Source organism: Pelmatolapia mariae, linkage group LG16_19, assembly GCF_036321145.2.
Source record: "Pelmatolapia mariae isolate MD_Pm_ZW linkage group LG16_19, Pm_UMD_F_2, whole genome shotgun sequence".
NCBI lineage: Eukaryota > Metazoa > Chordata > Actinopteri > Cichliformes > Cichlidae > Pelmatolapia > Pelmatolapia mariae.
In genome coordinates this window covers 47335426-47403465 of record NC_086241.1, presented here as the reverse complement: position 1 = coordinate 47403465, position 68040 = coordinate 47335426, and the positions used below count along the sequence as shown (strand labels likewise).

The 68040-nt window shown below is 40.7% G+C and overlaps 8 protein-coding genes across 15 annotated transcripts in view; 3 read left to right on the top strand and 5 right to left on the bottom strand.

Moving 5' to 3' along the window:
- Positions 1–1018, top strand: part of LOC134644012 (TOG array regulator of axonemal microtubules protein 1) — a 15256-nt gene extending 14238 nt beyond the window's left edge. The window contains exons 23-24 of one of the 2 annotated variants that reach the window (XM_063496644.1): positions 1–120; positions 213–1018. The exon at positions 1–120 is cut by the window's left edge and continues 135 nt beyond it. In XM_063496644.1, the coding sequence (XP_063352714.1) occupies positions 1–119 (119 nt within the window). In that variant the 3' untranslated portion in view covers position 120; positions 213–1018. The other variant, XM_063496643.1, reaches the window with a different exon arrangement.
- Positions 1019–1042: 24 nt separating this feature from the next.
- ccdc28b (coiled-coil domain containing 28B) lies at positions 1043–6993 on the bottom strand. Of its 2 annotated transcripts, none has more exons than XM_063496646.1 (6): positions 6780–6993; positions 5424–5731; positions 4932–5101; positions 4546–4700; positions 2669–2691; positions 1043–2532 (listed from the first exon to the last, which is right to left on the bottom strand). In XM_063496646.1, the coding sequence occupies exons 2-6, from the start codon at positions 5657–5659 to the stop codon at positions 2478–2480; spliced, it is 639 nt and encodes a 212-aa protein (XP_063352716.1). In that variant the 5' UTR covers positions 5660–5731; positions 6780–6993; the 3' UTR covers positions 1043–2477. The 2 variants fall into 2 exon arrangements, with proteins under 2 accessions (XP_063352716.1, XP_063352715.1); XM_063496645.1 differs by having other exon boundaries at positions 1045–2532; positions 6764–6993.
- Positions 6994–8491: 1498 nt separating this feature from the next.
- tmem39b (transmembrane protein 39B) lies at positions 8492–12801 on the bottom strand. Of its 2 annotated transcripts, none has more exons than XM_063498026.1 (9): positions 12636–12801; positions 11859–12056; positions 11544–11766; positions 11319–11402; positions 10740–10894; positions 9430–9763; positions 9158–9345; positions 8929–9049; positions 8492–8833 (listed from the first exon to the last, which is right to left on the bottom strand). In XM_063498026.1, the coding sequence occupies exons 2-9, from the start codon at positions 11987–11989 to the stop codon at positions 8600–8602; spliced, it is 1470 nt and encodes a 489-aa protein (XP_063354096.1). In that variant the 5' UTR covers positions 11990–12056; positions 12636–12801; the 3' UTR covers positions 8492–8599. The 2 variants fall into 2 exon arrangements, with proteins under 2 accessions (XP_063354096.1, XP_063354097.1); XM_063498027.1 differs by having other exon boundaries at positions 11544–11763.
- Positions 12802–15110: 2309 nt separating this feature from the next.
- On the bottom strand, positions 15111–20271 carry khdrbs1a (KH domain containing, RNA binding, signal transduction associated 1a). Of its 4 annotated transcripts, none has more exons than XM_063498684.1 (11): positions 19911–20271; positions 19330–19457; positions 19040–19156; positions 18807–18953; positions 18567–18691; positions 18027–18294; positions 17863–17939; positions 17656–17720; positions 17365–17541; positions 15413–15476; positions 15111–15337 (listed from the first exon to the last, which is right to left on the bottom strand). In XM_063498684.1, the coding sequence occupies exons 1-9, from the start codon at positions 20074–20076 to the stop codon at positions 17432–17434; spliced, it is 1203 nt and encodes a 400-aa protein (XP_063354754.1). In that variant the 5' UTR covers positions 20077–20271; the 3' UTR covers positions 15111–15337; positions 15413–15476; positions 17365–17431. The 4 variants fall into 4 exon arrangements, with proteins under 4 accessions (XP_063354754.1, XP_063354753.1, XP_063354752.1 ...); XM_063498683.1 differs by having other exon boundaries at positions 15111–15334; XM_063498682.1 differs by having other exon boundaries at positions 15413–17541.
- A 1102-nt stretch (positions 20272–21373) lies between these two features.
- zbtb8os (zinc finger and BTB domain containing 8 opposite strand) lies at positions 21374–28805 on the bottom strand. Its single transcript, XM_063497530.1, has 7 exons — positions 28320–28805; positions 27215–27239; positions 27006–27127; positions 26802–26884; positions 25035–25087; positions 24609–24645; positions 21374–24017 (listed from the first exon to the last, which is right to left on the bottom strand). Exons 1-7 carry the CDS (start codon positions 28399–28401, stop codon positions 23931–23933), a joined length of 489 nt encoding a protein of 162 aa, XP_063353600.1. The 5' UTR covers positions 28402–28805; the 3' UTR covers positions 21374–23930.
- A 91-nt stretch (positions 28806–28896) lies between these two features.
- LOC134644457 (histone-binding protein RBBP4) lies at positions 28897–33915 on the top strand. The gene is made up of 11 exons (XM_063497528.1): positions 28897–29013; positions 29434–29581; positions 29672–29817; positions 30568–30741; positions 30846–30961; positions 31413–31573; positions 31669–31795; positions 31874–31951; positions 32492–32626; positions 33165–33275; positions 33408–33915. The coding sequence occupies exons 1-11, from the start codon at positions 28998–29000 to the stop codon at positions 33468–33470; spliced, it is 1275 nt and encodes a 424-aa protein (XP_063353598.1). The 5' UTR covers positions 28897–28997; the 3' UTR covers positions 33471–33915.
- Positions 33916–34076: 161 nt separating this feature from the next.
- Positions 34077–35547, bottom strand: LOC134644458 (syncoilin). The gene is made up of 4 exons (XM_063497529.1): positions 35233–35547; positions 34459–34869; positions 34265–34389; positions 34077–34184 (listed from the first exon to the last, which is right to left on the bottom strand). The coding sequence occupies exons 1-4, from the start codon at positions 35545–35547 to the stop codon at positions 34145–34147; spliced, it is 891 nt and encodes a 296-aa protein (XP_063353599.1). The 3' UTR covers positions 34077–34144.
- Positions 35548–37055: 1508 nt separating this feature from the next.
- Positions 37056–67545, top strand: si:dkey-157l19.2 (NHS-like protein 3). 2 transcript variants are annotated; one of them, XM_063498580.1, is made up of 8 exons: positions 37056–37376; positions 47592–47910; positions 61301–61444; positions 61557–61600; positions 61704–61839; positions 61964–62074; positions 62213–66055; positions 66724–67545. In XM_063498580.1, the coding sequence occupies exons 2-8, from the start codon at positions 47616–47618 to the stop codon at positions 66768–66770; spliced, it is 4620 nt and encodes a 1539-aa protein (XP_063354650.1). In that variant the 5' UTR covers positions 37056–37376; positions 47592–47615; the 3' UTR covers positions 66771–67545. The 2 variants fall into 2 exon arrangements, with proteins under 2 accessions (XP_063354650.1, XP_063354651.1); XM_063498581.1 differs by lacking the exons at positions 37056–37376; positions 47592–47910 and adding an exon at positions 59906–60203 and having other exon boundaries at positions 66724–67543.
- Positions 67546–68040: the final 495 nt, after the last annotated feature.

Sequence of the window (68040 nt, the reverse complement as noted above, 5' to 3'; positions counted from 1 at the left end):
CCGCCAACCTGTGCCAAGCCCTTTATGTCCAGATGGGGCCAAGCCTGAGCGAGTGTGCCGCCTCCCAGCCTGCCAATGTCCATAAAAGTCTAAATGATATCCTGAGGACCTTATCATAAGGTAAAGCAGACTCCAAACAGAACCAAATGTCGAAAGAGGGACAGCATTAAAACTGATCTTACTTGAAGATGTTTCACTATCATTTCTTATAGTGCCTGCACTTTTATATAAACACAGAGAAAGTCCTTAAGAAGTTGGAGCTCTTATTCTTATCTCAGTGAGATTCCTTCTGGTACAGAAGCATGGATGGCTGTAACATAATGGCATCAGGTCTTTCACATGCCCAACCTGCTCTCTTTGCACTTTGAAAGTAGCTCATTGTTGTTGCTTTGTTTTTGTTTTTCCATAAACTCTACATGTACTGTAGACAAATCAGAGACACTATTGCAGAATGTAAAATTAAAATGCACAAAAAGAAGAGGAAGAACACAGGGACCTGAAAGTTGTATATTTTTGCTGTTTCATCAGATGTGATGTGATATTTTTAAAATATCTTTATGTAGTTGGAGATTTTTGAACTGAGATTAACAAGCAACGTACAAAAAAATACTTTTGTACAGCTCAAATGTGTTTTTGCACAGTATTAGCTTATTCTATATGTTTGCTGTATGACGGTACAGTTATAATTTATCTCTTGTGTAATGGTTTAAAAGTCATATATAATGTGCTGAGTTGGTACTATGTCTCTTTTTGCATGACCAAAATTTACTGGCTGATCAAAACTGTTGATTTATGTGTACGTGGACTCGTAGAGGAAGGTTGGTCTCGAACTCTGAGAAGGGAAAAATTTTACTTCTTCATTTGCCTGAGAAACAGTCACAGCCCAGGTCTGATATTGTCTCAGTATAGTGCCAGTCTTCAAGTAGCCTTCTAACTCATCTATTGTTAAATTATAACTGAACTTGTTTGTGAACAAGAGCAAGAATATATATGAATAAACTGTTTTATTTCTGTAAAACCAACTTCAGCGTGCCTCATTCAAAGACTGAAAATGGGGTGGAAGGATTAAGTTGCTAATCACAACAATACATCATTTTTAAAATTGAAAGATGACTTCTGTCCATTAAACACACATTATTAATCTTAGGTAATCTAATATAGCTTTATTAATAGGTGGAGTTACTGGAAACACAAGCTTCAGCTGTTCTTTTTTTAATTCCTTATGCTTCATTCATGACATGCTTAGTAAAAGCTAACAATAACTAGCCTTCTGATGACGACTACACTTCATTTGTAAAAAAACAAAAATGTCTGGCTGTGAAGAATCCTTGAAAGAGGACTGATCAAAGGCTTGAAAAGAGGTAGGCTTAGCGCACGATTTTGAAAAAAAAAAAAAGGTGGAGCGTTGCTTCAAAAATGCTCTCATGTTTAACAGTGAACACTAATATCTCTGTAATCCTATGGTCATGATTAAACATGACATCCAAAGTACACTCTCAGGTTTGTAATTTAATAAAACACAAATCATAATCACCGAACCTTTATATCAAAGTAGCTGCCATTTTGAAATAGCACTGTTTAGAAATTTATGCTAGCTGCAAAACACTACGCATGTGCAGTCCTTGTAAGACTGAACAAACTACTGTTTGACCTTCATGCAATGGTACGTGATTTTCTAGCATTTCAGCAGCAGGGTGAACTAGCTTGTGCTTGGAGGGATGCTGCTACTGCTGTTTTTATTTTTTTTAAAGAAAAAAGCCTAAAGGTAATCCTGTCCAATACAGCAGCTAAACTGCACATAATTCAAAATTGATATCAGCAATATACACAGAAAATAAACATTTTGTTTTCTATGTCCAGTGTTTTCCAATAGCAAACCTTTAGCAAAGATATAAAAATGAGGGAGTGCTTTCAGAATAAGAGCAAAACTCCCTTTAAACTTCAGAGCTAGCCACAGTGGTGCTGTCAAAAGGGCCGAATGCGTTTGCTACTTGAATGTGCAAATTCCTTACCTTTGCTTACGGATGCATACAGTTAGATGGAATATGTCACAGATTAGGCATACACATACAACAAAAAGAAACAGTATAAATATTTCGAAGTCTCATTAAATGTGCTTTTTGGCATGAAAACACAACAGAGCCAATGAGTTCACTCACCTGGATTGACGTCTTTCTTAAAATTATGTAACTAAAGCCAAGGGAAAGTTAGCATACAGCATATTCTCACAGATTCCTGATCAGTTAACCATCCAGTTTCTTTTTTTGTGTTATGAATGAAAGGGGTTCATGATTTTGACCGAGTGTTCAGTTAATGCTCTGCTGCTCTCGAGTCCTTGCTTTGTTCCCTCAGCTTCACTGACCAAATGGAAAAAACGAGCCCCTCCTCCCGTTGATCTTTCCATCCTGTTACTAAGGCAGCTGGATCGATTCCACGTTAGACGAGTGTGTGGTTGCCACCTCGTACACCTCACTCTGTCAGGGACCAGATGTCTTGGGCAGGTCCTGATTCTCAGCCAAGTGGAGCTTTTGTCTGAACGTGCACACATTAAGGATTCACCACAGAAGGACTTTGAACTGAAAACACATCATTCAAATCCAGCGTCCGCTCCTGGACTGCCGGGGCAATTCCCATAAACAAATAGGCATTCGAGCTAAGAAAAGGATACATTGAGGTGCTGAGCTCTTCAAGCTGCAGAAACAAAGGAGCAAACAGGAGAGAGGGGTATTGAAAACAAAGCCAAAAATAGAAAGTGAAGCGCTAGTGAATGGCAGTAATCTCACTGTGGGATCATGTTACATAACAGCCTGTGCATTTCAGATCAATATTTGAGTTACGCTCTCATCATTCGACTACAGTGTTTCCAGAAGCAAACGTTAAGCTTCGATACAAAGTAAAGTTGCTTCACAGCCCATCTGCTCTGAGGCCCAATTATCCACTCTGGCTTCAGCTAGAAGCCAGAGTATTCCTGGCAGCAGTGTCTGTAAATGAGTTGAAGGGTTTTTCTCACCTCAGTCACACAGAGCACTGCAGCTTCCCGCAGTGAGCATAGCAGCCCCAGGCATGGGTAACTACAGTAGGAGCCACACAACAAACTAACAATAGAAACTGTCAAGGCATTCTTAGATGGCACATCACTGTACCAGAGAGCTTTTTTTTTCCTTTTTAAACGAGCCAACAGTTCAGCGAAACTGAATTTCATGTGGAAAATTACAGTAATAGGATTTAAATTCATTGGTTTGTCCAAATAAAAAAATTACATTTTCCTTCAATCTATAGTACCATTTATCAAAAGTTTTTGTTTGTTTGAGATGCCCAATTGTGGAGATATCAGCTCTACAAACTTTCCTTTTCCTCACAGCCTTCTCATGTGGGGAAAAAACAAACAAACAAAAAGCATCTGAATGTCTTACTCCAGAAATCATATCACTCAAAAAAACAAAAAAAAACAACCCAAAAACCCCACACTATAAAATGTACAGCCACCTAACAATACAGCTCAACTAAGGAGTACAAGCCGTAGCACTATTTTATGGAGCATTAAGGTGAGATTTGAAACCCAGTTATTATCACCAGGTTAAGTCTTTCATTTCCCAAGCACAGCCAAACAGTTATCAACATACACATAACTAAGTTTCTTACCAAAGCACAATTGGAAATCCTAACATCCATCAGCATGTCCATAGGAAAATAGATACTAACCAATGAAAACAGGAGCCACTGAGGAAATATGTAAATAAATGTAAATGAAGGAGAGTCGAAAGTCTAATGTGGGGATTTTTGTTCTTTTTTTCTTCCCCCACTACGGACATCCTGATGGATGTTAGGATTCCCAGCTGTGCTTCGGTAAGAAAGTTAGTTTTGGTTGTGGTGTGATGTGCATGCAGTAACCTGTTATCTTGTATCTTCCCAGGTGTGCCTGGGAAAAGACAAACTTAACTCTGTGAATACTGGGAGTTAAATCACACTTCAGGATTACATAAAATAGTGCTGTTCACATCCTGTAGGCGTCAGCTCTGCCAGCTAATTGGTCTGTACACCTGACCCGATGAGGAAAAATCAAACGGGACAATGTTAGACTAGTTAGGTAACATAGACTAATGCAAGTCTATTAGCAGCAACCACAGCTGTTGCATGGAAGACTTGCGTCATCTCCATTCACTCCAGTGGACCTTGTTGTTTGTTGTTTTGGGGTTTTTTTTAAAGGGTAAGAAGGTTAAAAAAAAGTCTGTATGTTATCAGCACACAATTAAACTGCTTGAAGGGTTCATGATCCAGCAAATTCTGAAACCTGGCACGACCCCGACTTACTCAACGGCTCTGGCCAACTAGCCAACCCAGTGACATCACATTCTGTATAGGCACAAGATGGTGCTACATGTGCTCTAAAACCTTTCAACACTTATTTCTTAAATCCAGCTCTACAGATAGTGTTAAATCTATAGCGTTCTTTTAGAGTAGAGCTCTGTGATGCAAACTAGCCTTAATACATGTGGTGTTTCATGTCCACTTTAAAGTGCTGCTGCCACTGGGATTCATGCTTACGTTGCAGAGCAGGTGTTCCAGGTTGTGGTCGGAGGCACATTTCCTCTGGTCCTCGGAAAGCTCCTCCACGTGGCTGTCAAGGCTGAAGTGCAGTCGTGCCAGCTTCTCCTGCATCTCCCGCACGTGTTCAAGCTGCTCAAAGGAGCATACTTTACCTGGAAATCAGACAGGTTAAACCAGACCTGAATCTGATGGCACAGTGTGTCGTCTCTTGTGATTACATCAAAGTCAAAAGTATTTCCATGGCAGCAGAGGCGTAAAAAATAGCACAGCATGTATTTGATTTCAGCCTGATTCGTGTAACAAAGCCACTTTTCACCCGCCTTTATTTTCAGCCAGTAATAGAATACTCTCCTGGGGGGGGGATCTTATCAAGGTTACCTTACCGAAAGCTTGCAGTTTGCCTGAGTGGAAGTCATTGAGGAGATTGAGGAGGCCTCCCTCCATCTCTCTCACATCTGAGACATCTGTGAGGAAGGAGTGCTGCAGGGGGGACGACTGGACTACTTTACTGGGCCCTGCTGGCTGGGGGGCCCTGGGCTTCTCCCTGTGGGGTCTGACAGAGAAAAAACAAGATAACATTGCAACTATTTATTTTTGTTAACATATGACAACATTTAAAAAACAAGCAAAACAAAAACAACACCCAGTCGAACCAAATCTGTATCCTGCTGTATCATCAAATGCAGGTGAAACACAGCGTTGTCTTAGTGAGTTATTTTAGTGCTGGTCTTGGAGGAAAACCTGATGCATTAAACCATTTCTTTCTTATTTTGAATGTGAAACACCATTATCGCTGAACATACACACACTGTCTGCCCACCCCCCACAAAGCAGTGCAGTCCTGGTAGGTCTTCCTGCTACATTAAGACACAAACCTGGTGATCTTTGGTGGAGCAACGACCGCTGCGAACACCTCTTTGGGCTGTCCCGGTGCTCCTATGGACCTTTTATACTTGCCTCTGTTCTTGGGGGAGGGAGGCTGCGGCAGGCCGAGGGAGAAAGTGGCACTTTTGCTGGCAGGCAAGACGGAGAGCTTGCGGGGGTTGATGGGCGGTGGAGGCGGTTGGGGGAGGGACACCTTTGGGCTTCGCTTCTTGCGCTTGTCTTCCATTGTTATTTACTTAGTTCTATTAGGAGAAGCTCCCTGAGGTGCAGCCTGGCTGGTGTGCAGGAAGTCCTGAAACTACAAAGGTAGGAAGTTTGAAAAGCAGCAGCCTGTGGAGGATTGTCATTGTGCCAAAATTAGTGCTGCAGCCCAGAATGCTCCCCTCTGCATGTTTAGGGAAGCTTTAACTGGCTTAACAGCATCCCCAGGTGCTTACAGTAAAATCCAAAACAAACAGTTCCTCCACTATTTATAATTTGATAAGAAATATATAGGCACATATTTCCTGTATAGGATTTATTCGGTAGATGATTAATGGTTTTGCTTCCTTGGTGTTTAAAAAAAGGTGAAACTGGAGACTTGAAAGATACTGAAAGTGGAATATGGTTAGGAAAATATGTGGGAACTAAACTGGATGGTGTACATTTTTTTAACTTAAGAAGCCTGCGTGAGTGATGAAGAAATCAAGGAACGCACTTTAACAAGAAAAAGGACCCTATTGCACCAAGAGCCTATAAAAGAATACGCCATCATCCAAAATAAACATAACTTTTAGACAAAAGGCTCAATGAAAGTCTGTGTTCTCCATTCTTGTGGAGCGTTATGGACCAACACTGTACGATAAAGACATTAAAGGCCATTAGAATTTAATGCGTCAGTCAATAAATGCATTCAGTCTAAATTTTTTATGAATTATGATTTTCACAGCGGCGCAATAGCATTAAAAGACCCGAGCTCTTGTCGGTTTTCAGCGCCGTGAAACTGTTACAGCAGAGTGTCTGTGTTTGTCGTTCCTTAGTTACATTTTATGGTGGTCTTGCCTTGGATTTATCGCGCGCTCTCATTACAATGAATGCAATCTCTGTTGTGACAGCAGTTATCTGGTGAACACTGCGCCAGCCTCTGTTCAAAGTAGGAGCCAAAGATGGCCACTACAATAATACACAATGGCAACTTTCTGCGCTGAAATCCTGCTTTTAGCGGGAGAATTATTCTCCCGAGTAAAGAACAATAAGCGGACTGCGGGTCGCTGCGCCACCGGGTTCAGTTCCGTGAAAGGAGACGCGTAAACGGAATGCATCGTCTGCTGATGACACAAATAAGACTTACCGAATCAATTACGCACCAGAGAGCAACGCCGGCAGGGCGCCGGCTCGCATTTCTCCTCCTAGGATTTAAAAGTCCACTTCATATGAATCCTGATGTTAAAAAGAAATGTAATACAGTGGCACCGAACGATCCGTACAGCCACGGTATTTATTACCGATGAAATGTAAAGAGCGTCGATGCCGCGCTTGGCTCGTGCGGAGCTCAGCTGTCGTTTTTATTCCTCTTAAAGGGCCAGTCCACCCGGCCGTGCGCCACGGGGGGAGGAGCGACTGCTCCACGCAGGTTACTGACTGGCAGGATGCTGCTGTGCACCGCCTTGGATGGCTCTTTGTAAACATCCTACTTACTGCTCCATCAAGGCCCCGAGGGTGATACTGAACAAGGCCACACGGGGACGCCAGTGTTCATCTTTTGCTAACACCACTGACGTGTTGCAGTGTCAGTATATGCAGGACGTAAACAAGGAATTTCCACGCTTTTTTTTGACTTTCCCTGTGGCCATGGGCGTGGGATTTGTTTGATCCGTTGAGGTGGGGGGGGGGGGGGGGGGGGGGGGGATTTTGTTCTCTTTTTCTCCTCAGCTTACAGATGGGAATTTTTAGCCTTTGTATGAAAAGTATTTTTTTTTTCCAACGGATGTTAAACAGAACAAGAAATTTTGAACGTAGCTTGTCCAAACACCTGAGTTTCATTTTAGATGCAAACTAGCAACATGACTGAAAATAGGCTTATAAGTTGACCCGAATTTCAGGCAGATGTAATGTTCTTATGCTGGACCTTTTTGTTTCTTGTTGTAACTCCTCCATGCTGCCTGTGTGTGCAGAACCTGATCAGGCTGCATCCTTTCCTCGAGGAAAGGATGCAGGCTGTGGTATGCATCTGTTTGTGTCTGGTGGGGACAATTATGTTTAACAGAAAGATTCGGTGGTTGTATGAATGCAATGCAATGTTTCTCTTATTGCTCAGTAAATTAAACTGACAACGCCACAAAATAGGGAAATGTGGGATCTTGCAACAGAAGAAGCACGATGGCATTGGGACATCTCAGCCTGAGCTCAACCAGCTGGAACATACAGGTCAAACAGTACTATGCAAAAAGCTCAAGCCACCATTTCTTTTTATTTTGCTCCCAAGGATTCACACTTTCTTAAAAAAAAATGTAAACGTGGTATTGAGCAATAGTTCTCCAGGTTTTTTGGAAGTCTTTAAAAGCTTTTCTTTGGACATTGGCTGCTTCTTCACTCATTTTCCATCCAGTTCTTGTGTCTTACTATTTTCAGAGGAATGGTGTTTTGGTTCCTAAGCTACTTAGAAGAAGCCATTGTTTGAGGAAGGGAAACTGTGACAAAAGCCTGAGGTATGCAAAATTAAACAACAACTGGACTGAAAATCAGTGGAAACAGGTCTTATGGACCTGTGAATCAGTGTTTCGATTTTCTAAAAAGAGAAGAAACTGTAGTTTTTAAATTCTAAACTTAATGCTTGGAGTCTGGCGAACACCAAGGCATCAAACGGCAAAGGAATCCTTCATTTTTAAATCAATCCCAAAAGAAATAGCATGTAGGATGATTCCACTCCTGCATGGAGTTCCCATTATGAAGGAATCAACAGGGATGGCTATTCATCATTATTACTTGTAAAGAAATTTTGTAAGCAGCGTGGACTGAGAATAAAACAGAATCCAACAAGGTTTAAAGTAATACAAAAATATTTCTTTTTATTATGGCAGGTCAGAACAAAAATGTGACACAAAAATGCCGTTTGTAGAAAAAATACAGAGATCTTAGGCATGTTTATCTTGTTCCAAACGTGAGTGAGACGAACAATAACTTAAGTCTAACTAACTTTGTGGTCTGATGAGTTGTTTGAGTATGAGTATGCCTTTCCAAGAACTATTCTGTCTCTGAGGAGCTTGAAGAAGGCGTAGTAGTTGCTGAAGAGAATCAGGGCCAGCGATATCGTCTGATGCCACTTTTCCGAGCATATCAACGAGTAGAGCTGGTAGAATATCATGGCACCTTCAAGGATGATGAGTATGTTCAATATTCGTAAAGGCTTGTTGAAGAAGAACTAGAGTAAGAAAGAGGATCAGTATGAGCACAGCTCTGTAAAGGCTCTGATACCAGTTCTGGTTCTACAAGACCTCTTCATTTAGGTATACTCACATAGAAGCGATAATGGGAAACATCTGATGGGACTGCAACATTATAGTGGCCCATGGCCTTATATACATTCTTATTATGTTTTACCAGGACTCCCTGTGGCCACATGTACTCTTCAGTCCATCTGTGTACAAAAAAAAACAAAAAAAAAAACAGGTAACAGTTAGCTTTAAATCTGACTAAAATTAGTCTGACTGAACATAAAATGCAATAAACTAAAAGCAGTGCATACATGTGTTGGAGGACGTTGGAGCAGAGTGAGGGATCTACTTTTTGCCAGCACCCGAGGTGGGCTGCAGCTTTGTGAAGCAGGTCACAATATCGAGGGGGCAGCAAATGCCTCATGAGGATGACTGAGGTACTGACTGACACCAAGATGAAGAGCTCACAAGACCATCGCTTATCCACATACTGGGTACTCTGAAGGCAAATATGCAGAAACTTTGAGAAAAGCTCATAAATCATATTGAATTAAAGTTGCAGTGAAGTCCAACAGTTTCCTACCTTGACAAACCACACAGGTACAAATGCCACATAGTAAGCACTGAGCATTGAGCTGACCAACACCTCCTTCATCCTCCAGTTAAAATCCATCTTCAGGTACTCCACCTCCTTGCGGATTAGGTCAGGGGATAGACAGCAGGCGTGAGTGGGCATGGCCTGGACACCATACAGCTGGCTGGTGTGCTGCTTCCATGTCTCCTTGAGCACAGTCAGATAATCCCTGCCCCGGCCGACGCCGCCGACCTCTTTGGAGCCAATGCTGGTGATGGGTGAGAGCGGAACTGCTCGTCGGAAGTCACAGCTCAGTCGGAACAAGGGAATATACATCCCAAATCTGTGGGGGTGGGAGGGGATACAGTTAATTTCTACAGATCATAGCAAGACTACAGCTGGGGTTGTAGTAGAAAAGTAAAGAGCATAAACTGAGAGTCACAGATCTTTGTCATATTAATTCAGAGTCCAATGATACCACGTATGGTTTAATATTGCATATGACACACCATCTGCACATATTCTTGCTAGCTCATTTTCCTAGACCCACCAATGGAAAAATATTTCCACAGGACATGTCAACATATTTAAAGGCAGAACCTGCATAGTATGCTCATAATGATTCCTTAAATGATTCCTTTCAAAAAATAAATAAATGAAAATAAAAACCCACAGTCATGGATCAAGATTTGACCCATAGTATACCAAAGGCTCTGTAATCAAGAACTCTGAGGTTCACCAAACAGAACTAGATCTGCCTCTTGAAATGACATGCAAACAAGCCACGCTATCAAATATGACAGAGAATAGGAGCTACTTCACTGTAACTGGATTTCTTTATCTGAATATTAATGTGCAGCCAACCAAAGCTGTGTTTTAAGTAGGGCACCAAACAGAGCATGCAAACAAGATGTGAATGTTCACTGGCATAATGTGGTTCACACAACTTTTAAGAGACGGCAAAAGTTGTGTATACTACAAAAACTGGTTTTAGTCCAAATGCTTCATATCTATAAGTTAACGGCATGTGAAACATTAGAAGGAGCAAACATAGCTCAAAACAAAAGTTATTTGCACTGGAGATTCCTTCTGGCATTTGTGGCCTCTTAATCAGGGGTTAATGTGGGCAGGAACAGTGGTTAAAAAGCAGATGGCTGAATCTACTAAGAGCAGTAACCTTCAGAGCGAGCAGCCATGCAGGTCAGCTGATCACAGCACAAAGAAAACAAATGAAGCCACATTAAAACATAACAACTGTTCAATCAGTGTGAGAAAGACAACAAGGAATCAGTTAAACAAGGAAGCCTTGATATACTTACGGGTAGCAGAGGAAGAGCAGGCTGAGGACAGAATAGGTTCTGAAGAGGTAAATGAGAGAGCGGCACAGGCTCCAACCTGTCAGCGTTAGCACTGCAAACCGCGCCATCACTAAAAAGATCGAGTGAGGGAAAGAGAGTTTCCCACTCTGTGAAGCCTGAGGCAGAGGAAAAGAGAACAGAACAGTCAAATCTTTCACAGCAGGACATGATCAAAGATGTCTGAGAAACCAAGCACAACAAAAAAAAAAAAAAAGCACGTAAAGAAAAATCGGATCCATTAAAATTCTTAAATTCTTAAAAGTGTGCTTCAGGCATGTATATGAAGATACTGTTTTACTACAATGTTGCCTTTAGAAGAATCTTTTTAAAAGGAAATCATTAAACTGAAGCTGAGCTGTGTGCAGACTGATTTCTTTCTTACGTCTCTGTTTCATCTGGCCTTCTCGGCTGGAAATTTCCTTATAAGTATGAAGAAAAAAAAAAAAAGAACGGGGTACAGTCTTTCTGCATGAGGTGTTTTTGAGAGTCTTGGATTAATAAAAAGTAAAGTGACACAAAAGCCAATAACTGAATTCTTACCTCTTTAACAATGGCTGCGATTAACCTCCTTGCTAGTATGATGATGGTGAACACCAGCATGTTATAATCAATAAGATGGAAGTTCTGTAAAAACATAGATTTTTGCTCCCATGAGATTTTCCACATATTCTGTATAAACTGTGCCTACTGGCCTACATAGAAGTTGATCAACAAAGCAATTGCTGAAACATTCTTTGTCAAAACACTGGACACCCAAGTACTCACCAGTGATGTGTGTGAGGGAGGGTGAGATGCGGGGTACCACCACACAGTCTTGTAGATGTTGACATAGTGCACAAAGAGCGCAATGAGGTGGCAGAAGAAAAGATGGAGCTCGAACAACACATTTCGATCCATGGACAACTCTGGGATCTTGCAGTGCTTCAGAGGAACCACGGTCTGGGCTGCGAGAGGAGGACTGGACATGCACGTCCCTGGGCTGTTCCTGCTGACAGATCAGATGGCACAGAAGTTCCTGAAGAGGCCACGGAGGAGGCGCACACAGACAGATCGGGAGCAGTATATCAGAGTTTGACCTACCTCGTGCGAGATCTCACCCCTGTGACCGGGGAGCTGGTTGTGTGGTTTCCATTGCCAACTGAGCCTGAATCACTGCTTAACGGAGGTCTGCAGTACGTAGTACGATTCGCTCCTCTCCTTCCACCAGCCATTGTGGACACACCCACGGCACACCTCTTCCAATTGTTTTGGTGATATGTCCTCTCCGTGTTTTTGTACCTGCTCGTACAAATGCAGCAGGCGAAAGGATTCATATAGAATATCTGGCCAATACTAAATATTTATTGTGACTTAAACCAGTCTGTAGTATCTATCTATCAAGAAAGACACACTGTACTGCCTTAAAACTAGTTAAGTTGACATTGTGAATGGCTCAAATAATAAAACGAGGCGTGCACAGAGCCCAAACAAACAGCAAGGAGACCCCTCTGCAACATGAAGATCTGACATCCAGTGAATCATAAATATGCATGACAAAGAAGTTTTCACCAGCTGCAAAAGCATTCCTCGCTCTAAACTGCAAGTTTTTGCGGAAGCTGATATTAAAAGCTAAGCTAAATAGCTACACCATTTGCTTCACTCGCGGGTGAAATTTGTTTAGAAAACCGTGTGTGTTAGAGATACAGGGCTGCAAAGCGAACACAACGTGGAGCTACACAATGAGGCACGGACCCCAGTCTGTCCGCCAAGAGCATGCTTGACTAAATATCAAGACTGAGGCCTAGGCTAGCAGTAGCTTTGACTAGCTAGGTAGCTTCTAACCCACCAAACAGGCTAGACAAGGAAATGTACGCTTACCAGTGTCTGATGTCTGAGTCAGATGCTGCTCTGTAGCAGAGATAATGAACTAAACACAATAAATTTTTAGAATATTTATTGAAATAATGGCGTGTATGTCACTGACAGCAGCAGAAACACTCATTGTTGATGTGAAACTAGCCGTAGACAGACGGCGGAGCGGATATGTTAGCGAGCTGTGGGAGGAGAGTCATTTAAAGGGATATTCCACTCATATTTAACCAAGAAAGGAAAGAAAGGTGTTTTTATCGATTAAAATGACGATTTAACATATGGGTATAAGACCAATTTCAGTTCATGTGTCAGATACACGGAGTCTAAAATGTTCTAATAGTCTACTCTGAAAAACATCCTCCATATATAATTGTTGCTTCTTTACTGTAAAGACATTTTATTTTAATGTACGATAAATCTTTTTTTTTTTTTTTTTTTTTTACGTATTTCGGTAATTCTATCTTGATTTTTCCACTGAACATTTTCTGAGCTGTTTTGCACCTTTTGAAAAGCCTCTCTAATGTTTCCTTATACTTGGTAGTATACGATCACAGGTTTCTCTATATAATTTTTACGTATTAACTATGTAAACATTATCTAACATTTCCCTATTATTATACATAAATAAATTATAAAATGAATTAATAAATAATACAGTTCTTAAACTATAATATAGATATGTATATAGAGTGTAACAACTTTAGATAAATTGTATAAAAATATGCAATTATTACTGTAATTAATACTCTAACCTTTAATCATAAAAAATGTTAAGGCACGGAATATTTCCTATTTTTCTACTGTCACCTACCTTAAAAACATTTTTCTTTTTTTAAAGTGAATTTGTATATTACACAATTAAAAAATGGCAAGTTTTTCGTTTTTTGATGTAGTACAAAACTACTTATTTACTTTGGTGTAGGATGCCATGCCATGCTGTAGACAATGACTCTGTCAGTAAGAAGGCTGTAAAACCAATGAAAATACATCAGATTTTATGCCTTGGTGTTACAGTTTTCACATTTCTCTGTGTCATTCAGTTGGCCGGATTGGAGTCTTTGGTGCTCTGGTTCTGACCCGTAATCAAGGAGGTGTTGTATGAGATACAGTGTGGTTTATCACTGTATATTTGCACAATTTGCTGTATGTTTTTTATTTATTCAATTATTTATTAACATTTTACAGATTCGAAATTTCTTTGTAGTTGGCCACAAGATGAATACTCTCCAGTGAACAGTTTCTCTTCTTTGTATGTTTTTCTTGACTGATCATTTACATCACAGTCCATCGCGAAAAAAATAAAATGTTAATTTTACCTTTATTGATGACTTTTTGGCTCAGTACCTGCTCCATTTATGGTGTATTGTGTACTTTTCTTACTTTTATTAATTTTAAAGAGCCCTCTATTTATATTAATAACCTTTCTATAAAAGAAAAGAAACCCAGCGTTGCCGTAAAACTCACACTCACTGTGTGCGGTTCCTTCTTCAGTACTTGGAGCACAAAGGTTGCTGATGCAAAGTACGGGAAAACACCTGAAATGTACTCCCTTCCTTCTGTGCAGTTTTTTGCAGAGCTATGCTAAGCCATCCAGCGGGCTAGACTGGACCACTTAGTTGGCCATTTCTAGCCTGCGAGCCATATTTTTAACTTCCCTGTTTCTGCACAGGATAATAAAAGTGACCTTTGTACAGTCTGCAATAACTGTAATGCATCTCTGTATAATTTTATAGCTTGGCTTGACTGTTTTAAATTCGTGAATAATGCTGCCAGTTACCAACTGTGTTTTACGTAGTACAAAAAAATACCTAGCCTATCCAATCTTTTTACATTTTGCAGTAATTCAGTCATTCTACAGAGCAGATGCTGCAATATAGTACTCAAACTTACTTGGTTATAGCTGTAAAACCCCAATAAAACATTTCAATATTGCCTCATTGGTAAATAAAACTGAATACATATTTTAAGTTCAGGTTTAAAAACTTCACATATTCTATTCCTGTAGCTTAGATCACGTAAAAGCAGCATAACAATGTTTGTTTCATGTAGAAAAGCTAAGGAAAAAACAATGGAGCCTGACTGAGTGGGGGGAATTAGTGTTAAATAGACTGTAAAAGCAGCCTTTGGTCTTGATTCAAAGAGAGGACATTTAAAGGGATCATTAGTGTAACAGCCAAAAATCTAAATTAACAGACTACTTTTCCACATTTACTGGTGCCCTGCCAAACAAAAACCTCATTACAGCTCGTGTAGATGGATGTTAGATTAGATCTTGCAAGACAAATCTCAGTCTTGCACTTACATGTTTAGAAAAGTGTGTCCAATATCCAGATTAAATTCATATATAATTAAAAAGGGACAAAAATGAATGGTTTTCATTTTAAAAATATAGTTTTATTGATTTACTTCATGAGATAATGACAAACATCCTGTCAGCTCATTAACATCATAAAGAATAATAAGGCACCATCAATAGAAATCTGTCATTTTGTGTTCTTTTATTGTTAAATAAAAATGCAGTTAAAAAGAGTAAAATCTGTACAGATTCAAGAACAAGCATTCACTTAATGCCCGTACACCCATCAATGCTAAAGCAATCTTACACAGAAGTCAAGCTCTCTCACTCCCTGAGGGGAAAAGAAAAAAGACGACTCAGTCTCAGAGACACTGCAAGGCCTCTGCTCTTTCCAGGAACGTCAATGGACCTGCTAACGACAGAAAGAACTTAATCAGACGTAACACAACAAAGCCAGCACTTATGTGGCAATTTCCATTCAACTGACCTTAAAAGGTCTGCCAACGCCGGAGTTCAATATATCAACTGCACCTACGCAGTTCTCAGACAACCTAAGAGGAGAAAACCAAATGAGATCTGGAACTCACAAGTGCCAACATTCAAACACAGCAGGTAAAAACATGCAAACAGAAACTAATTTTATATTAAAAGTATCATGCAACTCTAGCGTTTTTTTTTTCCTTTCGTCTCCTCCAATGAGTTTTAAGGCTTTGAGAGTGCTACTAGTAATTTTCATTTAATCTACAATCTATAAAATTATCAAGATGGTAATAAGTATTAGGTGAAATGAATGGGCAATTCTCGTTTTGTTTCTTTTTAAATTTGAGCAAGAGTTGCATCAACACCATATTGTTTTGTGCGGCTTATTTGGCCTGGAATGAACTACTAATAGCATAATTTTGTAATTAAAAATATGTTTTTGATGTTTTGGATGACTTGCATTACTTGGATGTTTTGCACAGAAAAAAAGAAAATTCTAAAATGAGTGTTGGGGTTAGTTTTACCTTCTTGTGGCGATCTTTAGGCTTTTAGAATCCTCTCCCTCTGCGATTTTTTTCTTTTATAAAAACCAGCCAGCATGACTTTGCATCAAAGTCAAGTAAGATCCCTGCAAGCTTGATTTGAAATACTGTTGAAATTCGGTTATTTCAAGCGGCTGAAGATGCACGGCTCTCTTGAGAGCTTGAAGAGATGCACTAACTAAAGGTTAAATGACAATACATGTTCAAGCACTAATATCACTTTCAAGTCAAACATGTATTTGGCAGCACATTACCTCAAGGAACGATGAGCTTTATTTAATTTCAGTTCTCCCACCCCCCCCCCTTTTTCTTTTTTTCTTTTTTAAGGTGGCATTACAAGTGGCATTTAGATAAAATTTTGAAGACAGGCGAAGAGGATAGACTTCTTGTAGAAAAAACAAAACCCAAAACAAAAAACCAAACACTGCTTTTGAATTTTAAAAATCAAAGTTGACGTGTATACATACAGCTTATTCAGCATTGTTGAAAACCACTGAGGACCATTTTCACAAACTGGAGATAATCCTTTGGTACAACAAAGGCAAAAATACCATGTTTAGGTTGATTAAAAAGAAACTAGAAACTTTATTGAAACACGCACTGCAGAAAGACATTGTTTTTTTGGGGATGTGTTTAGTTACCTATTTAGTCAAAAGATACACAAGCATTAAGCATTTTGGAGACGGCACGACTTAAGCATACACAGTTTTCCTAAGGTTATATACAAAAAGACTGAGTTGGCTGCAGTCTTACGTACACAGTAAGTTATTAATCCTTCAAGCTTTACAAGAATTAGTCGATCAGCGATGATTTTGCAAGTAATAGAGCGACTTTTCATAAAATACCAATTGTAAAAGGGTGGCAGAAAATAAAGGCCTTTATTCTTTGTCAAATGGATTTCTACAGTTATTTTTTGTTTATTTGCTCTTTGGGAGTAACGTCACACAACTAGATTTGTAATGCAATATAAACAAATAAGACCGTTTTGATCAAAATGGTTGTATTTGAGTTTGCAACTAAATCTGTTTAAGTTATTGTAAATTTACAAATGGAGTCGTCATGAATAATTTCTGTCCAGTCATGCAGGACTTTTTTCTTTTTACAAAAAAAATGCAGCCTATGTGAGAAAATTTTAATCGCCACAATCACAGTTTGTGCAGGAACCATTAACAAAAATATTTACCATCAAATATCTAACAAAAAAAAAAAACTAAACTAAAAAAGTCATTTTGTTAGTTATGTTTATGTCAGTAAGACCTTAACTACGCAACTGAAACAAACAATGGGGAGAAAAAAAAAAATCTTTCATGTTGCTCCTCTGGCACTAGGATACATCCAACAAAATGTCCTAGGTTTAAAAAAAGAAAAAAAATGTTTTAAATAAAACCATTAAAAAAGGAAACGAGAGGGAAATTACTTTTGTAAAGTTAAGCGTGAGTTACAATCGGAGACAGTTGCCACTGCAACTCTCTACCAGTAGTTGTTCAGTATCTTGGGTAAGGATGCTCTCTGTACGATCCCTTTGCCTGCCTAGATGGAGGGGCTTTGCCTCCAGCCCCGGCACCGGACCACGAGTTGTCCCAATCATCTTGAGCTACAAGAAGTCACAGGAAAGCAGGGGAAACAACGAAAAAAGGTGCAAAAACATCAGCTAAAAGTCTCAAAGCAATAAAGCAAAAATAAAGATACGTGTGATTTAAAGACTTACCATAACCGGCCTCATATGACGGATCCTGGGCTTCACCGTGTCCATAATCATAATACTCTGTATCCCTGAGGGCACATCACCAACAACGGTTAAGATGGTATACTCCCAATTAAAAACAAACAAACAAACAACAACAAAAAAAAAAACCAAACAAACATAAACACACACATTAAAAGAGACATGTTACATAAATTAAACTTGACTTACGCAGGTGCAGAAGGCTGGCTATAATAATTGTCATATCCCTCATATGCCGGCTCTGCATAAGAGTCATCATATGCAGGCTAGACAGAAAGAAAAGAGGCAACATCATGAATCTGCGCCATTCCCATTCATGCCAAAAATGCTGTCAAATAGGATTCAGGACTTACATAATCCTCATAAGCATCAGGCTTTGACCCTGTTGCTGAAGGTGGAACCTGGTGTTGCTGGTGAGACAAGGCTGCCGAGGGGAGCATCCTGGGAGCCCCTGCTGCAGGCGGTCTGGAGCGAGGAGCAGAGCCTCCTCTAGTAGGAGCAGAAGGAGGTCCACCCCGACCAGACGGAGCGCCTCTTGGTGCACCACCTCGCCCCGGTGCTCCGCGTGGAGCCCCACCGCGCATCGCTCCTCGAGGAGCACCACGTGGCATTCCTCGGCCCCTGTGAAATTTTAAATCAAAACCATTAACCTACTTAGCCAAACCAGATGCAAAAAACAGACTCCATATTAGTGTTCCTATAGCTTTCAACTGAAAACTAACATACATTTTAGTTTACTGAGAAACATTTGTCATTTTAAGTTTGTGTCAAGACTCTAGTTGCACATCTGCAGCAAGCACATATTCAACCCGTTAAGGCATTCTTTTCAGGTAAGTGTGTTACCAGACACAACATGTATTGTAGTACACTATGTCGCAGATTCCAGCGCATACCTTGGTCCTCCAGCACCAGGTGGTCCACCTCTGCCCCTTCCTAGAGGACCACCTCGCCCCCTCGAACCATCCTGGGATCCATTCAGGAACAGAGGATCCATGTATGGATCATGCTCACCAGGTTCCTGTTCATGTGGCAACAGACAAACATGCATACCATTAATGCAGAGCATTGAGGAATCAGTGGAGCTCTGTTAGAAAGTTTGATTCTTGCATCAAGAGGTATCTCCGCACACATACCGGGATAAGGAACTTCTTCACCTCCTCCATGGCGTGAGCCATGCGCAGGTACGCTTCTGGTATGGGTGCCGTCACCTCGATGAACACATGCAGCTCCATGGCGAGGTGAGCATATTTAGCCTCACCCCCCTTTCTAAATTCTTCCTCCTAAAAACAATGAGCGCACAAAACTCTATAGCCAGAGGAGTGATGCAGGGCAATAAGACAGAAGCAAAGGAAACAGTTAGACAAACCTTGTTCTTGTCCCTCATGGAACCTTTACCCAGAACTGAAATCTTTGCTCCGGTGTCCTCTTGCAGCCTCTTGATCGTGCTACCCTGAGGTCCCAAAAGCTTTCCCACAAAGTTGACCTGCAACAAATTCATAATTCATGTGAGCACCTCAGAGACAACCCTCTTCCCCAAAAGGGCAAAAAACCCTAATTAAGTAGAGTGTGAGAAATCAGTACAATTGCTAATCTGTTAGATCAGCTGATTGAATCGCCTAGGTGGTTAAGGCGCTAAGTAAATGGGAAAAGACATACCCTAGGGTACTGCTTGGTGGGAATGAGGACACGCTCCTTGAGCTTCAGATTCTTGGTTGCAAACAGGTCCAGGTAGGTTTCCTTCTCAGGCTCTTTCTTGGTTTCACCTTTCTGGATCCTCTCAATCTCTGCAGGAATTAAACACGATTAAAAAGCTGACATTCATGAACAAAGCTTTCGTCTATTATTTGAAATGCATATCTTTTTTAGATGATATGGGTTACGATTCCCTGCATCATCCGAAGATGAAACTGCAGGTAAAGCTTTGCATGCATTTGGGTTGTAGTTAGCAAAGAGCCGCCTCGAAATCGCAGCTGTTCGTCGTTAAGTATCGGTGTTAGCTGATAACTAAACACGACTAAAATCCCATCAGAACCGTTGAGAGCAAGTGATTTAATTACACAGCTTCAAATACACACTGGACAACGACCTGACCCACATCGCTATCAACCACGTGCTTAATGCGCCATTGTTCAGGCCTCTCGACTCGGTTAGAAGGGGAAAAAGAAAAAAAAAATGGGCCCCCACTCGAGCTAACTAGCCCGGGTTAGCCTTTACGTTAAAGCAAATAGCGACATTACCTGCAGATATGAGTTTCATTGCATGCGTGAACGATGAATCCAGGCTGTCCTTTTCGGCCAGGAGCTCCGGGAGGTACTTAGTGTCTTCCATTTTGATCTTATTCTCTGCTGGGCTTGACTCTACGGCGGGCTCTGTGTTGCTCTTATTAGCATTCGCTTGGCTCATAACGCGCGAACGAAGCCCCGCTCAGTTCGTTAAGCTTCTCCCCTTTAAAACAAAAATGCAACAACAAGGAAAACGGTGTAGTTAGCAAAGGGCCCACCGGCGTCTTCTCCACTGCAAGTCGTTGCACTCTTCCTCAGCAGACAAAGGAGGGATGGCGCAGCTGCATTTCAGTGAGGGGGAGGAGGGAACCCGGAAGCAGACAGTGACGTCACTGCAATAAGCTCCAGAGCCCTGATTACCTGCTGTTACAGCACTGTGCCAAAGTCAGAGCAAACCTTGTTTTATTGTCTGCTTTTTCATCCATTTCAGGGGATTTCTTTTAACGTACTTTACCCAAACTTATGAGCCATTCATTGAAATTTTATCTTTAGGCTCTTTCTTAATAGCAGCCTGTTGCAAAAACACAAAATTTGTGCCCATTTCTTTACTTGATTTTATGGAAAATTCCAAAGAAACCAGGGTTGACAGGGATAAAACAAGGAGCTATTATCACAAACCTGACACTTCTCAGCATGGTGTGGAGTGTGCTCTGAAAAAACTTTGAGGAAAATCGATGACAAAAAAAAGGGTAGTATTTATGGCTAAACAGCCATCTACAGCAGATGAATGGTATATGAAAGCAATGTCCTTAAGAAACAGCGGGAAGAATCCAGCATAGACCTGACACAGGACCTGAGAGATGCATTTATCCCTTCAGGTGATCCATCTATAGTTCACAGAAGCCTCAAAGCCTGGTCTCAGTGGAAGAGTGGCCATAAGAAGCCATTCTCAAGGAAGGGAAACATGGAGAAAAGGGCTGAGGCATGCCAAATTACATGAGACCTGCACAGTGGTAGCATGTTTTACTGAGTGATCCTCATCAGAAAACATAACTACAGTGAGTGTCTATAGTCATCTGAATGCCTACAGTCATCTCTTTGTGGCTACATTTTAGCCAGGGGTGTTGTCAATGTTGGCAAAATAGTTGGAACTATGAACACAGAACAGTATAGTCAAAATTTGATCCAAAATGCAGTAATATCTGAAAAGCTGACTGTGAACAGTTTCATTTTTCAGCGTGACAATGATCGCAAACACACTGGCAATGCAGTAAAAGCATAGAAAAAAAAAACCCATTACCAGTCATGGACTGGCCTCCCCAGAGCCCAGACCTCAACATTAATGAAACAGCATCGGATGATCTTATCAGAGAACAGAACAAAAAAAAAAAGCATCCAACAACCGAAGAGGCGCTTTGAATGTCCTTCAAGAAGCAGGAAATTGTAGTCTGACAAAATCAACCAGCACAGGACACAAATGATCTTTGGGTTCTTTAATCTGAGTTTTAAAATTAGTATTCAGATAAAAAATAAAGAAACTTGAAAATAAATTAGTTCAGACAGTCCTCACAAGCAAACAGCAAACACCACTACACACCATTTACCCACATCTACAATAGTCTGGATTACGATAGAAGTTATTGTAAAATGTCACAACAAAGTTTTGAAATTCAATACATACAAACTATCCAGTGCATCAGTCCAGAACATCATCAAAACAGACCACACGGGTTTTCAAAGGCCAGCTCCATTTACAAACAATGCTCAAACAATTTCCCACAATTCTCAAATGAACGAGCTTGTACTTCCTGAAAACATCTCTGCATATAAACGTCAAACCATATATCTGAAACTATTTCATGTTATTTCCCAGAACAAGTCTTCAATGCAAGTTAAATTAATTGCAGTGTGACACTGCACTGTAAACCCAAAAGCCAAAGCAGCTCAAAAAATAAAATGAAATACATAAAAAAATATCTGTTTATTTACTTATTCACTTACTTGAGTTGATGAACTTGAATATTTGTAAATCATCTGTCATAGGAATGATTTTACACAATTTACAAATAATTATTTAAAACGCTTTATTAATGTTCCTTTCACTGCGTTGTTTTTCTTTTTCTTCTCTTTTTTAAACCTCCATTTATTCTTCCACATAATACGTCACCAAATATAAACAATGTGCAAATAAACATATACATACCCCAAACACTTCTCAATTCTATTTCTCGGTTCAAACAGCTCTTAAAACATCTTTATATATAAATCTATATATAAATTATTCTCTTTCCTCATTTGTATAGTTAAAGACTATTTTTCACAAGAAAAAAAATCAAATTAAAACATCTTATTTTGATTTCCCATTTTAAATTCCTTCCATGTTGGATATTTGTTCATTTATGTCCTGCTTGAAATGATTCCTCCCATTTTTCCATCTGTTCTAGTTGCATTTAATTCCAATTCCTGTGTAACTTTGACCTCTAGTTATTTCAGCTTAGCTTTCTGGTAAAGAGCTTTGTATATTCTCCTCTTGTTTTTTTGTTTTTGTTGTTGTTGGGGTTTTTTTTTGGGGGGGGGGGGGACACAGAGATATCAGATAGTTAGCTCTCAAGTATAGATTCCTGAGCCTGTACCCAGAATGGTAATTGGATAATCTGGTCCGGTTCTAATCCTTTCTTATTTTTCTGTAACATAATTTGTAATGATTTAAGTTCTCAACTATCAGCTCACACATCACACATGACTGAGTCAGTGCAGGTTGAATTTTCAGAGGTGCTCAGTGGGCACTGCAGCAAGAAGCAGCTATAACATCAATGCAGATAATGTTCTTTCTCAGTTATCTGAAGCACTACAGGACATACAACATCCTGTTTTAACACTATTCTGTTTTGCCTGGTATGTGTATTTAGTCAATGACCAAAACATTTCTCTTATACATAGAATACTGCTGCCTGTACTTTCAGTTATTCATACAGGCAGCTTCCTGGTATTATACCGCTTTGTCTGAGATATCTATTGAAAACAAGCTTTGGACGTTTCTTAGAAAAGCTTTGTTCAGTTACTCTCTGAAAATAAGACACAAGCCCAGGCATGAATATCCTGATGTCTAATGCAGGGAAGTGTTTTGTAGAATACACTCATCTTACATTTGATGTTTCACTGTGCAGCCCTTGCTTTGATCATTCTGGTCAGGTCCTATTTAATTCTTCTGACAGCCTCTCAGCTAAAAAAGTCCAGCCGGGATTAGTAGATGTGGCTTAATAGGAAGTTTAATGTGATAAGACGAGCTCTACAAATCTCCTAATGCATTTTCAAATACCAGTGATTTTAAATTGGTGTGTAAAAATGGAGTTGAGGTTGCATAATGAATAGCTCAAAATCCGTAAATGTGTTATGATGTACACTCATGTACATTTAATGCAGCTCATATATGTATGAACAGGTTTAAACAGTTCAAAAAGTAGACGCAGTGTACATTTTGAATATTTTGCTGTGTTGAACTCAGTAAGTTGTGCATATTTTTTCCAATTTGATATTCTTTGCTAAAATATGGGGATAAATGATGACCTTTTTGCACCTCTGTCCTATTGAATCGCAACACCTCTATAAAATACTTAAAACTGAGATTTTAAGTTGAAAAACAGGTGACTCAATTCTATGTCAAAGGTAAACATTTGCTTATTTATTTACAATGAGATATAATGCATCAACACACCTTCAAAATGATCACAAATAAGAGTAATAATCTCCTAAAATGAAAATTTGAGCTTAAATTTGGTAATTGTGACTTCAGGTGCACAGTTCAAATTCAGTGTTTTCCCTCCAAATAATTGATATCTCCACAAGTCTCATTTAAATGTAAGGCTAATTTTAAAATTCTTTTTTAAATTTAAATAAAGAGTTGATCTTGCATTCCCCAAAAAAGACAGTAGTAGTCAAAAATCAGTGCGTTGAATTAAAAGGCCACTTAAACTGGTCATGTAGACTTCCCACTTTTACTGAACCAGTGAGTGTGAGCTTCTTCTCAAAGTTGTATCAGATATCAATGATGGCAAATATTTCTGGTTTTTCTTTATCGTGGATTTGCATTGCTGAATATGTGATGGCTTTCACCTCAGTTCCCTAGAAGGACAACAAACGACATATAAGTTACTGTAGTTGCGTTGTAATTTTGTAGAGTTAGTTATTCATTTAATGCATATACATATGCAGATGTACACTCATCCCCCCTCCCCCCTCCAAACGCCTTCGACGCTTATTCCCTTCCGATGCTGACGGTAGATCAAGGCCCGGATGTACTGTCTACATCGGCTGTCTCTCACCCTTTACCCACCCCTGTTGCTTGTCATGTGTTTCTTGGTGTATTAAGAGTTTTTTTCATGTGCTATGTGCAGAGGTGTTTTTTTTTCTGTTCTCAAACTGATCTCCCTTTTGGAGCTCAGTCTGGGGGGAGTTATTTTTTTTCTCCTTATCTTTCCTCATGTGGTGCTTTTTCCATTGTTATAACCTCTCTGACCTGTCTTCCCCATGTGATGTTTTTGTGTATTGTATGTATGGTCGGAGGGTAAGATGGCGCCGCCATTGCGTGCCATAGGTCGGCAGCCTTAACATGAAATTTCCCCTTGTGGGACTAATAAAGGTATATCAATTCAATTCAATCAATTCAATTCATTTGTTCTAATGAGTGTCATTTTACTTCTTTGTCTGGCTTACCTGTGGGTGCTTTTCCAGAGAAAATTCTTCGCCCCACCTTTCATAAACCAAAGAAAAATAAAGCAAAGAAAGTAAATTAAAGAGAAAAATACAGAGAGACAGTAAAACTGAATTTTCTATCTCTGATAAACTATTTTTTCCTCAAACCCAACCCGTTTAAACCCAGTGATCTTTTTGTATATTGGAAAAATATGGAACATTTTAAAATTACAAACAGACACCAAAGGACTTTAAACTTTTTTGCATGTCCTTTTCATGATAATCTGAGATAGTGCAGCAGGAATGAATGAGATCAAGTTTGACCTTTGCCTTAAAAACAAATTACAAAGTTGTTCCACATTAGCTCGGGTTTGAATTGTATGTAATACTTTTTAAAAATAAATATCGAGATAACTTCAGTGTTGTTGAGGAGGACCCCAAACTTACCCAATGGAGCGAATCTTGAAACGCATTCTGTCAATATGTAAAACTTTGACCTCCTGATGAACAGATATGACACAATTGTTAGCACATCATAAATGTAGCAACTTCATAACTGTAACGTAAATAAGGAACAGTAGCAAAATTACTTGCAGCCTATAATATTTAGAGATGGTGATTATATTAAAAAAAAAGATAATATTACCAGTTGTTTTGGGTAAGTTCACCACCACATTTAAAACTAAACAATCATGATCTGATTTAAGTGCAGACTTTCAGCTTTAATATTAAGGAGTTTAACTAAAGTACAACATTAGGAATTACAGACATTTTTATCCACAGTCTTCCATTGTCAGAGGCTCAAATGTAATTGGATAAACTAAAATAAAATTAAATTGCTGCTTGTTTGTGGGTCTCTCTGCCTTCAATTTTATATTCAGTAACTGAAAAGCATGCTCAGTTGGTTACTGACGTGGCCATTGAAGAATATCCTATTTCTGTTTCCTTAAGAAACTCTCCATTTGCACTGTGAAACGCAGAATCTGACTGAGTCTGAGCAAGGTGTACGGCCCTGTACACTCAGAATTCATCCTGCTGTTTCTATCAGCAGCCACACCACCAGTACTAACTAGAGGCCCAGTTGAACTGGCAGTCCTACATGCTCATGCCATAACATTGTCTCAACTATGTTTGACAGATGATGTGGCATCTGTGTGATCATGAGCTGTTTCAGTCTGTCTCCTTACTTTTGTGGGCAGGCTCTTTGTTTTCTTTTATGTTCTAATCTGATGTCCTTGTTGCTGAGTGTAACCAGTGGTTTCCACCTTGCTGTAAATCCTCTGTTTCCATTCATGAAGTTGTCTTTTGATTGCAGACCTTGACAACGGCACGCCTACCTCCTCGACAGTGTTCTTGAATTCTCTATGTGTTGTGAAGTGGTTTTGCTTAATCCAGGAAAGATTTCTTCAATCATCAACTTTAGTTGTCTTCTGTGGTCTTTCAAGGCTTTTGATGTTGCTGAGCTGGCCAGATGATTCATTCATTATTTTACAGAATGCACCACATTGTTGATTTGACCACTTACTAAAGTTTTTTTCCATTTCCTTTTTAGGTTTATTTTCTTTTATTTTTTTTCCAGACTAAGATGGCTTCCTTCACATGCGTCGACCACTCTTCGGACCTCACATTGAGAGCTCCAGTAAAAAGCTATAAAATGCAAAAATAAACTCATGGAATCAAATCCAGACCATTGTAGTTATTTTGTCCTGAAGTAATCAGGAAGAAGGCCTCAACAGGCTACAAAACAGCAAGTCAATTGTCCAATTACTTTGGAGAATCTGAAAATAAGCGACTGTGTATATAATTCTTGAATAGTGATGCCGTATTTCTGTTAAACCCCTTGAATTAAAGCTAAAATTGCTTCGGGGAGTGTATAGAGGCAAAATGACAAAAACAGGGTCAAAATACTTATGGATCTAACTGATTCATTGGGCCTATAAAAATGTGGAGTGACATAGAATTTGGAGATGGTTAAGATAGCAATACATGTTGCTTTCTGTCCTGCTTTCATAGAAACCTATTAAGTCTATATTATATTTCCGTGTCAAGGAAAGATTTTATACCTACCCATTTAAGTCATAATTTATATCAAAACGGATCTATTTTATAAAGGCTCAGGTCTCAAATGCTATTGCAAACAAACACAGATATGAAATCAATGTAAAGAAGTTTAAAGTACATGTTAAGTAATACACAAGTGACCATGATACTCACCCTGGGAATAAAGAAAAGATCTGCGCTAAACTTGTATAACCAATCATCTAGGAAGTGGAAGAGAAGCGACTCCATGTCTTCACCTTTTAGGAACAAAAACATACACACAGACTTTAGCTGATCTGCTCTGCAATCAGCCAGACTGACACAGGTAGAAAGTAGGTACAACTGGAGTCTGTTGAAATCTTGGTGACAGATTCTCACCCTCCGATTCCACTTCAACTGTATCTATCGGTTCCACCGTCTCTGTGTCCGTCATGTAGCCGAACATGCCCATGGCACACTGCTCAAAGGCTTCCTCTAAAGAGTCTCCCCAAGAGTGAATTCTTGGAAAAGAAAAAAAAAGGTTTTTTTGTTCAAGTCTAAGAAAAAAACAGAGGAACACGGTTTTACTATACCAAAAAGGTACTCACTGTACATCTGCTGTGTGATCCAGGTCTGAAACGATTAAAAAAAAATGAAGCAATATCATGAGTTGACTGAACTAAAGTCCTAAGAAAGTCTTGCCACTGGCAGCAATCCTGAAATGTCTCTCGGTACTTATTTGAGCATTTATTTTGAAGAACTACTTAATTAACTTCTTTTTTTTTTTTTTAGGTAGCTCTTTAAAACTGCAGAATTAGGCCCATGATGGAGCCTTGAGGTACACCGCAGGTTTGTATTTGTATGTACCTTTATTTTGAACATGTTAAAATAGTATAACAACAACAGGGAAAAAATCCATGCAACATTGACATAGAAGAACTGGGTGGCTCACTATTGTGCACATTAGTTCTCAGATGTGAGATTTTGACAACAACAAAAAAAATCAGAAACCTGTCACACAGTACAGGAGACATAAATAGGAAATTGGCAAACCTGCTTTTTTTGTTTATAGGTGGCCACATTTGTTGGTGATCGGTTAATCGGGTGCATTTGATTAACAGCACCTACCTCCTGTTTACCTGAAAGAGTAAGGTTGTACTACATTTTTCACAGGACTGTATAGTCTCGTGAAAAATAGAATCTCTTTCACACAAATGTAAAAAAAACCAAAAAACCTGCACATATTAAAGATCTTTTTTGAATTTGAATTTTGAGACAAAATTTAACACGAGCAATCCTTTTGGCTCACTGAAATGTAAATAAAACTAAACTTTAGAAACTAGACTTTCTGTGACGTTGTTTTGATAAATAAAGTAATGGTAAAGGAACTACTGGCATTTGAAGTCGGAGTTTTCATTTCCCATATGGAATCTTCAACTGGAACTCAAAGTACGATCGGGAAGAAAAATCGGGATTTGTTTTTCCCCTTGAGAACAATACGTCACAGTTTGTTTGTTTGTTTTTTCGTTCAAAAGCACCGCTCCCACACGTTTATGAACAGAGCCCAGTTATAGTCGGGGTGATTGTTGGTGGTGACATGAGGGGGCGGTCCAGCTTAAAATATTGACAACTCGGAAATTTAGACTTCCATTGAAACCAGCATCGTGGTTGGTGCGGTTGCTCCGACTTTAAGTATCATAACTTCGCACTTACATTCATATTTCTTGTTGATCGGCGGGTATTTGGATTTGACAGCTGTCTGTGCCTCTGTCAAGTCTAACACACGATCGTCCATTGTAGATAGAAGCTTGTTGAAAAAGGCAGACGTTTATCTAAACCATGTCCGTGTGTTCTTCTTCTTGAATTTCCGGGCAGGCTTGACTCGCCGTACTGCTTCCGTGAAAGACGAAGAACACTTATTTTTTCTTCGCTCTCTTTTTTCATTTCTTTTTGTCCGTCAGCTTTTACATTGTTACACAATGGATATATTAACAGAAATAATTAAACAAATAATAAATTGTAAAAATTACTAGCAATAGGAACCTCTGGAGAGTTTATAGAGCATAGACGCGTATGTATATGTTATAGAGTTCCTCCTTGCAAAACAGGGCATTCACCTGTCATTAGAAAATGGCCAACTTATTCAAAACGGCTTAAATACTACCTAGTAGCATCATTATCGTTTGCAAATACCGGAAGTTACTTTTTTTGGCACAACACCGGATGTAGTAATGTGTCGCTTAACGACTTCCTGTCGGTTTTGTCGTCGACTCTGATTGGCTAGGCGCGTTCTATGGAGTTGGCGCCATTGCGAGCCGTCGTGCTGTCTTCTGAGCGCTCTCCCTAAAAATTACTTCTTTTTGTCATTAGTAGCGGTATTATAACCACGCAATGGCTGATAAAGACGGTAAGGACGTCTACGTTTTTTAATAAGAACGTTATTTATGTGTGTGTGCTGTCAAGAGTGACAGAAAATGCGAATCAGGATGTAGCGGCGGTGGTTGGCGCGCCAGCCAGCATCACCTTTCATTGTTAGAAAGCACTCAGCTAGCTGTTAGCTGATGTTAGCATTAGCTGCTAACGCGCCGGTAAAAAGGGTTTTAAATTCACTAGTGCAGTCAGATATACTGCCCCACTATAATAATCTTCAGAAAGACTGTATTATTTATTTATATGGGCGACAGCTGCTCTAGCATTGTGTGCTACTGTTACTTTATTGATAAAATCAACTAAAATGCTAGGAAGGAAAAGATTTCCTCAAGTAACTGCTGCATATGTTTGTAAATTTGACTATAACGTAGCTTTGTGTTAAATGTTACTGTTGCAGCGGCTTTTGATGACGCTGTGGAGGAAAGGGTGATTAATGAGGAGTATAAGATTTGGAAGAAGAACACCCCTTTCCTCTATGATCTGGTCATGACCCATGCTCTGGAGTGGCCAAGCCTCACTGCTCAGTGGCTCCCAGATGTCACCAGGTAAATGGAAGATCTGCAACACCTTTTCAGGTTCCAAGTCACAACAAGAGATTGTAGCAGATACGTAAATGTCATGCCATATGTCCACAGACCAGAGGGAAAGGACTACAGTGTGCACAGACTGGTTCTGGGAACCCATACGTCTGATGAGCAGAATCACCTCGTAATTGCCAGCGTTCAGCTGCCGAATGATGATGCCCAGTTTGATGCTTCACACTATGACAGCGAGAAAGGAGGTGAGAGCATAAAAAGTCCACTGAGAACCTATGTTACAAGAGCACCACCAATAAGAGGTCATAGAATAACTTATAGTTTCATAGTGTTCTCAAGGGATTTTTACATGCAATAACATAACTATAACACTTATAAACAGACTAATTCACATGCCTAAGCTGGATCTGGATGATATTGATTTAATTGATCTAATCCAGCTTTAGCACAGTAATACTAGTACACTTCCACCAGAAATGTTGTTAGACCTGGTGAATGCAGAGAGTTTGGAGGACATTTCAGTAGTGTTTTAATTTTGCACATTGTTAATGTAGCGCTTTCCAACTCCTATATAGCTTATTGATAATTGTGTGATGGTGCAGAAAGAACCCCATTGTTGGCTATGGGCCACTCTGCTCACAAGGGGAAGGAAAAGGAAGTAACGTATTTATAACAGCATGAATCAAATTTAACCTCATTCAGCGAAGCGAGGGCAATAGTGAATGTCAGCTGAACAAGTAGAATAGTAGCTTACGTACTTTTTTAATCGCTTTTTTAAAGTTCTGTAATATGTTTATCAAACATTTATTAAGAGCAAAACTGGTTAACAGGAACATTGGGAACAGGAACACATTGGGCATATAAGACACAATACGTAACTTAAGGGGTGCATTTTTTGTCTAAAAAATACATAAAAATCCCTGGTGCATTGGTCACCCTAAAACCTGCTTCGTGGAATGGAAGAGCTTCATGTATCTGTTGTCTTTTTATTTCAGAGTTTGGAGGTTTTGGATCTGTTAGTGGGAAAATAGAGATTGAGATCAAGATCAACCATGAAGGAGAAGTGAACAGAGCCCGATACATGCCTCAGAATCCTTGCATCATTGCCACCAAGACCCCCACCAGTGATGTGCTAGTCTTTGATTACACAAAACACCCCTCCAAGCCTGGTAGGTTTGCAGAAAGAACACTTTTTCTTGCATAACTGCATATCATGTGTCGCTACATTTGAAGCTCTACAGGCTTTTTAACACTGACATTATTTCTGTTAAAGACCCTTCTGGAGAATGCACCCCAGATCTCCGTCTGAGGGGCCACCAGAAGGAGGGCTATGGCCTCTCATGGAACCCAAACCTTAGTGGCTGTCTCCTCAGTGCTTCTGATGACCATGTAAGAAACCTGTCTTGACATGCCTACCTTATTCTTGTTAAAATGCTTCTTTGTCTTCTATCACAGCGGTCCCCAACCCCCGGGCCTCGGACCGGTACCGGTCCGTGAGTCGTTTGGTACCGGGCCGCGAGAGTTGAGGCTCAGGTGTGAAATGTATGGTTTTCAGGGTTTTTATCGGTTTTCAGCGCTGTTTTGTTATCGTTTTTATCGTTAACTCGGTTTTCCTGGGTCTTTTCACGTGTGTTATGAATAAATCTTCTTTTTTTTCGGTACCGGTACTAGTTTTATTTTGTTGTATTTATCCGCGACACCTTAAAGGCCGGTCCGTGAAAATATTGTCGGGCATAAACCGGTCCGTGGCGCAAAAAAGGTTGGGGACCGCTGTTCTATCACATTGCAAATCATTTTTTCTTTTCTTTCTTTTTTTTACATTTGTCTGTGCTCTTTGCAGACTATATGCCTGTGGGATATCAGCACAGTTCCCAAAGAGGGGAAGATTGTGGATGCCAAGACTATCTTCACAGGCCACACTGCTGTGGTGGAGGACGTCTCCTGGCACCTTCTCCACGAATCGCTCTTTGGATCTGTGGCAGATGACCAGAAACTCATGATGTAAGCAGCCTCAGCGATGACTCATTAAAAACAAAGTTGTTGTTCAGTTTCACATTTCTTCCTGACACTGGTGCTTTTGTCTGTTTTTGGAACAGTTGGGACACGCGGTCCAACAACACCTCCAAGCCCAGCCATGCAGTGGACGCCCACACTGCTGAGGTCAACTGCCTGTCTTTCAATCCTTACAGCGAGTTCATTCTTGCCACTGGCTCTGCAGATAAGGTGAGGCGTCTTTCTTTCAGACAGTTACAGTGAATAGCATCTTGATACTGTACTGAATCGGCCTCCTTTTACTTGCAGACTGTGGCTCTTTGGGACTTGAGGAACCTGAAGCTGAAGCTTCACTCGTTTGAATCCCACAAGGACGAGATCTTTCAGGTAAGAAGTGAACTTCCTCGCAATAAATCTGTAGTTGTTGTTGTGCAAACTTCGGCTTGAATGTTTCAGCTCAGTAACTGCATTGTGGAGTGAGGCTATTTAGGCTGAAATATGTGTCTGGTGATTAACTAGCTTTTGGCTACAAAAGATGAAATGCAATTGCTATTTATGGTATAATTAAGTTAACAAAAAGACAAACTGTCAGGAAGCTGTTTGCTTTTACAGTTACAGTTGCATACAAAGTCAATACAATGAGGTGAACTGGTGGAAAACAGTGTTGTCTGATGCAGGAGTTAAAATTTTTCAACTTTGGGAAAAACATTTTTGAGAAAAAGGATTGTAGGACTTTGTAGTAACTTGTGAAAATATGTGATGGTGAATTGTTTAAAGCTTTTGGTTGTACACTTGCTTGTACCCTTGGAATTTAGGGTCGAATATTTAATTCTTTGTATAGATATAATATTTACAATTATATTCACCAAAGTACTGCAAGGGGGGACTTAATTGCAGAGGTTTCATATCCACATCTTTTCCCAACAGGTTCAGTGGTCTCCTCATAACGAAACCATCCTGGCCTCCAGCGGCACCGACAGGCGGCTCAACGTCTGGGACCTCAGTAAGATTGGAGAGGAGCAGTCACCAGAGGATGCTGAGGATGGCCCTCCTGAGCTGCTGGTGAGTTGTGACAATGAGCGGTGGTGATGATGCAGTTTTTCTCAACAAAATGAGCATATTTGTGGTGACGTCAGAGGCTCTGTGCACCCACACTCTCCAGTAAGAGTCTTGTCCAGCAGATGGACTATAGCTCCACCAATGCATGGACTGCAGCTGGTGATGATAGTCATTGTTCTGCTCAGCAGCCTGAGAAATGTCTAGTGGCACACGAACTTCTCCACCTGCTGCAGTTTGTAGTTAGTGACCCTGCAGCTTGCAGCGGCTCTGTAGAGCAGTACAAGGACTACTGTCACCATATGCAATCCATGACAATAGAGTTGGAGTCCAGCAAGCTACATGATTTCTCTAGAGAGGCAGTGGTCACTGCCTTAACAGTGACTTGGTTGGTCTGTCAGTAAGGTACCACCACACTGGAAGAGCATGCCTAAGTCTTTGTGTAGGAAATACTGTAATGTTGCTTTCAAACATTGCCTTTGTTTTATTTTTTAAGCTAAATCTTGATCATTGTGCTAAATCTTTCTGCTTCATTTTGTTTCAGTTCATCCACGGAGGACACACAGCTAAGATCTCAGACTTCTCTTGGAACCCCAACGAGCCGTGGGTCATCTGTTCAGTATCAGAGGACAACATCATGCAAGTGTGGCAGATGGTAAAGGCTTTGTAAAGAAAACTCGATCAGTTACAACACAGCGAGGATTTGAATAGTAAAGTGCATTTATTATTATAACATAGAAGAGCAGTTACATTAAAAATCTTTTATTTTTTTGGCAATTGTCTGCAGGCTGAAAATATCTACAATGACGAGGACCCAGAAGGTGCTGCAGATTCAGAAGTCCAGGCATGAGTCCGGTCTCCTCCACGTGTCTTCTTCTTTTGACCTGCTCATTAAAAATGGATCCGTTTACCAGCACTGGGCGAAAAAGCAGTCTTTTTAAAAAAACATTTTGAGCAGCAGTGTTTTGTAGAAAATAAAAGAATAAAATGCTGCCATGTCATCACGTGACATGTTTAAGAAAAGGTCTCTGATGATCAGATTTTTAGATCTTTTTAGTTTTTCGAACTGAAATCTGACTCGTGATGAAACCACAGACATGTTTATGATCACCTAAGTGTGCATTTTGTTGGTTTTATTTCTTCCATCTTGGTTAGTTGAGCAGAAACATTTCTGTGGAAGATCCATTTTTAAATGTTATTGTACATACTGTAGGTTGATCCTTTTAATTTGCCTGGTATTTGTAGTATGAAATTCCCCCAAATTGTGTTGTCACTTGTATGTGTTTTTTTTTTTTTCTCTCTGCATTTTCTCTGCATCTGATCTTTTGTGTACTTAAGTATATTCATATAAAATATTTACAGTAAAGCTGTTTGCTTTGTTTTCTTGGCACAACATCTCAGATGTTAAGTCGGATGTGAGTTAGTAACAAGACGTTTGCATTAAGTAGACCGCATTTTCAAACATGTAATGTCAGCACTGTGATTTGGTCTCATATCTGATGAGGAACCTCTGGAAATTGAAAATTATGACTCTTCCTCTGTAATGTCACTGAGTTCACAGCCCCTATAAGAAAACAAGTTTATTATTCATTTATTATCTAGACTTTTACTAAGTTAAAGCAGAAATGATTAGGATAAACCCACCTCAGAAATGTCAGCTCTGCTAAAAGGCCATCTTTAAGATCTTCCAAGCCTGTCTTCGATTTTCTCTGAACCTCAAACTCCATTTCTAGTTCTCTCAGAGTCTTTCTTAGTTTCTCCACAGTTTCCTGCATAAAATAAAAACATACTGTCATCTAGTTTTACTGAACATCTGTTCTAGCCAACCTCTCTTGTACCTTATGTTGTGCAGTGCTCTCCTGCCACTCTGTCTCCAAAAGAGTGATCCTCTGTTCCAGATGTGATCTCTTCACCTCCAGCCTCTGTATCTCCTCTCTCAGAGGCTTCAGCCCGGCTCTCAGGTCCACTGCCTGCTCCCTGGTTTTTCTCAAAGCTTCCTCCCCAACCTGCCTTCTCTTCAGCAGGGCCATGAGGCGAGGCTCGTACCAGCCTTCCAACATCTTCACACTGCCGCTGAGCCTTCGCTGCAGTCTGATGGAGGCCTGGCGACACTGGCTGATGTCGCTCATGGCCCTGGGCCTGCAGGGCTTAGTGGCCTGATCATGGAGGGAATTGAGCTGGTTCTGGTGGGCGTCCTCCAGCTGCACCAACTCCTGGGTCAGACTTTGAATTTGAGCCTTGAGTTCTTCCTATGAAGAGATGTAAAATAAGAATGAAAAGTATTAAATTTGATAAGGGAGGCTATTTTTACCTGTGGGTAAAAACATTCAGCAAATAAAAGGATCCGATATAGCAAGAGAGTGGAAATGGAAACTACCCAGTAGCTTAGTTGGGTACAAGAATTTATCTGAATGCTAATTTCTCTATAGGGTGCAAACAGTAGCTAGAACTAAAACATAACAAGAACTCATACTCATGATACTCAAATAACTGAAAATCAAACCATAAACAATCTGCAGCCATGATGATCCCAAGTTTTATATGATGTTGATATACTAGTCAAACCTACACTACAGAAGTAAATCATTAAATGTAAAGCCTGTGGTTTCTACCTGAGTAACAGCAGACTGAGCCACCTCGTACTCCTGCTCAGCTAGCTTCACCTGGCTCTGGATGCAGTCTCTGACTGTGGTGAACAGTTTCCTCTTTACCTGTTGCACATCCTCACAAACCGCAACATAATCCAGCTGAGCCAGAGTGAGAAGCCTGCGTGTTCCCTCCAGCTTTGCTCTCAGGTGCCCCACAACTTGCAGCATAGGTTCCTGCAGAACCAGAAGCTCCTGTATCAGCACATCTCTTTGCCTCTCTAGATGGCATACTCGCTGTATGCAGTGCTCAAAGAGTTCACCCAAGCTCTCCATGTCCATCTGTTCCGAGTGTAGAATAGGATCTCGAGCAAATTTACCTAGTGTTTCAGAGTCTGTGCGGTTGCTCAGTGAGATATCTTCAGAAAATCTCAGTTGCACATGTGAGTCATCAGTAGATAACATGGAGTTTCCATCCTGTACTGAGCTTTGATCATCCATGAGAGAATCTAAGAAAACAAGGCGAGAGCCATTAAAAACAGCACCTTGTAAGACTGTGGTTTTCAAAACACTTATTCCTTTACAGATTGTTTTATATGACAGAGGAATGAACTGTAAAGGCAAACACATCAATCATTCTGATAGCTGTTAAAGTTGAGAGGCCCGTCCTAAAGCTTCACACTACAGAACCTTTCAACCTGTCAAATAATTAAAGAAACAGCTTTTATTAACATAGATGTGTACTTACGTTGACTGGCAGTCCGACTAAATGTTCAGGCAGTTACTGTAATAGCACGGTTTTCTGTTAGGAAGAGCTCTGCAGTGTCTGTCTCCAGGAAAACAGAGGCACACTTTGTGTTTATTAATAACACTGGAGGCCTGGGAGAAACTCTATCTAAGACTCCCTCATGGGCTCACAAACCGTGTCAGTGCTGGGAGCAGACTCAGTGTGCTCTGGATGTGTCAGTTAGCGCATGTCCGGACCAGCCCGGGTGCCACAGAGAGCTATATTTACCCTTCTTCACAACCTGTTTCAATGTGTGTTTAAGAAGGTAGTGACATCATGGTGGAAAGCTGAGCTGAGCAATAACTTTCCACAAGTGTACCCCAGACTTCCTTACAGGCAAAGGTGTCAACATTAGCAGGACCATGCATGCTTTTCAATGAATATCTTCCTCCAGGACTCAGCTCAGCTGACCAAGTTTGCATGGTTCATGTAACAGTATTTGTTTGAGGTGTTTTGCATACTGCCTATCACACTCCTCGCAGACAAATGGAAACAAACACACACTCAGACATGTGAATGTGGATTTAATGAAGGAGGTGATCTGAAAGATGTGAACATCTTTAAGTAATAAGGTATATTTTTTATTATATAATACTATTAAAATACAAAATTTCATGTTAGTAACTTTGGATATTTTCAAGAATATCCAAAAGGTTAAAGAAGGACAAAGAACATTTTCTTCTTGTATTATTACAGTATTGTGCAAAAGTCTTGAGCCACCCGTCGTTTCTTTATGTTTTGCTGGAAACGTGTGCAAACATACATGCAAATACAGTATATAAACCAAAAATAGAGTGTGTACAGCTCTAACGAGCTTGAAACTCAACATTTGGTGTGACCACCTCTATTCACCACGCAAGCTTTTATCTACAGTTTCTATAAGTAGTCTTCATGAATAAAAAAAATGCTGACGTAAATACCTGAAACGTAAACTAACCGTGGGAAAATCAAGTTCCAGTTTCTCCCCAGTCTGCTACATGCCATTAGCTCGTTTTTCCTCGTTCCACCACTAGATGTCGCCAAATCAACGACCGCAGCCCCGCGCGCTCACCTGAGTGTGCCCAGCCTCCGTCAGGTGGGACCTCAGGTCGACTGCGGCGCGACTTTTCTCAGTAGTCCCACTTTTTGCTTCAGTGAAGCGTCCGCAGACAAACGACGCTGACAGCAGAGGACACGCTCTCCTGGCACCTTAAACGCGAGGGCTGAAGCCGGGCGTGCAAACACATCCAGGCTGCAGTTGTTTCCTGAAGTTTAACTTTTCACGGAAATGCTTCACCTGGAGTTTTCCTTCGGGCGCTGAAAGTTTGGAGTTGGAGAGCGAAGGCGAAGCAGGGTGACGCTTCAAATGGAGAGCGGCTAAATCAGTCTTTAAAGTTTCGTTACGGTACGTCTGACACTTCTTTTTTATCTGTCGAACTTAAGCGACAGATTAATGGCTACCTTACTGTGTTGGCATTATTTTTATTTATTTATTTATTTTGTTGGAATTCCTGCCGGGAAAGTCCCTCGAAACTGAGCTGTGGCGTGAATTTTAGGAGAAAGGGTTTAATATTTCTGCATAGGAAAATAAAATTAAAAACAGATAAGGATCAATATGATCGACTGGCTTTTGAAGGCGTGAAGAAAGTAGGTTTAGAAGTGAAGCTGTTATATCAGCATGATTCTTTTTCTTCCTAATGCAGCTTTTTAATTATGGGCAACATAAGTACGATAATTTTAGCCCAGAAGTAAAGAAAAACAGTCCATGCATGTCAGAACCAGGGATCTCAAGTCTGTTCGAATAAAGTTTGGTTCAAATTGCAACTCCATGGCTGGAGGTTGAGTATAGGCATGTATGGAAAACAAGGTGTGGGAGAGTTGCTTCTCAGCGTTAAGGGATCCTATACAGAGGTAATCTAAGACCTGTAGTGCTTCTCTTAGCTATGGAGCTCGTGACAATGAAGGGTATTGTGTTGGGTCCAGTCACTGATCCAGTAGCACACTTTTTACGGCATAGTCCCCTGACACTTCTTTTAATAAATGCCAGTTAACACGCACTTGATAACCCACTGCTTGCTGATTAACCCGAGGGAGATAACACGACCACCTTAGGACTCCCCTCCCTTTCCCCCTTTTGGCTGTCTGCTGTAGCAGCATCTGCTGGACTTTGGTCTGGAATGAGCTTCCAATAATCAAAACTTCTCTGAAAAACCAATCAGCACTTTCAGTTGTTTGGGTTGTTTTTTTTAGCTGCAGGTTTAGCTGTTATACCTTTCTAAAAGGTGAGGCTGAGACTGAGCCATTTGTTTAAAAAGGGTGTGTCACATACTGGTGCTCCTTCTTGGCCAGCCTGCCATGCTTGGGCTTGTACCTATTACAGGTGCGTTGTGTAAGCACTTTTGGATGCATGGCAGAACCCGGTAGAAACCCGAGATTTGGGGAGGGGAGCAGACGTTAAGGTAGAGATGAGATGACAAAAGGCAAGGTTGTGAGATGTGAGGAGAGGGCCGGGATGAAGATTACACTGGGAGCTAAGCGGTGTAAGTGCATTCGGATCTTGGGTAAGCAGACAGGTAGGTGCAGCTGTTCAGCTGTGTGCTGTGGTTCACACGTGACTGAGATCAGTGGAGGAAAGGGGAGAGCTGCCGGTCAAGAACGGCAACAACAGGAACAATCGAATGTTGCAAGAGACAAAATGCGCACGAGTGTGTGTGATCACCGAGTGACTGATTTCTGTGTGTCATGCAGGCCTGCAGAGAACGGAAACGCCTGACTGATGAGTGGAAGAAAGCAGGCCGTTAATCAGAGAGATTAACTGATGATTAAGTTAATCAATGAGCCCTTATCAAGAAATGAAGAATCCAATCAGTGGCTGTTAGCCGGCCATATAAGTCATCATGATTTACTCAATTTGGGACTGAGGCTGTTTACTTTAGTGTCTTTCTGAGGCTTCACATAAGTTGTGCTCTAAGCTCTTTCAAGTGTTTTTATTCCCACACTTGCCAGTGCCAAGCAACTGTCAGACGGAGTGAGCTTCAAACTGAAAGGATATTGTTTTGACTTGGGCTGAGCGGAGACACAAAGATGCCAGGATGTATTTTTAAACCTCGCTGTCCAGCTGTGTTTGCCTTTTCTGTGAGCTGGTCACTGCTGCTGCACAGCAGTTTCTTTTTATCTGCGTCTGACCTGTCAGTCCAGAGGTCTTTAAACTCTGCAGAGACTGCAGTCCAGACTTAGACCCCCAGCAACCCCTGGAGGCAAAGCAAACGAGACTTTGTCGCAACTCGCCAACTTTCCAGACTTTTTTTTTCTCTTTAAATCCAGCTTTTGGATTGAAAAAGGTAAGCACTGGCATTCACACCTTACCTCTAGTTAAGATTATCATTTAATAGATATCACTTTGCTGTTGCCCACCTACAGTACCTCCATTTGCAATCTGCCCTGTTTCCATAGAAGTTAAAATATTGCATAAACACAGGGAACAACAATCTGGGCCAGCGCACACAACCACACATTATAATGTTATCTCAAAATGACTTCCATGCGCCAGCCATTATCCATTTTTCTTTCATGGCGCTGTCTCCTAGAAGGCCACTGCATGGGGTGAAAAAAAGGGGAATAGGTGGAGGGGGTGAGGAGGTGTGTGTGTGTTTGATGCTGGGGGGGGGGGGGGAGATGAAAGCAGGATTGGAAAGAAGAGTTCCTCAGTCGGTAATTATAAATCTCTCAGGAATGCAGCTGCTGTTCTTACCAGACAAGCTGCTGCACGGCTACAGCGGCCTTGCAGCATGCCAAGTTGCATTTCCTTCCACAGATCTGTCTCTCTTTCTCGCACACACATGCACGCATACGTGCACGGACCATCTGTAACCGCCTTTAACCTCATAGCATTTTGGTTCATTTGTGTCATTATTGCCTTGCGGCGTTATTGTGTTTATTTGTATGACAGTTTCCTGAAACCGTACCCTTTTTGGAGCAAACAGAAGGACCACAAAGATGTCATCTTTCAGCTCGAAAGATTGCATCTATGACATGTGTGTTCATGCTCCAGGTCCTGGATTGAAAGTTCTGCTAGACATTTGGAGCCATTATGTATTCAAAAATGTTTCTATTGAGTCTAAGCTGAAAGAGGAGATCGCTTCCTTTATGGTGGGTGTATGGTGAATGGTTTCCTCGAGATTCCCTCGGCCCATAAAACGTGTCTCATTTCACCGGCTGTCCCTGGTTTCAGTTGTGAAAACCGCCTTGAGTTGTAGGAATTAAGTATTTCCAGTTTGTCTCTTATAGTGGCCACATCATCCATCACAGCAGCAGCGTTTCTTGCACATCAAGTGTTTGCATGAATATGCAGAGTTCTAGTTCAGGCAAGGCAGCTTAAGTCTTAGCAGCACTCTTCTTTGTTTGATAATGCCCAGAGAAGACAGCCAACGCCCTGACAGATGCCTGCAGGTGCTGAACAGTAACACCAGTTTTCTCACTGCTAAACACTTGCTATTTAGCTACAGAATGGCTGTAAGTGTGAAAACTGTTATTTTCCAAACTGGCTGTTACTGTAAACAACCTTCTGGTCTTTGAAAGAAGACTGGAACAGATCCAAAGCGCTCCTCCTCTCCCTAAAGGAGAATGAGCTTGTTGGTCTATTATGTTTCCTCTTCCTATGGTGACTAAACCATTTGCAGCCCGATCTTAACCTTGCTTGCTGCCAGCTGAGCAGTCGTGCCATGTGAAACCAACAGGTCAGGCTTTAGATGTGAATGGCCTTCTGGTTAAACTGAGCCAGTCCTAGTTCAAACAAAGGTGGCTGTCTGTATCATTGCCACACCCTCTTGGCTTTGCCTTATCCCCATGAGGCAGCAGAGTCTGCTCCATCAGCTTCCCTGTATGACTCACTGCAGTCAAAAGTTACACTTCCCCAAGCCCCCTCCTCCCCTCATCCCCCATGCAACTACTTGTGAAATTCTTATTGCTCATATTTACGTGATAAGACTCCAGTTTAAAGGGAGTGTTGTGTGAAGTCGCTGTAATGCACAGATGGCTGTTGGAGTCAAAAAAAGACAACAGTAATAGTTGTATTTGTGATACTCCACTTTGGCTCTGATCTGCCGAGGGTGTGCGCGCTTAACTTTAGTGTTTTGTTTTTTATTCCTGCCACAGCTAGCTTTCCGTCTTTTTTCTCTCCACGCTGGTTTGTCAAGGGAAGATGTTTGTAAGATCTGTGAGCTCTGTGGGGTATTATCCTTAATTTGTAACCACAGTAACTTTTTCTAAAGCGCTTTGCCTCAGGCAAGGCTGGTGTCATTGCTTTATGTTGCTGTAACTTAGCTGACCTGCCTGTTTAAATGTGGACACGAGACCTGGATTTGTTCTGGAATTCAATTTCCCGAGTTGGCTTTGACTGTTTAACCACAACATTGAAACCCACCTTCCTGATATCATTTAGGTCTCCTTCATGCCCACACTACAGCTCTTTATTCTAGGGGACATGGACAGCTTTGGTCCTTGTGGGGTGGGGCCTCTGTGGATCAGGCTTGTTGCAGCATATCCCAAACAGGCACAGAGAAGGAAGAGCATGGAAGTCGGGGTCAATATCTTGTACTGTGTTGTTAGGCAGGTTTTTCTGTAGCTAGGGCAGTGAGGAGTACACATTTCAGAGGTGGCTGTGTATATCAATGATACACCCTCTTGTCTTTTCCTTGTACTCATGAGGCAGTAGACAGTAAGGAGACAGTGAGGAGGACTGGACAGGCTGCAGCAAGATTTTCTTTTCAAATCAACCAGATGAGCTATTACAGTGGGAGACATTGCCATGCTGCAAGTTCTGCTGACACTGGGGAGTGCCATTGCCATGGAGTTGTGTACTTGATGTGCAGTAATGTTTGGATGGGTGGTACTGTGTAGCACCAAAGTGGTCAAAAACTACAAAATAAACAAAGAAATTCCATAAAATGCAGCAAAAAAATATATTGTTAGGAATAAAAGTAGTCTTTAATTTGTTTGATCTGTAAAATGACTGCGTATTTATTTACCTTTGAACATATGTAGACACTTGTGTATCTACTTTTTCTATTTAATTCTCTATTTATAAACTTTGTATGTACTTGGACATAAATAATGTTTTATTTTTTCTTTTACATTTCTGCTTCATTATGCAAATGAAGAATGATATTCAAAGTTTGTCATGAGGTCAGCTTTAACAACAACATTACAAAATAGTTTAAAAAAAATCAACAAATTACATGGGAAAGTAAATTTTAACCAAAGATAAACAAAAGCTAATTTAAACAAACTTATGTCCTTTTGGTTAATTTCTCATATACTATTTGGTGCATTAAATTGCATATTAGTTATGTCTGTACTTCAGCCGCCGCTGGTTTTAACATTGCGGCCAAATGGCGTATACTGTAGCGGTCAGTAGTGCATAATCAATAAATCGTCTTTCCAGATATGCTCAGTCTATTTGTCAAGAGTGTGTAAACTATTATCAGCTCCTGTTTACTTCATGCTGGTGTGTACACACTGCTGTCAATGTCAGTCGGTCTGCAGGTATTGACACACCACGTTGAGGTTTGCTGCGTTAGAGAGGTATCTTCTGTCCAACGCAAAGCTTGACGTCTTTTGTAAAGGATAAGTAAACAGCGTGTTGGAACACATGCCTGCTCTGGCAGGCTGGGGTTGGGTTTAAAAACCACAGCAGGTTTTGCGTGCGCATGCGCTCGTTTGTGTGTGTGTGTCAGAAAGAGAGAGAGACGTGTAGAAAGGGCACACAGCTGTTTTTGTTTGTAAATCAGCTTATGTCTTGATCGTGATCTTTTCTGAATATATTATACACACAGATGTGCTGTGTCACTACAAATCCTCCCAAATGCTCTGATTTTAGATTCTTTTGAGCCCTGAGTTTGTGTGTCAACTGTAACAAAGGTTTGGTGTTTAGTAATTGCTGGGGCAATAAAGCAGCTCTGTAATTAGCATGTTGATGCTTTATTTTGAAAAGTAATGGTGTGTTTAAAGCTTATTTGCTAGAGAAAGAATTGTGATAGGAATTTTTAAAATCTAAATAACCATTTAGTAAATCTCCTCATGAAAGAAACAAACAAACAGTGACTTTTTTTTTTTTTAAGGAAACTCCACTGTGTACGTCACCAAATTAGATTTGTTTGTAAAATGGAAAATTGCAGGTTGGAATTGTGGCATGAGTCAACTCTTTGTGACCAGACTGCACAGACAGTGATCCGCTGGGTGGTCTCGTCTACATCCTAGACTTCTTAGTATTGCTCTGCTCCCTCTGAGGGGGAAGTAACACGAGAAGTTGTTGCACTCCCCTCTTCTCCCATGAGAGGCGTCTTGATTATTGGCGGCTGAAGCCAGTGCAGATGCATGGATGTTAGTCATGCCCTAATGACTGTAATTTGGAGCAGGAGAAACACAGGGCTGAGTGCGGGGAGAGGCCTCGTAATTTTCTCTGAAAAGGATGGATACCCTTTCTTTTTTACTAGCCTTTCACTGCAGCTCACTCCTCATGGGGCACCGGCTACACACACATACACACACACACTGGCACTTTGTCATTTCAGATGTGCGGCAGTGGATAACAAGTTCAGCTTGTCCAGATTAAGATGACAAACTCCTTCAAAAACACCCACATTATGTATAATGTTTAGAAAAGCTTTCAAGCTCTTCAAGTATTCATCTTAAGCCTCTCAGACTGAACTGCATACTTCAGGCATGAGTTTGGGTGCAAACTTCTTTCTGGTGAGGCCAGAAACTTAATTAATTCTGTTCCTTCTTCCATATAAGCGGCATTGTTTGGACTCAAATATCTCTGCAAGGATTGGCTTCATCAAGGATGAATGCTGCCATCCAGATACCTACCATCCAGATATTGCAAGTTGGAAGTGACGTCACTCTCGAGTTAGCACGTTCCAGAAAAAGCTAGGAAAAACAGGATTTGTTTGGGTTCTTAGCGAGGTAATGTCATTCAGGTATTACTAGAAATACAGCATAATACTTTCATGGACAGAACCTGATGAGTACTCTGCATAAAAAAACACATTGTCTTTTAATTGAAGATTTAAAAAACAAACAAAGAAACAAACTAAAAAAAAACCCAACTACTGTTTACATTCAGTGCTGCCATCTTCGATTGCTAGCTTGAGGTTGGTCTGCTCCAACTTTCTGAGTGTTTGAGTTCAGTGGGCGTTCCACAAAACATTTCCGGATGGGAACTCGGAATTTCTGAGCCCCAGTGACATTTTTGTGTCCTTCAGGATAAATCAGGGGACTTGAAAAATATCACCAGGTCAGAATTTAAACTGTTCATGGAAATACTTACAAAACACCCTGAGGGGTGAACTATGAAAGAGTTCAAACATGGCCAGGCTTTCTTTCCATTAGCTGGCTTGACAAAACCTAAAGTCCTAGTCGGAGGCAACAGATATCATGACAGCTGTTATCAACCTTTTCTGTTTAGACTGGCTTTCCGCTTCTCAGGCTCCATGCACGGTCACATAGAAAGGTGTGTTACACACGTCATATGACTCTTCTTCCACATTAAATAATCCCTGTGAGTGTCACATACTCACAGTTAAAGTTAGATAAGGATAAAGTGGTGATATAAATGGGTGAAAAAACATATATAGAAAAACGCAACAGCAAAATTCCACACTGTTGCAAAGAAGGCATGACGTTAATGCCACAGGAAAACACTAATATTGGGATATAATGCACCGAGGCACAGACTGCTAAAATAAGTTATATTTTTAACCATCCATATTGTTCTGTTTATCCAGTCTGGGGTTGTGTGAGGCAGGTATCTGTCCAAGCTGTCATAGAGCGAGAGGCAGGGTACGCCCTGGACAGGTCGCTAGTCTATCACAGGGCACACACACATAGAGAGAGAACTATTCACGCAGCCAATTTGAAATCGCCAATTAACCTAACCACATGCATGTCTTTGGAGTGTGGGAGGAAGCCGGAATTCCTGGAGAGGACTCAGGCAGACACGGAGAGAACATCCAAACTGCACACAGAAAGGCCCAAGACTACATCTAAACCCAGGGCTGGACTGCTAACCACTACACCACCATGATGGCCGCTATATTTGCTATTTATAATGTTGTTTTTTTCTAATGTGACAGCTGCACATTAGAACTACGAAACGGAAAACCTAATATATTTAAACATTAAAGGTTACTGTTCCACAGCCTAATAAAGGAGACATGCATATCGCTTTAGTTTGTGGCCGATCCAAGGGAAATATTCTTTTTCTAAGTGGGAAATGCCACGATTTGGTTCTAATCTGTGCTCTAGAAGCTGCAATTCCAGCAGTGCATCTTTTACTTAGATTCAAAAGCAGCCACAGTTGATGCAAGTCGCATCTGAAATCATTTCAGAGCCTTGGTGCAACTACGGCAGAAGTTATTTATATATATATATATATAATCCTACTTTATCAAGATTTGACCCAAAACTAAAGAAAATGTTACTTCATAAACAGAATGTCAAACATCTGGTTTTAAAAGTGCACATCTGCTTAAATATCTTCCACATGATGCACCCAGACCAGAGTCGTCTTACTTCCCTGTTGCAGTTTTGATAATGAGAGGCTGTTTTGGAAAAAGTCCCATTTGTAAATCCTCAGAGAACACGACTTTGGGTTTGTGTGGTTTAGTTTCATGTCTCACCAACTTAAGGTTCAAAGTGTTCCTAGAAACATGTTTGGCTGTGTTACTCACACGTTACTTAAATCTTTTTGGAAAAAGCAGCACAGCAGCCAAAAAAACAACTTATGCCTGAACTTTGTCGACTGCACCGGGGGATTCATAATTTACTCGCTCAGACTCAACTCCCACCTTCCCTAATTCTTTGTCTGCTTACAAGTTCCTGTCATCTTAAGAGTTTGTCCCTATTTTCAGACTATGATTTGGACACAAGTATCTAATAAAAACCGCAGCTGGAAAAAGTCCAGTGTAAGCTTACAGATCCCCAGGAGCAGGGCTGGGAAATCTGCCTCAGAGTAGGGAAGTTTAACAAGGTGACGGGCGGAGGAAGGAAGCAAAGCGAGGCCGATGAGCTCATTCAGTGGATGATGAATAAAACAATAGTAAAGGAAAACAATGAGGGATGACAATAAAAAGTGCGTGAATGGACACACTCACTGGTTGCCGTTTATTTTGTGTCTTTTTGCTCTTCTTAGCGTGCTGCTGTGCCTGTATGTATGCAGTGCGTGAGCTTATGGGTGCGGCTTTGTGAATTATGACTCCACGTTATGGAATGAAGGGAGCGGTGCCAGTTCTTTCTTTGTAGAGCTGAAGTTTGGTTTAGAGGCTGGAGGGGGTCTGTGTAGGATAGAGTGTGCTGGCTGAATGAGCAGTGACCACGGAGACACACAAACACAGGAGGAGTGGTCTGAGTAAAATAGACTTTGCTACCAGGGATACATGTCGGATATATTTGTAGTCGTTTTTAGGTTTTGCTGCCCAGAGTTGTGCCTCTGTGCTTATGAAGAGGTTACATTTTCTGTTGTCTGTGTGGTTGTTTGTTGCTTTGGATCTACGTTAGCTACCAACAACGTAGCAATTGTTCTCCCTGGTAATCATTACATCATAAAATCAAGCTATTGTAAATACATGATTAGGCAGCTGAACCAATGATGCAAATAAATGCAAGGCTAAAAGTCCATCCATCCTATTATCATGAATGTCATATTTTTACAAGTGCACCGAGGGACTCTATTTAACTTTGACCACTAACCACTAAGTAGAAATTTGTGGCAAAGGCCAAGGCCTCACATAACATCATATTCATTCCAACATTTGCCACGAACATGATTTTAACTTGATGAATTGATGACATTATTTATCTCCGAGGTCAAAGGTGAAAGGTCAGCTACGCTATGAAATGATAGCTAGTGCTATCCCCTCTGTTATGGCACTACTAGCTAGTGCCATAACAGAGGGGCCAGTGCTCATCTTGAAGCTGTGGTTACAGTATAAATGTTCTAATGTCATGGTTGCAACTTTGTGCTGACCAAGTTTAGATACACCTAATTCCTTCCTTCAAAGTCTTGCCTGCTTGTGTTACATGAACCTGGATAGAAATGGATTCAAACTGTAGCTTGTCTGGTCGGTGCAGGCAAAGGCGTTAATTCTAGATTTGTAGTGTCAAGCTTTTCCGAAAGCATTACTGCAAGCTTTAACTTGAAATGTAAACAACACACATGTGGAAGTATATGACAATAAGGGATATTTATCTTTTGATTTTTCAGGAAATCAAACTAAGAAAATACACTTATTGTAAGAACACTGAATTTTGGAAGTTCTCGAGTTAAAGGGTTTCTGTGCTGAACCCAACTTTCTGTTATGCAGTAAGTTGAGTTTTCTTAATGACAGGGCAGCTCTGACAAGTAGTAAAGGTAACATTTTGTCGACTTTTCATTCAAAACTCACTGTGACTGATTTATCACCTTAAGTAGGCCTCTACTCTCTGCAAGCTGATTGTTACTGGGATTGGGGAAAAACAGTGGGAGAGAGTTTTCGGGTCTTTCATTTATTCTCTCTTCTTGAGCGCTGGTGCATGTGTTGCTTGGATGAGAACTAATTGTAATATCTTTCCTGTTTCTCAGGGTGTAGCTCCAGTGTGAGGTGGGATGTCAAACCGTGACTCACTGGGGTTTGGGGACCTGCTTCCCCAGGATGTGGTCAACATTTTTGCTCACGAGAAGCACAGCAAAAAGGGGCGGAAGAAGCGCACTCGTTCCTTGGGTCGCGCTCTGGGCTGGCTGAAGGGTAAGAGGAGGAAGAATCTGAGCCTGAATGAGAAGAACCCCGGGCTGGGTCCTGCTCTGGACCTGGCTTTGGATGGGCACCCTGCTGGGAATCAGGGTGGACACAAGGGAGGACAGAAGTCTGGAAGGCAGGCTCATCTGCAGGGCAACAGCCATGGTAAAATCCCACATGGTCTCATTTGATGTTGTATTTTTGATAGTTTATGAACTATTTTAATTATCAGTCTAAACATTGTTTGATTTTAAGTTTCCCATTGTGTTTTATACTTTTTATTTCATATTATTTCACCTCAGAATTCAAAGAGTTTTTTCTTGTCCATAAACATATAAATTACGTATAGCTCAGTCATTCAGTAAGACAGTCTGTAGTTTCTCTTCTACTGCATCTTAATTTCAGCAGGTTAGCCACAATTTTGGACATCAAACCATCCTTCATAAAGTCTATTCTTGCACTGCAAATTATGACATAAGGTACCTTTGACAGACATGCAAATCCAAAACATAAAGCATGCTTATTGTTGTGCTGATAAATTCCCCGTCTCCATTGAGGCTGTGCCAGTTGATCTACATTTTGTACTGACATGAATCAGGCAAATATGTATCTGTCAGGAAGGAATGACTCTTAAAATGTAAAGTCACCCAGACTAAGTACATTACGACGAGGTGAAGTGATTTGTTGTTGCACCAGTTTAGAGCAGTATGTTCTTTTAATGTGTCATCTGTGATGGATAAAGACAAAGTCCTGGGAACCGGCTTGATATCCTGTGTATCGGTTCCCAGGTATGTTTGCTTGCTTTCTGAAGGGATGTTTAAACAGACTGACTTACTCCTCGCCTTCTGACCTTCAGCACACTTTGTTTGCTGTGAAGAAATCTGTCCGTCCTGTTCTGTGACTCCATTGCTTGCTTACCTCGTCTTCAGGTTACATGGGAGCACTGTGGCACACTTTCAAACAGGACAGACTCTAAGCGGATAGTGGGGTTTAACCTCACAGTCACCAGCTTCAGTAAAGGCAGTACATAAGATACTCGCAATCTCTTAAAGGGGACCTTTTTTGCTTTTCTTTAATTTTCTGTCATCTTTGTAGTATGCACTGTTAAAATGGTGAATGCGCATATTAAACAGAGCCCAAGCCTGAAATAATGAGGACATGTGCAAGTGATCCTAGTAAACAAAAGCTAAACAACAACCCCGCCTATCTGCTGTCAAGGCATTCAGTTTATGAGAGGCAGCCAGTCAGAAGATAGCCTCCCCCTTGGGTGACTGCTAGGGGTAACACTTGTTTCTCTTTTTTGAACTGAGTGGCTTCTTTCATATTTTAGGCCTTCCCAAACAAAATGACTGGGTGTGCGTCAGAAATTAGTGAGGTTGATCTCTGCCTTACTAGATCTCCCTTGGAGAAACCATGTCATCAAACCAGGTGTCAAAACTCGTCATTAAGGCTACAAGGGAGATCGTCAGACATCGTCTTTATGGGGGAAAGTGCTGAAATGGCTTCATTCTCGTGGAATTTGTTCTAGTAGAATCCATGACTAAAAGTATGGAGTTGGGAATGAGCACACTAGGTCTCCTTTAAGAAACTTCTGGGAACACTTAGACTTTCCCCTGAGCTGTACTCTGCAGATCTTGTTGCAGCTTGCAGAGGTGCAGCAATATACCAGTCCTGTTTTTTCTCTGTGAACACTATTGTCTTCAGCATAGTCTGGTGGGAACTGTGGGTGCTAACGTTAGTTTTATACCCTGATTAATCACACCTACATGCAGTCAGACCTGAAACGTAAAAACATTCCACAAACAAGCGGAACCTTGTTTTAGTGAGACTGCTTATGCTAAAACCATGAAAGTACAAATGGTGTTTCATTTGCTCAGGGCTGTTTAACGTGTCTTTGTCTGGCAGTGCTTGGCTAATTAGTTTACGACAGAGGAGGTTCCTCTTGTTTCTTGTAGTTGGAGCTGTAATCTCTGTGCAATGGTGAGAGGCATCGGGGATTTCCATAAGATCCAGACTCCTTCAGTCTGACATCGTCTAACTATACCCAAAACATTCGATGAATATGTATAGACTTGTTTTCAGTCACATCTGTGGATTCGGGAGATCATAAATGAATGTATGCATAAAGACGTCAGTACATTTTGTGACTGCGTCACACAATCTTTGCACTTTGTTGAGCTACTCGTGTTAGGTCCCAGCAGTTTTTGTTTAAAAAGTAAATTCTAAAGTGAGATAAGGCATTTCTGCTCTGCCAAGGTTGGCATAGAGGCTGACTCCCACACTGGGCATGGGTCAAGAATGTCTCCACTACACTTCTGAATACATGCACTCGACTAGAGATGCATAAAACCACTACTTTTTGGATTTAAAAAAAAAAAAAAGAAGAAAGTTGGACGGACATTATTGTGAAAGCAATCTCAGAAAATGTTTTTAATGGTATAAATTTAGCCTAAAGGTTGCATAAATTTATCTTTGGAAAGCCAGGGTTCTTAACTGTTAACTGTGATTCATGTGCCAGGTATAGATGTACGCTGCTATTGAGCCCTTAGCAATGAATATGGCGTGTGTATGCCGTGCCGATTGTTGGTGCTGGCAACAACCGCTGCAAGCTTCTCAGCAGACACTTCCTCAGATTAGAGAAGGAGCTCAGCGTTCCCAAAACGCATCCAGAGGAGGTTTATTACGGAAGCAAGATGTGGTGCAATGTAACACATTTGCCCAGAAAATTTAATACCTCCAGCTGAGCCCCTGATGATGATCTGTATTGATGCCAGAGGGGCCTCCTGCCCAATAAATGCCTGGTATGGCAGGCATTGTGCCAGTTAATTAAAAGCCATGCCAGGACTGTTACAGTGAGGGAGGAACAAGGTGTTCTGCTTTTTCTGATCTCTCCATGCATACTGTTTCTTTCTGCACTGAAACACTGTACACGTAGTATATCAGACAAGAGTGTAGGGATGCCTATCAGAGCACAATACTTTCTGTTAATAAAAGAGAATGTGACAATTTTTGGTATTGGTGACAGGCACAATGTAGCGTGAGTGCCAGTGCATTTTTTAAATTAGATATTGTCACCTTAAAGGTACAGTCAGTAATGTTTTGAGGTTATTTAATAGAAAAGAAGGATACCTGTATTCATAAATATACATAGAATAGTGTGTAATTACATCTTGCAACAAACTAAGGCATTCTAATAAACTTATAATTTGTCTTTTAAAAATAAATAGGAGTTGGTTGTGGTTTAAGGAAGTCACCATATTCCTTCTTCATATTTGAATACAGTGTTTGGGAAGGACCTCTCCTTTTAGACTAGTGGTGTTTTACGTATGTGGCTAGAGACCAGCCACATACGTGCTGTAGTTGTGTTTGTGTTCTGTCGTGGGAAGTTTAAAAATGTGCCTGCACCTTCTGACTCAGGGCATCAAGGGTCATACCTATGTTTTATTGTCAGAGAATAGGTTACCTTAACCAAAGAAGTAAAAATGCAAGAAGGCAAAAGACAACACCACTGGCATCCTAAAAATCCTCTTTCTCCTCAACTCAAGCCTCGACTTCTGAACTGGAGTCAGGCCTCTAACACACAAACGTGCACAAACATGTTTATTTTACCCATTATTGTTGCAGTTATTTAATGTCAGCAGATCAGAAAAGAGCTGGCTAAAAAACAACAGCTGGTTGTAATCTAACATTATACCAGCTAATATTAGTTTTGAGTGTCCCACTTTCCCAATGATAAACAGTTTAATTACATTCTCAAGACTTTATGCTGTGTCCCAGATACTGTAACTTGGATGTTGGAGCATGTTTCAGAAAAAGTGAGGAAAAGCAGGATTTGTTTTGCGATTCATGTATCACTAGCAATTTTTTTTTTTGCATTTAAAACAATTGCATCATGTTCATGTATAGAGTATGATCAGTGCTCTGTGTATGGCTTATTTGATGATTCATAAATACACAACAGTGGCCGTACAGATAAATTTTTTTAGTACTGTTTACGTTAAGTGCTGTAATCTTTGATTGCTAATTCGGGTTTGGTGGGGCTACTCCGACCTTCCAAGTGGGAAATCTGAGTTGAGAAGGCTTCCGAGACTTACATTTTGACTGGGAACTTGGAAATTTCGACTTCCGGTTTATTCAGCCATGCAGCAAATAGTAGCTAATAGAGGCTAACAGAGGCTAATAGTAGCTAACAGTGGCAAACAAAGTAGTGCTACTGACAATTCAGTAAATCCTCAACAGTCGTCTTAGTATGTTTCATGTGTGGTGAAACATTTTACATGCTGTAACTTTAAGTTTTAGAAAGAAGTTGATGGTCTTTTCCTGCAATATTTAGACATTTTATGTGCCAAACCATTATCAGTGTGGGAAGTACCTGTTGACCGTCAACCTCACAGCTTAAAGACCTTAAAGGCTCTTCTGCTCATCTCTAGTGACTGATACCACAGGATACCTTCAGAGGTCTGGAACAATGGTCAGATGTAGTATTAGCCATGATAATGCATTAGTTAGCGCTATCACCTTAAAAGAAGACGGTTCCGTGTTTGAATGTCCTGGTTGGGTCTTTCTGTATGGAGTCTGCATGAATGGATGGTAAAAATGTTACTTGTAGTCCAAAGCATTTTGAGTGTTGTGTAACAAAAAAGTGCTGTGTGAAAATGTGAGGACATTTATTTCTAGTGATGTGATGAATGCCAGTTCATTCTCCCAATCCTGGCAACAGCTGTGTTGGGGTACACAATATTTTTGAGTTGTCTGTCCATATGTGTAAACTTTATGCCCGTCCCATTCTCATTAACGTGATATGTTTTGAACTACTGGTAGACTTGGACTCAAGAATGAACTGATTAGAATTTAGTGGTTGAAAGGTCAAGGTAACTTATACTTTATATCAAGTATAGTCAAATCTAGATTGGTTATCAGACGCAAACAACCACAAGGCTATTTTAAGCCCAGACACACTATAGGGACTGTTCAAATGATAAAATGCCTTTATTCCAGCATGTGTTTGAAATGATCAGTGTAGGGCGTCGTCAGGGCCATTTTAGCAGTAGCTTACACGCTGTTTTGCAGTACATTAATGATTTGAAATGGACGGGAAATTCTTTATCAATGTGGAAGCCTGTTGGTAATAAAATGAGGAAATAATAAATCCTCAAAGTAATGTGAGGGGAAAAATAGGAGGTAGGGAAAAGGAAGGGAATGGAACAAATGGAGAGAGGAGTTGAAAACAGGATAAACATAAATGATCGAAAGGACAAGTTATAGTGTTATCGCCAAGTTGAGGTCAGCCAAGTTCTTTCTTTATAAACACAGGATCTACTCCACATACTCACAAATTACCCCACCCATAACTAAGCCAATGGATTTACATACAATATCTATATCTTATTCCTGAGGTGATGATCACAGAAAACTAGGAATCTTCAAGACTGGGGTATTTAGTTATTGTTCAGATGTCTTAGAGGAGCTCTTTTAGTGTAGTAGTTGTTTATCAGCCACATAAAGTGTATTAATCCCCTCACATGGTTTTATAGTTTTAATATTTTGAAAACTGTCAAAACTAGTCAAAAGAGTTTTAAGCTATTGTTATTAAAATTCAAGCACAAAATTCTGTTCAGGGTAAATCAGAATTGTATATTGATTGCATAATACGAAAAACATTGAGCAATACCGAGCCTTATTAATATGTTTTTGTATTGAAGTGATACTGCATGCCTTAAGCTTGCTAAGAATCCATATCCTGCTGGTTGGATAATCAGTTTACTTTTCAGTTTCACTTGATCACAGGTTAATCTAGATTCCTGGTCCAAAGTTTGTATTGGTTTACTTTCTGATTTGCTGGAATGGAAATGTGTTTCTGTAAAGAAGACCCATGGAGTTTGACCAGATAGTGACTGTCCAGTAGCAGGTTTGAGTTGATAAAGTCTAGTCTTTGAGGCCTTACACTCTTATAAACTCATCAATTGTTCATTGTCTTTTCATCTCGAGACCAGTGGGCAGAGGATATCTGTCTTTGAAAGTTGATTCACCTCGATTAGTTGAATGACTTAAATGGCAATTTGGGTCTTTGTTTACATCTCTGTGAGTGATTTATGTCTCTGTCATGCTCTCAGTTTACCCAGTCTTGTGTCAAAACCAGACGGGCATCTCTTACGCAACTCTGTCAAGCTCTGTCTTCTCTTAAAATGGCCTTTTAAAGGAATCCCCTTGTTTTTTAAATGGAAACAAGGTTGTTTAAGGATAATTAGGTCACACAGCCCTAACAAGGTACGCTCACCTGTTTGCTCTGAACACTCCCGCAGAGATTCCTCACATTCCTGAGCTTTAAGATATCTCTCTAAGGAAGCTAGAAATAGGGAGCCCTTTGTGTGTGAGCTTGTGTTTAGTTTTCATGCCAGGTTCAGATCCTATGAGCCATTTAATGAGACTTCCTTTGTTGAATATTTAGTTCTAGAGGCTGCTTGGGAGAAGCAGAACTAACAGAACTAAACCGTTGTGACACAAGTGCTGATATGACTCTTTGGTTTTCCGGTTTCATGGGTTTAACTCTGGCTCAGATTTTATAGAAAGTGTGGACTATCTGGGAAGAAAATAAACTGCCAATGTCAGGATGGTAGCAGAAATAAAACACAATGGGGAACAAGACCTTACAACGCATTTACATGTGAACCGTAGAGGAAAATACAGGATTGTGGGAGGCCTTTTCAATAGGCCTTTTTTCCAGTCAACTGAAAGGTTTTGCTCTTAAAATGCTTTATAACAAAGAACAGAGACTTTGGCACTGCGGCACGACACAATAACAGTAAAGGGCAGGAGAACAGGTTTGAAAAAACGGACTTATGATAGAGTTTCACTTTCTTCCTCTCATGGTGGGAAGTCAGTAACTGCTTTTTGCACATCGTTGCCTCAGGGAAATATAAATCTCTAAAAGATGCTTTCGTTCTCTAGCGTCTTTGTGAAAAGGTGCCTTTTGATTGGAGCAGGGATGACGTCATTTTCTGTGATACTTTGAGGAAATTGCCTAAAAATCGTTTTTGGGCTGAAAACGACTTGCACAAATGAACTGTCCAAATCTGTTGTGAATGTAGGTGAAAACCAAGTCGACCCTGACGCTGTGGGAACGTCAGTGTTGGACTTGGCGACGTGTAAACAGTTGCGCACGCGCTTATTTATAATGACAGGGCTTTAGTAGGATTTGATTTCAGCAGATGAAGCGTCACCACACCCAGGTAGCCCATGTGATCATATTTAGTTCGCTCAAGTGTTGAGAACGTTTTAATAAGTGCCAGTTTGCCCTCTAGTCCCAGTCTGAATAACGTGCTTGGGTTTCATTTCATCAAGTTTATTCTCTGCACTCTTCTAATGTTTGGTGTCATTGTTACCAAACTAAAGCAAGGCGGCCAACAGCAACATTATTTCTGATATCTTTGCATTGTTTCATTGTCAAGATATGCAGACGTGTCAGTGTGGCATGGCACCAGCTATTGCTATTGTCACGAAAGGAAAATGTTTGCCAGCACACTGCGGCTGGTCTACAGAGAGACTGATAACTGTGTGCTTGGAAAGGTCTGTGAGTCACCACTTTTGTAGTTAAATCTAGACATTTTGGAGCGATGTTAGGTAGCAGACACTTGTGACATCCTTAATAAAGATAACTGTGTTGGGGCAGCAAATTTTGCCAAACATGCGCATGGTGCTGACTATTAATAATGTGGTTTTTCCATGAGAGCGTGCTGTTCTTTCTGGATGAATTCAGGGACTGCACCTCTCATAAGTGCAGACTCTGCTTGTGTATAACGCAGGTACCTGCCCAGTTTATGTCAACAGAAACTGTTGTTTCAGTTCCCAGAGGTGTCAATTTGTTTATTCTGAAGAGATGTTATTAATGTTAAACATGAGGTTGGGATAGCAGCTCTGTGCAGCTGATCTTTGGTACCTTTTTTTTTTTGTCTTTAGATACAAAGCAGGCTTAAATACTAGCTGACCAGACCAGGTTGTCACATAAGGGGAACACAAATACTAACAAGCCATTCGAGGGACTGCAGTATTTGGTTCGGGGCTAGTTACATTTTTAATCCCTGATGTTTATGAGAATTCCAAAGTTCAGGCAGTGTTCATACGGAATTTGCTGTCTTAGTATTGGACATAGTACATTTAAACTTTTACCTTCTGGTCTACTAGAGAAAGACTGTGGACTTTATCCCGTGGGGAACAACAAACTATTACCACCAGATTATTCATGATTCATGCAGTAATTGCTGGAAACTTCTATTTTGTCTAGAGTGGTGGATTCACCACCAGCACCAGACTACAATTGGAACCCATAAAATCCTAAAATCCTGCGCCCATTTTTGCAAAAAGTGGGGAAAAAAATAGAAAAAGCGAAAATTACAAACGTGCTAAGTTTGCCTGTAATACATCCAAAATATTCTGCCTATTTCTAGCAACTACTTGTCGTACTAATACTATTAAGGCTTTTTATTTTCTCAACACTTTTAATTGATTTGTACTCACATATGAATCTCAGTTAAGCTTGTGCTTTTATCAAACAGGCTCTAGCACGCCTGAATACTTTCCATTTTATTCTATGTTTTAATGAGATTTTAATTTGTTGCTTATGGCTAAATCTATTCATAAAGACCTTTTGTTTTCTTTTGTTATGTGGCTGGCAGTGAGTTTTCTGTGCTGTGGGGAGGTTCAGGATGTAAACGGATGTGGTGACATTGACTGTGGCGTTAAAAAGTAACCGACCTACCAACTCCCTCCTCCAAAAAACCCCAAAAGACAATCTACTGTTGTGAAACCGTTAATGGATTTTCTGAGTTATTTGATACATCTGGTCTTTGTCTTGCATACCGATTGTGGTGCAGCACTCAGTGCCACATGATGCAGGTATATCTGTTACCTACATTGCGGTCCTTGTCACAGCACCTTTCGTGCTTCCTTTTCTTTCACCTCCGATGTTTATGTTTAATTCACAAAAAGCCACCTGCGTGAAAAGGGAGTATGCAGGCAGACCGGGATTCTTTGAGATGTGCTTCCAGCGGATCGAGGCTACACGTATCGTCCTTGAGATAAAGGGTGAACTTTCAGCTCTTTCCCACTGTCAGTTGGGTTTGTGTTGATTAGAGAAGCTTAAGCACCTGGCAGACAGCACCCTCAGAGCTGGAGAGAATGTCTCTGCATGGTTGTCTGACTGGCGGTTCAAAACAAGAGAGAGGGGCAAGTTAGGGCAGGGAGGAGAGGTGTGTGTGTGTGTGTGTGTGTGTGTGTGTGTGTGTGTGTGTGTGTGGTAGGTATTTGCATCTGTTTGATTCCCATGAGGCAGTTCTAGGAAGAGTCGCATCAGCGCTAGATTGTGTCAGTGTGTGTGTTGCGCTCTATGTAAAAGCATTTCTAGTCTGCTGTGCAGCCAATCTAGGCTAAAAAGGACGGTAGTCTGGATAGCATGACCTAAAACTGAGTATCTAAATAAGATTTGTTGGAAATATAAAACCAAAATCAAAACATTTCCTGCTCCCTGTTTTCATTCTTGGACTCAAACGTAACTTCACTTTCAACCATAAGATAAGCATGAAATCCTTATCTTATTGATCTCAGTCAATCCTTTCATTCATCTACTGTCCAAAGTCAGCTGCTTTAGAGCCACTTCTTTTATTGGCATAAGGTTTAAACAGCAGGTGTGTGAATCTGTTTTTGCTCACAACCAGACCTTTGCACCTGAACTCTGGGCTGGTTCATGAGGATTACTTTTGTACATTTACTTCTTTATTTGAAGTTTTCACCATGTTTAATATGAGCAGCCATATATATGACAGAAAATAAGATAAAACATAAGAGGGATGGCATGGGAGTGTGGTGGTAAGCCAAGTCGCTTCACAATAAATAATACTGGTCACACTGGTGACCAGTCAAGGGTGTGCTCTCACTCTGTGGCAGCTATATGGCCATCAGGACCTGCAAGAAAAAAACGGGTAGATGGCATAACAGGCCAAAATTTAAGGAATTTTGAGTCTTTGAACTCTCTCCTGGTGTAAGTCAGAATTTTGCAATCTGGTTTGAAAATTAAAGCTGGGTTTGGTGAAAATGTTTTTTGGTGTCATTTGACAAAAGAGCCACAAGGACCTTCCAATCTTCCTATAATTTCAATCTTCTAAGGAGGAATTGGACTCAATCATAAGCAAGCAGAGTGAAGAGTAAAAATATCCATGAACGTTGAAGTGAAGCTAAAGACTTTCACCTGTATCCTGTATTCTAGTGAAAAGTCAGCATCGATTCACTGACATGGTTCTAGATAATAGAAAACCTGTACATATGCCTGTGCTGGTGTGGTGACACAGGTGAGCTGCAAAAAGAAGTTAATCTGTTTTACAACACTAGATTTCTCACTCTGCATCACGTCCCCAGTCAAACGGTTCACATCGTACGCTGACATTTATAAAGTTCTGTTTTTTTTGGTTAAAAAGAGCCAAATTTCTGCTCTGAACATATTAATACTAACAAATTAGTTTCAGTTCTAATGTAGAATAGCCATTCAGACTTCCAACTGATTGTCCTGATTGCGTGTCATAACCGCTCTTCAACACTGTCTGTTTCTCTGATTGTAATTTGTTTCGCGTAATATGATGATCCAAAGTACATTATGCACAAAAACACATTCGCCATTAAATACTTGCTTGTTTAAAATGTTTTTCTTTAAAATTTACTCTTATTTATATGTTATAATCATTTAACCACCCCTCCTTGAGCTGACTTTTATTTTTTCCTCACTGGAGGCTGAAGACTCAAACTTGAATTTGATGACAATTCAATATATTTGATTTGGTTTCTTTAACCAAATCTGAGACGTAAAAATCAGTTTAGGGTGGGGGATGTTTTTAACGCCAACACTACCAGCCCATTAATACACAATCCTGCTCAATCCAGCTGTGACAGATGGTGTCTTTAATATGCCAGTGATTAATATGGACTCTGTTACAATGTGACTGCCAAACTGGTGATACTATAAGTCATTATTACCGTGCAGTTATTCTCAACTGTAACTCCTGGCTTTTCCGTGTAAGTGTGTACTCTCATGGTAAAAAAATAAAGCATTATACTAAGTTGACTTTACTACTTTACACACAAGCGTATCAGCTTTGCGTTGTATTCAGCAGCCAGTTCTGGTAAGTCAGCGGTATGTTTTTACTCGTTTGTATATGCTGGTTCCACATGTGATTCATTTCTTTTCTTGTAACACTCACTCTGTAGGATTCAGACCATGGGAGCGTTTTCCATTTGTTCAGATGTCATGTGCTCCATGTCATGTGTGCACAGCGCACCAGGGAAGTGATAAATAAAAAAAGTAAATTTAGAAAAATAAAATGAAGGGAAGGAATGAAGAAAGAAGAGTCTTGTCGACAAAAATGGGACGCTGTAACAGCTCACTTGAAAAGTATTTGGTGCCCCTCTGGATAGCAGCACTTAACAGTTAACTAAGGAGGCCTTGTGCCATTCTCTGTATTCAGGCTGCATAGTAACAAATTATTGTAGTGTTTTCTGGAAACAATGGGGAGTATTTTTCACATGGGTGACCATGTGCTGTGGAGCTGCAGGCCTGTACTAAACATGTTTTTAATCTTGTTTCAGGAATAGTCATTTCAATTCACTTACACCCCCTTGTGGCAAAATAATAAACTTTTATATAAACAATTTAGTGTAGTAGATTAAGCATTCGCCTAACAAGCAGAATATTCACGGTTTGATCCCAGAGGCGAGACGGATCCTTTTGGAGTTGTGCTGGGAAGGGCGTATATTTAAAAAAATAAATAAATAAATTTTAGAAATGCCAATTTAATAAAAAAGTAATTTATAAGGCAGCTTTATAGTGTCTATTCTAATGAAGTCTGAGGAAGTATAGAAATTTTGACCATGTTATTACAGTTCTGTAATGAAATTGTATATTTTAACAAAGACGTGGTGTGTTGTTTACTGAAGGCATGCCTGTTTTACCTCAAATCCCTGACAACAGCGCTCTTTGCGTTAATGTTTACATGTTTGATTTCTGCATCCTGACTGACCAATCCTCGGCGAGCTAGTTTGCAGATGGGGCACGATAGTGGGATGGTATCTTACTGAACACTGACAGGGGGGTGACATAGTGGAAGAGGGATGGCAGGAATTAGGCTGCTGAGGATTAGTGTCTGAGCTCTGATTGTCCATTGGCTGAAGAGACATTCTCTGCTCTGCGAGGACTTGAACTGACAATAACAAGCACCATATTCATGCTGTCGTGATCGTTCCAGGATTTATATATTTTTTGAATGGATCGTCTTTTTGGGTGTTTTCATGTGGTTTAACTTAATAACTTGGACATACTTTTAGTCAACTTTTTGAAGACATAAGAAAGATCATGGTGGTGCTTCTGACTAATAACTCCAATAATTTTTATTGCTTTCCTACAGTTTCCAAGAGAAGAGGTGAGTGAGAGCAGGATAGGTTTGATCTTATTGGTTGAAGATCCAAACTAATTGGTCCTACCCAGGTTGTGTTTACTATAAATGACCACACAGGCTCGATCAGCTGCCTTGCTTATGCCAGGCAATAAAGAAATTAAAGTCTGGTCATTATAAACCATAAAAACCACTGTTGAACTATAATATTTACTTTTCAGATATATAAAATGCTGTGATTTTTTTTTCTCCTACAGTAGTTACAAATACTTCTCATAATAAGAAAAATATTAAAAAAGAACAGCTAGAATTTCAATTTTGCACATTAGGATTTCCTTAACCAGAGTATATATACTGCTGTTACAGAAGAGGAAGGTAAGAATTAGCTTTAACTGTTAAGCACGTGGTTAATTCCAGCATGGTCTTACAGTGAGAGTGCTAGGAGGACAGGTAGCTAAAAGTAGGGCAGCTGTTGCTGTTACATAAAACTTTCGTAGAAGGCTGCTAGTCCAACAATCCCAGACTGTGCCATGGAGGCATGAGAGCACTGCAGGTATTACATGACATGTCAAATGGGCGTTATGTTTAATTATGTTTAGTTCTTATTGGATTCATGAAGAAAATATATTGCTCTTTTAAAAGTAAAGACTCATTAACTGAACTTGAATTTTATATAACGGTCTTAAGAATAGGTTACTCAGGTTTTTGTTATTCTTGAGTTTCACACATGACTGAAAGTAATGCTTAACTTTGGATTGGATCCATCGTTTGAGATGCCATAGCAGTTTAATTAGTGTCCTTCTTACTGTCTCTTTAAATGATGCTTAAGCTGGGAAAAAGCACCAGGCATATGTTGCTGCAGGCAGATTTCTGATATGATAATCCCATGTTGAGGATCACTGTGTCTAATCCTGCATGAGAAGAACTGGAGTTCGGTCTATTCATTTCACACTCTCATGTGTTAACCCTCAAACATCTTTACTGTTCCTGTGCTTAAATGTCCCTGACAGTCACCTAAATGCTAACCCCCTGTCCATATGGCCCCCATCATTTACAGTTACAGTAACACAGAGCTTTGAGTTGATCTGGACTGATCTCCTCTCCCTATCTTTTTTTTTTTAAAGCTGCCCTAAAGCTAGATGACGATGAAAAGACCCCGGCACCCCCGTTGTTCCAGGAGAATGTGTTCATTGAGTCCAGCAGGCCCAAGTACCTGGAGGACCTTCACACTGAGGCCCTGCAAGGACTGAAAATGATGCAGGAGGAAGGTATAAAACCAACTACTGATATACCCAGTACATGTTTGTTCTTCCCTAGATTTCAACACTTCCATAATTAAAAATTCCCATTATCATTTGAAAAATGTTCTTGTCTTTTCAGAAACCAATAACGGAGTGGAATACCAGGACAGCGTAAGCACAATTGTAAGTTACACATTACATACAGATTCTTGTGCTTTCTTATACCACAAACGATTTGTTAAAACTTTTATTAATGTAATATAAGTAATCTTTCTGTTTTTGCTAGTCGACAATGACGGCTCAAACAGATGGAGAAAGTGCTGGGTTTATGACAGACAGCACGATTCCTGACACGTCTTCTGTCGCCTCTGTGCAATCGTCAGTGTCCACTAGATCCTCCCGCTCTGGACTCACCAGGCAAGGTAAATTAACCACAAGCCAAAACACTATTTATATCCACTCTTTGTCATTACGCAACGCGCTGTGACATGCTTGCATAAAACATTTAATTGATGACATGCGGCCAAACATTTATTCGCTCTACAGGTTCAACATTCAGACCTTTGAACTCTGGGAAAAAGTCAGAAAAGACCAGGACCAGAAGACGCCACAGGAAGACTGTTGTGGGTATCCCACATCATGTTCAGAGAGAGCTGGGTATGCAGTTACGTTTTGAACTATATGAACTATTCAGGACAGCCACAGTATCTAAGATTTTTATGTTGCAGATTCAAAGAAAGACAATCAGTGCATAACTAGCTATCTTAATTCTGAAAGTTTGTGCTGTTGTTTTAGGTCTGGACAGAGTTGACTGGACACTGAATACAAAGTTAGATGAGGAACAGCTTTTTAATGGCGAGACTAATCCCAGTCCAACTACAGATGGCCAACAGATGGGATCACAGTCTGAAAAAGGAGCCAGTATTAATGTTCCAGGCATAAGCATCCAGCCTCTCAACAAGAAAAATGTCAAGCAGCTCGGTGCTACCCATGCTGCTCATAGAGATGATCTCGCCCTGCTGCACCGTCTGGGTCCTGCCTTGGAAGATGATCAGAGGCCTCGGTCTTTAGCTGTACCCTGGTTGACCACTGCCTCCAGCCTTCAACAGGAGCTTCCCAGCCCCGTCATGTCCATGTCACCCCAGGCTGCTTACATGTCCAAAATCATTCCCAATGCCATTTTGCCACCCGCAATCGATGTGGTGGAGATCAGCCGTGGGCGTAGTCGGAACAGTGTCCGCACTGTCAGCAAAAGCAGCCTGCTGCTCTCCAGCCCAGCTCCGTCCCGTGCTTCTTCTAGAGCATCTTCAGTGAGAACTTATTCCTCCAAATCGTCCACCATCACCTCTGCCTCTCGCAACAATCCTCCAAATCTGTCTGACACGTCGTGTTGGAGCAATTCTGACTCGTCCGAGACATTGGTATCTGACTCTTCAACCATCTCCAACAGCAGCACCCCAAAGCAAAAGAGAAATGGCAATGCTTCTGCTAAGGAGGACAAAGTTGATGCTCACTCCTCTATAAGCAAGGCCTCCAGCTCCAATGGCAGGGTGATCGTCAGGGGAGATGAGGTTAAGAAAGACGGACAGTTCGTGCGTAGCCTCTCTGTTACGAAGCCAAAAAGGGCCCCTCCTCCTCCAAGCCGCTCCTATTCCCTCCACAGTAAAATGAAGCGCCAGCCCCGTTTTCCGGCAGAGATTAGGGTCCTGCCAGGAGAAAATTCTCTCCACAGCAATTCAGCCCCAAGTGAGGAAAGTGACCAAAACCAATCTCACTCTTATCCCTCCAAGACTCTGGACAGCCCTGGCTACAATGCTGACACCAGTTCTCTGGATGATTCAATGGGCTCTTCATCAGTCGGTCCCTTTAAAACTCAGCTGCAGACAATGAAAATAGAGAAAGCTAAAAAGGTTTTGAAAGATGCTTCACAAGAGAAGCGAGAACTGCTTGAGGAGAGCCAAGATGGCACATCCCCACATCTCACTAAACAACCTAACGGTTCATCTCCAAAGCATAAGAACAGCATTTTAGCAAAGCTTCAAAATTTACTTGTTGGACCCTCTTCAACTAAGTCAGAGTCATCTAAATATAATAAGTGCACTGAGGAACGTAAGCCTGATTCAAAAGACACTGTCAGTCCCTCTGTACAGGCCTTGATAGAAATTTTCAATATCCCTCCACCACCTAAAGTCCATGCACCTCCACCTCCTCCACCTGAGGTGTGGTCCCATAGTTTGCGTTCATGTGAGCTGATCCTGGGACCCCCGGCCCCTGGCAAGACTTATGCTATTGCAAAGAAGAACCCGAAGGACCGGAGACAACAGAGGCAGTCTCCTTCTGCAGCTGCTGAGGAGTCGGCTAAGAGCTTGGCAGTAGAAAGAAAGCACAAAAATCCATCAGTGACGACAGAGTCTGTTAATGGATCCCTACATGTGCTAGAATTGAAGAAAGTTCAAGAAAGTGGGATTTTGAATGCAGAGATGCGCAAAGATAGCAATGAAAGACTGGCTCAGAATGTAGATTTGAACGGACGTGGTAATGATGAGAAAGGGAGAGTAAGTGATATGTTGAATGGAATGTTAATGAAGGCTGTAGAGAGACGAGAAGAAAGACTTGCAGCAATAAAAGAAGAAGCAGCTAATAAAACAACCGGCCAAGCTACAGAGGTGAAAACTAACACTGATATAGCACCTGCCATTTCATTAATTCACATTTCCCCAGCGCTATCTGCTCCTCTGGTGCAACGTGTTTCCCAGCCCCTCCCCAGACAGACCACAGAAATCAATTCCATTACATCAGTAAAAGTTGTATCTCCCGAATCTTCCTGGCCCCCTCCACCACCACCGACATCAGGTAGCCCCAGTGGGCCAGATGAAATAGATTTTCCTCTTCCTCCACCCCCACTGTTTGGTGATGATTCACCCATTATACCTGTTCAGGTTCCACCAAAGTCCTCCCTCAGGAGTGACTCCTCTTGCACGACTGCATCGGTTATATCAATAGTGAAAAAGGACAGCATTAAGGCGATCATAGAGCCTGAACTTCACAAGTCCAGTACATCTCAGGGTGTAGCGCCTTCTCCCTTAAATATCCCTCCTCCCCCACCATATACAGCTCCCCCTCCACCACTTACAGAGGTTCTGCCTACTGCAACAGATAAGGTATCTTTGACACTTTCTCCACCACCACCTGTAGAGTTTGGTCCTGTAATACCAAAAAAGCCACCTTCACCCGTGGTTCAAGATGTGCCCCCACCTGTTAAAGACATCTCCTCTACCTTGGTAACATTAGTATCTCCTTCACCAGCTAAAGTCGTCTCACCTCCTCTAGTTGTTGAGGTCTCACATCTGCCACTCAAAGAGGTGTCTGCTCCGTCCTCTGAAGAGGTTACGTCTCCTCCTTCTCAAGAACATATGTCTAACGTCTCTGAAGAGGCTGAACCCATCAGCAAGCTGACTCCACCACAAAGTATTCCACCTGCACCACCCCTGCCATCACAGCCAGAATCATCAGAGCAGAAGATTGAGCTTCTACAAGAGAAGGTCTCCTTTGAACCTGAAGCTAACGCAGTTTCATCTAACAGTGTTCTTATCCCCCCTCAGAATATTCCCCCTCAACCTCCCACAGAGCTTCTCCCACAATCTCAGGTAGTAACCCCAAAAACTGATGTTCCACAAACTGTAGAGGCCCCAAAAACTGATGTTCTGACAACAAAGGAGGCCTCACCTTCACCTCCATCTGAAGTATCAATACCACCACCATCACCACCTGAAACATCTTCACCAGAAAAGACTCAAGTACCTGCTCCTTCTGTACCTGTAAACATTCCTGTACCTCCACCTTTACCAGTTCAGGGGCATGCCAGCATTAAGGAGCAGCCTATTCCTTTAAGCACAGAGAATAAAACCCAAGAGCAGACTTCTACCCCAGTTGTGCAAGAAGAACCTATGCCCCTTGTCACCCCTTCCCTCCTGCAGATGGTCAAATTGCGGTCAGTCACCAGCAGCCCTGAGCTCCCCAAAGCTGAAGAGCAGCAACCACAGGCTGAGGTCACAAGCAGCAATCAGTGCCCATCCTCATCTGCTAATGGTGAGGCTCCTCAGAAGCCCATCAGAAAATCTCTAATCATGACCTCTTCTACACCCATTCCTCCACCGGAAACAGTCCCTTCACAACCAACTGTGCCCAAGTCCCAAGCTGACGTGGTTCCTCCTGCATCTTTGTCCATAGCCACCTCCCCTACGAAAAAGACTTATTCTGCCGTGAACACTAACCGTTCCATGAACCTACAGGAAGCCATCCGCATGAGGACAGCAGCCAGATCTCAACAAAGTCCAGTGTCTCGCCTCAGCTTGCAGCCTCCAACGTCACCACTGGACCTTCACAAGTCCCCCAGTAGCACTGCAAGCTTTATCTTCTCCAAGAGCAACAGGAATGTTGTGACTGAGACCAAGTCAGTGCCGGTGGCCAAGGAAGATGTACAGAAGAAGGTGACCAGTGAAGCAGAGTCAATGAATAAGGGAGCCAAGGTGCCACCACCAGTTGCAAAGAAACCCAAAACAAAGGGCAGCGAGGTTGAGACGAGTGAAGATGTGGACCAAACTGCAAAACAGGAAGCACAGCAGGAAAGTATCAAAGGTAATGTATATCAGCCCAGATTTTTTTTAAAAGGCATGCAACACATGACAAATAGAAACAAAGAGTGACCAGATGTGGCGCATGTTGTACACATAAAGATCATGATTGGGTGTGAAAAGCCCCCAAAACAAAGCAAAAAAAAAAAAGACAGTACAGATAAAGAAATGGGTCAAGCGCAATGCAAATTTTAAGCCTTTTTACTCAGTTTAGTGATCAGCGCTGCACATGCTGCTTTCTTAGTGAAGGAGCATATTAGCAGTTTCCTATATTAACTTTATGCTATAGTTTAGCCAAATGCTATGCTAACATTTGCTAAGCAGTGGGCAATAAACACGGTACAGCAGATCCGTTGATGGTAATGTGAGTTAAAGTATTTAATAGACCAACACCAGGTATTTTATTGTGAACCAAGTGTACTGAACAAATAATAGTTTTTCAGGGGAAAATGTATGTTTTGAGATTATGATCATAATCTCAAAACATCTCAAGTACTCGATGGTTGTGCATCGATGCACAACCATCGAGTACTTGAGATGTTTTCCCAGTTTGCACCAAACGGCTAACACTGCCATCTACTTTGCCTAAATAGCTAAAATATTTTTTTTGTACAATTCTTTTGGATGTAGACAAACTAACTCTGTGTACATTTCCAACTTTACATGCTGCAGAGAAAACAAATGGAACAGCTGGTACTGTTGAAGGAGGGTCGTCATAAACATGATTATAAAGACTGAAGGAGACCTCGGCAACTGGATATGGATGAATGAGATGCTTCACTCAGAAACTGCTTTTTTTTTTCTTTTTCTTTTTAAAGGTTTTGGAGTTGTTTGAATTTAATGGTGTGGGTCCTAATTTTAAGAGCTCATTTTGCATTTTATAAAGAGTTGTATATTTTCTTTACCAGAGGGTCTTTGTCGCCCTCTAGTGTCAAATAGTGATTGTACCACTTACGTCCTGCTGAATCAAACCTTTAGTCAGTACTTGGAACAATGGGACTTTTGGGCACTCATCTGTAAATATAGCAGCATTATGTTTATTTAACATATCCAGTAATGGTGGATTTCTTCTACAGAGTTATGTTCTGTATATTTTCTAAGAGTTTCCACACTAATTGTATTTGTTCCAAATACTATTAATTAAGTTATTTTTCCTGTCAGGTTTAGAGGACGACCTCTACAGACAGAAAGTCTTCTTTGCCATGTTTGCTAAAGAATGACATAATAAAACAGTCTGTTGCGTAGCTCTACAAGCATGCAAATTTATATTTTAGATCCATCACACAGACACATCACATACTAGAATGATTATAGTGCACATTTTCTGCTGCTTTTTAGTTACAGATAATGGAGGCAATGCCTTTCTTCCCAGTTATGGCTTAAACTGTGGGATATTTCTGTATTGAACTATAATATATTTCAAACTGGTTTTGCAGACAACTGTAAGAATCACCATTTATAAAGAAAAATTAAAGATTTATCGATAAACTAAAATACTGTGTTGCCCATCTTTTTTTTTTTTCCTTGCATTGTTTGCAATGGTAAAGTAGAAATGAATTGGAAATGAAATATAAACTGAACCATTTAAACTAGTTAAATAAAGGTGGTGTAGGGTGGGGATTTGCACTATTGTCTCCTCCTGTAATTTGCACCCATGGCTGCACTGATTTCACAACATATTTTAGTGTTAATTGGGGGGAAAGTGTTATATGCCACACCCATACACATGTACTTGCCAGGAATAACTACAATGACAAACTACTGGTAACTGTCAGTAATTGAAGATTAGAGATTCTACCCTTCATAAAAATGTAAAGGAACACTTTGAAAACGCATCAAATCTTACTGAGCAAAAAATGCTGCTGGATATCTACATTGATATGTACTGGGTAATAAGAACAAAAGGATACCACGTCATTTGAAAGAATTGAAAATTTAACTATAGTAGGCTGAATTTAAAGAAATGCTTAAAATCAGACTGAAAATAAT

Bases quoted from the DNA above. Each gene is read 5' to 3' on its own strand.
- si:dkey-157l19.2 (XM_063498580.1), top strand. From the start codon at position 47,616: ATGTCAAACCGTGACTCACTGGGGTTTGGGGACCTGCTTCCCCAGGAT. The intron at 47,911-61,300 runs GTAAAATCCCAC...TTTTTTTTAAAG, and splicing joins TCTGCAGGGCAACAGCCATG to CTGCCCTAAAGCTAGATGAC. The intron at 61,840-61,963 runs GTAAATTAACCA...TTCGCTCTACAG, and splicing joins CTCTGGACTCACCAGGCAAG to GTTCAACATTCAGACCTTTG.
- ccdc28b (XM_063496646.1), bottom strand. From the start codon at position 5,659: ATGGAAGACAAGCGCAAGAAGCGAAGCCCAAAGGTGTCCCTCCCCCAA. The intron at 5,102-5,423 runs GTTTGTGTCTTA...TTTCTCTGTCAG, and splicing joins GCTCCACCAAAGATCACCAG to ACCCCACAGGGAGAAGCCCA. The intron at 4,701-4,931 runs GTAAGGTAACCT...TCTGATTTCCAG, and splicing joins AGGCAAACTGCAAGCTTTCG to GTAAAGTATGCTCCTTTGAG.
- tmem39b (XM_063498026.1), bottom strand. From the start codon at position 11,989: ATGGCTGGTGGAAGGAGAGGAGCGAATCGTACTACGTACTGCAGACCT. The intron at 10,895-11,318 runs GTAAGAATTCAG...CCTCTGCCTCAG, and splicing joins TCGCAGCCATTGTTAAAGAG to GCTTCACAGAGTGGGAAACT. The intron at 9,346-9,429 runs GTAGGAAACTGT...ATTTGCCTTCAG, and splicing joins TACCTGTGTGGTTTGTCAAG to AGTACCCAGTATGTGGATAA.
- zbtb8os (XM_063497530.1), bottom strand. From the start codon at position 28,401: ATGGACGATCGTGTGTTAGACTTGACAGAGGCACAGACAGCTGTCAAA. The intron at 26,885-27,005 runs GTGAGAATCTGT...TGTTCCTAAAAG, and splicing joins AGTTGAAGTGGAATCGGAGG to GTGAAGACATGGAGTCGCTT. The intron at 25,088-26,801 runs GTGAGTATCATG...TCTGTTCATCAG, and splicing joins ATCTTTTCTTTATTCCCAGG to GAGGTCAAAGTTTTACATAT.
- LOC134644458 (XM_063497529.1), bottom strand. From the start codon at position 35,547: ATGGACATGGAGAGCTTGGGTGAACTCTTTGAGCACTGCATACAGCGA. The intron at 34,870-35,232 runs GTAGAAACCACA...ATCTCTTCATAG, and splicing joins CTCAGTCTGCTGTTACTCAG to GAAGAACTCAAGGCTCAAAT. The intron at 34,185-34,264 runs GTGGGTTTATCC...GTTTTCTTATAG, and splicing joins GCAGAGCTGACATTTCTGAG to GGGCTGTGAACTCAGTGACA.
- LOC134644457 (XM_063497528.1), top strand. The intron at 29,582-29,671 runs GTAAATGGAAGA...ATATGTCCACAG, and splicing joins TGGCTCCCAGATGTCACCAG to ACCAGAGGGAAAGGACTACA. The intron at 33,276-33,407 runs GTAAAGGCTTTG...AATTGTCTGCAG, and splicing joins TCATGCAAGTGTGGCAGATG to GCTGAAAATATCTACAATGA.
- khdrbs1a (XM_063498682.1), bottom strand. From the start codon at position 20,076: ATGAGCCAAGCGAATGCTAATAAGAGCAACACAGAGCCCGCCGTAGAG. The intron at 19,157-19,329 runs GTATGTCTTTTC...AATTTGTTGCAG, and splicing joins CCACCAAGCAGTACCCTAGG to GTCAACTTTGTGGGAAAGCT. The intron at 18,954-19,039 runs GTTTGTCTAACT...CATTGTTTTTAG, and splicing joins CCATGAGGGACAAGAACAAG to GAGGAAGAATTTAGAAAGGG.